At 52.0% G+C, this 69,169-nt stretch overlaps 1 protein-coding gene across 5 annotated transcripts; it reads left to right on the forward strand.

Annotated features, from left to right (window-relative positions):
- The first annotated feature begins 4,157 nt into the window (after nucleotides 1-4,157).
- RBM19 (RNA binding motif protein 19) lies at nucleotides 4,158-58,074 on the forward strand. Of its 5 annotated transcripts, none has more exons than XM_088532306.1 (24): nucleotides 4,158-4,263; nucleotides 5,365-5,547; nucleotides 7,139-7,270; nucleotides 7,517-7,555; nucleotides 8,532-8,753; nucleotides 9,832-10,086; nucleotides 10,549-10,629; nucleotides 10,881-10,959; nucleotides 11,566-11,637; nucleotides 12,384-12,584; nucleotides 13,223-13,353; nucleotides 13,746-13,867; nucleotides 14,553-14,649; nucleotides 15,152-15,262; nucleotides 15,744-15,944; nucleotides 16,639-16,756; nucleotides 20,188-20,336; nucleotides 21,896-21,956; nucleotides 23,576-23,655; nucleotides 24,844-24,899; nucleotides 26,681-26,797; nucleotides 47,168-47,273; nucleotides 52,010-52,130; nucleotides 57,966-58,074. In XM_088532306.1, exons 1-24 carry the CDS (start codon nucleotides 4,228-4,230, stop codon nucleotides 58,055-58,057), a joined length of 2,862 nt encoding a protein of 953 aa, XP_088388432.1. In that variant the 5' UTR covers nucleotides 4,158-4,227; the 3' UTR covers nucleotides 58,058-58,074. The 5 variants fall into 5 exon arrangements, with proteins under 5 accessions (XP_088388432.1, XP_088388433.1, XP_010212973.2 ...); XM_088532307.1 differs by having other exon boundaries at nucleotides 10,552-10,629; XM_010214671.2 differs by having other exon boundaries at nucleotides 8,532-8,745; nucleotides 9,827-10,086.
- The last annotated feature ends 11,095 nt before the right edge of the window (nucleotides 58,075-69,169 follow it).

Here is a 69,169-nt window from a genome sequence, read left to right on the forward strand (position 1 = left end):
TCAGTCCCCTCAGAGGACTGTGGACAGTTCTGGAAGGAGGAGATGTGCTCTCATTCCTGAAGAGAGAGTCCCATGGGCTCTCAGAGGTGAATGGGGCTCCTCACCAGCCCATGGGCAGAGCGAGGCCATGCAGGGTTTGACCTCATGGACCATCTCCTCTGTTCCGTCAGTATCAACCACTTCAAGGGGAGAGGAAGGAGGTCTGTAGTCAGTGTGATGGTGGCTTCTCTGTGTGGTGCTGCGATAGTGGTTCTGCTTCGGGTGAAGTTTGGTCCTCTTAGTTGTATTTTGGCAGACAATGCCTTATTGTTCATGCATGTGATGCTCTACCTCTGCTCTCTGACTCTTTTACTGAAAGGATGTGCACTATTTGGTTTTCCAAGTTTTCTGGATCCTTTTCTATGGCAATTCTGGCTGGTGTCAGTGGATTCTTCTGGCTACTTCAACCTCAGAGACCTGGAGAGAAGGGAAAGCTCTCCTATTCTTCCCCATCCTCATACCTGCCTGTTTGTTAATCATCATTACAATTTAAGATGTTGATTTACTGTGTTAGAAAAGATGCCTTCTATTCTCCAAAATTGCAGACAGGAGAAAAAAGGGACAGAGAATGGGTCTATGGGACACCCTTGCAGACCATTTCCTTGTGGTGGTCACAGAGCTCAACCCCATCCTGCTGGCACTACTGAGAGCAGAGCTGCCCAGAAAGGCTTCACATGTGAAACGGTCCTGGCAAGGGTGACCCCAGCTGAAGCTGTTCCTACCTTCCCCGTTCACCTTCGCTGCTGTCCAGCTATGGACAAGGCGCTCCTGATCAGACAAGCATGAAGGGCTCCTCGGGGCTGCACTTGTCCTCTTGGGGAGGGCTGACAGCACGTGCCTCTGTCCCCAAGGAGCCAAGGGCAAGCTGGCTCAGTGTCCCACTTGCAGCAGCAGCCTGTTCTGACTTGGGGACATTGTTCTGCCTGCTCAGGGTGGCAGGACTGACAGGCTGTGCTGTGACACCTGGGAAAATAGGGGAGGAATTGCTGGTCCTCCTTTGGGCACCACAGGGGCAGGAAACCAAGAGAAACATCTCATCAGAGACCTCAGTAGACTTTGCATCAGGCCCTGCCCTCTCTGTTATCGGACCTGGTGACAGGCAGGCTCTGCAGCAGCATCTTTCTTTCTCTCCTTCTCAGCAGTGCCTCATTCCTAGTGTTTTACCTCCCAGGAAGCAGCTTCAAGGCCAGCTTTCCCCTCCACCTGCACCTGCTTCTCTCCACTGAAAAATGCTCCTGACACCACGCTGCTTTCCTCTAAAAGTGCTCTCCAAAGTTCAGCTGCTGGGCTGCAGGCAGCCCACGATACTATTTTACAGCAAGGTGACCCCCTGCTCTTTTGCGCTGTGCAATTCCCTGTCTGGCCCATCTGACGAGGCGTCCACCTAACGCTCTGTGACAGGTCAGCTTGTACTTGCAGGGGGACCATGTTTATCCCTGCTTCTTTTGGGAGTGGGACTTGGCACCAACATTTGGTCCACCCATGTTCCATGAGGGAACAGTCTGGAGGAGTGGTGATGAAGGACCTGTCACCACTGGACCCTAGTTCCTCTGATGCCCTAGTGTGATGCTAACTGGGGGGATACCTCCAGCAATCCCATCTGAGGCTGGGGACTCCCCCGCTAGGAACAGATCTGGTCTCTGGCAGGACAGCACTATTGTGGGGACAGTTTGTGGCATGGGGACAGGAGTATCTGCTGTTGTCAGAGACAGTGCTATCAAACCATGGTGTGTGGCACCCAAGGAGCTGCTTTGGAGGATGAAAGGAGGAGGTAAGAACTGGCACACACATGCCACCACTGTCCAGTAAATATCTGTTTCAAAAAATGATTCATGTCAGCATGAAACCAGCTTTTCTGGGGCTTTTCACCTCATCAGCTGGATTCCTGGGGCTTCTCCCAAACGCCATTTGTCTGGGTGGATTCTCAGCTTGGGTTTTGGAGCATGGCCTGTCTGACCCACATTCAGTGAGCTGTCCAAGCCGCCTGTACAACACCTGGACTATGCCATACCCATGCTGTTTGCCTTACACCGGCAAAAGGGTAAAGGATCATCTTCAGGTCAGATCCTTCAAGCACTGGGAGCAGCTTTTCTGCTTTTCAAAGCAGACTCTTCTGAGTCTTCTCAAGCAAGGCCCTTCTTGTTTGCCAAGGGCTGAGATCCCTGAACAGAGATGAGCCTGACTTAGAGAAGGATATTCCACTGTTCAGCAGAACCATGTGAAGGAACAACTCCGATGTTCTGGAATCTCAGGTTTTGCTAGAGAGAGGAGAGAGAGAGAGAGAAAAAAAAAAAAAAAAAGCTGTTCTAGTTCTTACAGTTGCTAAGAAATATCTAAATATTTCACTCAGAGGTAATCTAGGGAGGAGAAAGCACAAAAAAATCGATCCTAAAGTCAATGCTTTAGAAGCTTTAAAAGCTTGTATTTCTCTAGCTAGATGTTTGAGGGGGTGGGCTAAAATATGTCATTTTTCAAAGGAGTAGGAGTATCAGCATCTCAGTACCTCCATGTCTTTTGCAAGGGCTACATGCCCTGATGGACACTGAGGCTTTTTTGCTGAGGTTGAGAGTCAATGCAGGTGTCTGACCCAGCCGATTCCGGCTCTCCCGTGTCTCTCCCAAGCCTCAATGCAGAACCGGTTGCTCTTTCTGGTACTGGACAGCCCTTGGCGTGGCACTTAGTCCTATAACAGCATCTCCTGCAAGGGGAGTTGATTTGCTCTAGCTGAGAGCATGGCCCCAGCACTTGCAGGAGATGCTGAACTTGCAGGTGATGCTATTGTGAGACTGCAAGGTGGTGGTGTGGAGTTGTTGCCCCATGATGGGGCCGTCACTGCTGGGGTGGGTGAGGACGCACCGTAAAGGGGCTGCAAACCGGGTATGACTCTGTCCTTGCTGCTCCAGCTGCCTGGTTAAGAGGCAGGGAGCAGCAACGGCTGCTGTGACCTGCATGCGGGAGCTGGACGGTGCCGCCGGCCACGAGCGGCAGGTGAGGAGGACATCAGGAGGGGAACTGTCTTGGAGAGGACAGGCGTGACAAGGACAAGGTCCGCATGTGTCAGTGATGGCAAGCGTGGCCCTGTCAGGGCCAGTCCAAGCTTCACCCCAAGTGACAGGCGTGACAGCTCTGCTAAGGACAAGGCAGGGAGCAGAGGGCGAGGGAAGCAGCAGGAGGGGATGGCACCGGGTCCCTGCGCTGTGGCATCTCACAGAGACTCTGGTAAGGGCAGGACTGTCCCCTCCTGGGCACCTCCAACAGAGCTGGGATATTGGAGAGCTCTATCCTGGGTGCTTCTCCTTTGGGGAGGGCAGCAAGGAGCCACCGCGGTCTCTCTGTTGGCCCTTGGGGCACTGAGCCTGGGCATTGCCCCATCTCTCCTTGCCTGGGGCACACAAGGGCCTTTCCCCTGTCCCGGGGAGGCCTCGGCTCTCCAGTTAACATCAGATGAGGGGCCAAAATGGGGTTTGACTCAGTTTAATGAGGACAACGCGGGACTCTTGTGGAGATGCCTCCTCTGGACATTCAGATGCAAAGCTGGATAGCCTCAAATTGTGCCAGGGAAAGTTCAGGTTAGATAGCGGGAAAAATTTCTACACGGAAGGAGGGGTGAAGCAGTGGAATAGGCTGCTAAGGAAGCAGTAGAGTCACTGTCCCTGGCAGTGTTCAAGATACATGTAGATGAGGCACTTAGGGATGTGGTTTAGCAGGCATGGTGGTGATTGGTTTACAGTTGGACTTGATGATCTTGAAGGTTTTTCCACCTATAATGATTCTATAACTGCGGCCCCTCACGCAGGACACGTAGAGCTGCAAACCCTGAGCTGCGAGCCTCGGCTGCGATGACATGGGCGGGTGGGGAGCTCCCTCCTCCGGCCCCGGCGGGCAGCGCGGCCGCAAGCCCGGTCGAGGCTGCCTGGTCTGCGGCGCCGGGAAGGCGCCCGGGCCCGGCGCAGCAGCAGGGGGAGCCGCGGCTGGGCCAGGCCGCAGGCCCCGCGCTAGGCCGCGTTGCTAGGGTCCGTTGCTAGGGCCGGTTGCCAGGCGGCCCCGCGCCGGCGCGCTGCCCCACCACGGTCACGTGACGAGGAAGAGGCGGGCGGCGGGAAGATGGCGGCGCCCAGGAGCCGGCGTGCGCGGCGCTGAGTGCGGACGCGTCGTGCGCGGTGCTGCCGCCCCCCCCCTCTCGCCGACATGTCGCGACTTATCGTGAAGAACCTCCCTAATGGGGTGAGGGCGCAGCTGGCCGCAGCCTCTGCCCGCTGGAAGGGGGTGTTTCTGGGGCTGGAGTGGGGAGAGAGGCTGCGTGTGAGAGGTCCTAGGCGAGGGTGTCCTTGGCGGAGGCCCTGGGGGCGTGGGGGGTCTTCGTGGGGCGGGGGGGGCTGAGAAGAAGGACCAGGAACGGGGCTAGTGGTGGGGACAGCCCTGGAGGTGGGGGGATGGAGCGGCCATGAGTGGGGGGAGATTCAGGTTGGAGGGTAGCAGGGACAGGCCCCAGGGAGGGTCCTGGGGAGCTGAGGAGCCCTTTGGTGGGGAGGAGGGGGATGACAAGGGCTCCAGGAGAGAGCCTTAGGAAAGCCCTGTCAGGGACAGGCCACTTCAGGGACAGGCCCCAGGGGAGGGTGTTTTTGGTGGGAAGGAGCAGGGAAAGGCCGTGAGGGACAAGAGTCCTTGGCTGAGGGATGAAAGAGGCTTTGGGATAGGGAGCCCTCCGTGGAGGGAAGAGCAGAGGGCTCCCCTGAGAGAGGGCCTTTTTGTTAAGTGGTAACAGGGAAGCATCTTGGAAGGAACAGGGATTTTGGGCAAGCAGAGAGACATTCTCCCTTGGGAATGGGTATTAAGAGAGTCCTGGACAAGAAGGTGCCCCAAATGGAGGAATTTTCTGGGGACATTTAGGGAGGTCCAGAGAGGTAGGAGGCAGGAGGAGAGCACGGGCTGGGGGAAGCCTCCCAGGAGGGGAGAGGAGGAGAGTGGCTTGTGGCCATTGCCCTCCCCTCCTTCCCTGAGAGCTGGGGAACATGCGCAGTGTCCCTCTGCTGTCCAGGTCCCCTTGGTGGTACCAGACACAGCCCCTGGGTGCTTGGTGGGTGCCACGGGCTCCGTGAGAGCTGAGTGCCCCTCTTAGCTGGGGAGACCTTGCACGGGGCGACCTGTAGGCGGGGTGACCTCGTGGTGAAGGGGTAACTAAAGCGTAGCAGAAGCTTCTGTGGTTTCTACGCTTCTAAACTCCTTTGATAGAAAACGTCTCATTTTAAACTTGTCCATAAAGCACTTCTCTAGCTGTGTTTGCCTTGCTAATTTGCCATCCTGTTTTGTCTGTTTTTCTCCCAGATGAATGAGGACCGCTTTAGGAAACTGTTTGCAGCCTTTGGCACGCTGACTGATTGCTGCTTGAAGTTCACCAAGGATGGCAAGTTCCGGAAGTTTGGCTTCATTGGCTACAAGTCTGAAGATGAAGCTAAAACAGCAATGAACCATTTTAACAAAAGTTTCATAGACACTTCTAGAATCATAGTGAGTTTACCTTTAAAAACACCAACTATGAACCTTCATAACAGTGAAAATGTGGAGGGTTTTGTTGTTGTTGTTGTTGGTTTTTTTTTTTTTTTTTTTTTTACTGTTAAACGTGAAAAGTTGGGAGTCAGCAAAGCCTGAAGATTTTTCTCTGCAACAAAATAGCCAAACCTGATGACAGGCCTGGCTGCTGAGCCTCAAGCAGGTGTTTGACACAGATGAGCTCCCTTCTTTGCACTAGTGACAATTTCAGTGCTGGTCAAATCAATAGTGCTGAACTTTGAGTTGTATTAACTACTGGCTAGTGGGGTCCCCCAGGGGTCAGTCCTTGGTCCAGTCCTGTTCAATTTGTTCATCAATGACCTGGATGAAGGCACAGAGTGCTCCCTCAGCAAGTTTGCTGATGATACCAAACTGGGAGGAGTAGCCGATACCCCAGAGGGCTGTGCTGCCATCCAGAGGGACCTGGACAGACTGGACAACTGGGCGGTGAAAAACCTCATGCAGTTCAACAAGGCCAAGTGCAAGGTCCTGCACCTGGGGAGGAATAACCCCAGACACCAGTACAGGCTGGGGACTGAGCTTGTGGAGAGCAGCTCTGCGGAGAAAGACCTGGGTGTCATGGTGGACGACAAGTTGACCATGAGGCAGCAGTGTGCCCTCGTGGCCAAAAAGGCCAATGGGATCCTGGGCTGCATTAAGAAGAGCGTCTCCAGCAGGTCGAGGGAGGTGATCCTGCCCCTCTACTCAGCCCTGGTGAGGCCGCATCTGGAGTATTGTGTCCAGTTCTGGGCTCCACAGGGCAAGAGGGATGTGGAGCTGCTGGAGAGAGTCCAGCGCAGGGCCACAAGGATGATCAGGGGCCTGGAACATCTGCCCTATGAGGAGAGGCTGAGGGAGCTGGGCCTGTTCAGCCTGGAGAAGAGAAGGCTGAGAGGGGATCTAATCAGTGTATATAAATACCTCAAGGGAGGGAGTGCAGAGGACGGTCATGGTATCTTTTCAGTGGTGGCCACTGATAGGACTAGAGGAAATGGCCGGAAACTGAAACATCAAAAATTCCATAGGAACTTAAGGAAAAATTTCTTAACAGTGAGGGTGACAGAGCACTGGAACAGGCTGCCCAGAGAGGTTGTGGAGTCTCCTTCTCTGGAGATCTTCAAAACCCGCTTGGATGCAGTCCTGTGCCACGTGCTCTAGGTGTCCCTGCGTATGCAGGGGGGTTGGACTAGATGATCTCTAGAGGTCCCTTCCAACCCTAAGCATTCTATGATTCTATGATTCTATGAACCTGAACTTTTGAACTTGCACTTGCTTTTTGTTCGTTTAAAAGCATTCATTTACTCTCCCAGAAAGACAGTGCAGTGATTCATGATGATCAGGATAACTTATTTGACTGTGCTTAAATAGACTCATTAAGGTCTTCCTCTCCATGTTGAGCAAACTGCATCCATGCACTTCCAAAACATGGAGCGAGCTGTTCTCTTTGCCCTGCTCTCCCCTTTCCTTAGTGGTGCAAAGGAGGTTCTTGGGTGAGGCTTGTCCTGCTGTGACAGAACTATTCATTAAAGAACTGTTTGATTCTTTTCAGGTTGAGCTCTGCAAGCCTTTTGGCGACCCTTCAAAACCCAAAGCATGGAGTAAACACTCTCAAAAGCTCCCAGCCCCAGAAAAGCAGCCTGAGAAGCCTGTGACAAATGCAGCTCCTGCACATGCAAAGAAAGTAAGTGCTGTTTGTTTCCCTGAGGATCCAACGTATGTCAGTGACTTGGAAGGCAGAGCCTTGTCAAAAAGAAGGGCAGTCTGGTGTGTGCTAAAGAGAATGGGGTAGCTGTGATAGCGAATGCTGGAGTCCTGATTTTGGCACTTTTTGCCTCAGGACTTATGCTCCCTGTACCCGTAAGTTACCTGAGAAGTGATCTTGGCTGTATTTCCATCGAGTTTTTCTGAAAGTGTTTTCTCTTTTTAGGACAAAAAGAAGAAAAATGCAGCAGAAAACTTGCAGCAGGTGAGTTGAGGTTGAATTGCAATCCCTTGCTTGTGACCAGGGAATGATAAACGTAGCTGCTTTTACTCCCAGCTGCCTGTTCTGCTCCAAGAAGTGAGACTGCTGGACTCTGAATAATGACAAGCGGCTGCATAGCTAGAAGTTCCCTGGTGGCCTGAAGGTGGCTTTATCTGATTGCTGTCCTAAATGCAGCTTCATGTTCTTTCATTTTTGCTTTCAGGAAAAAGCATGAAGCTACATTTAGGGCAGTGGTGTCAGCAGCCACGTGTGACCACCTAGGATGCCCCTAAAAGAGAGAATTTGCAAAACTGCCCCTTCACCAAAGGTGTGACTCACTGTGCCTCTTGCCCATGCACAGCACTGATTGCCTAAAGTGGACATCCCACTGATGGTACCAGAGACATCTGTGTTCATCTAACCTTAGAACTTGATCGATGCTTCTACATGGTTTCCAATTTGTATTGAGCCACATTTGAGTACCTCTTTATTGTACGTCTTCTACTAATTCAAACAAGGCATATGGTTTAACCTAGCCCTGTGATGTACAGTCCAATTCCATTGTAACAAGCTGTGATTTTCATAGAATCATAGAATCATAGAATGCTTAGGGTTGGAAGGGACCTCTAGAGATCATCTAGTCCAACCCCCCTGCATACGCAGGGACACCTAGAGCACGTGGCACATTTTAACAGCTCTAGGATCAGGGGACCTTTTTATATTTTTAACTGTTCACTTGTCTTTTGTGTACAGACACTGCATCTGGGTTAGTCATGCCTCAGCAATCTTTTTTTGTTTGTTTTCCAACTGTATGCAAGTTTTGCCATGTTTTAATCGTATATATTCTTTCCTTTTTAATGATTTTTTTTCTTTCTTTTTTTCTTTCTTTGCTGGAAGTGAGATCACATCTTTGAATTCAAATTGGCAACTAGCTGTCCTGTATCTGTGTTCACGGATTGTCTGTTTTGTTTTTCAACAGCTGGAACAAGATAAGACCTTCCAGGAGTTCTTGCAGGTTCACCAGAAACGCTCTCAGGTGGCCACTTGGGCTAATGACACTTTGGTGGAAGAGCCCAAGAGGGAGAAATCAAAGGCACCATCTGATTACCTCAACTTTGATTCAGATGAGTCTGAGGAACTGAGTGACGAGGAGAATGAGAATGAACCCTCTGAATATGAGGAGGACACCAAAGGTACTGAAGTGACGATCACCCTTTGCTTGTCTTTGCCTCAGTGAACGTGAGGACAGCTAAACTGATCAGAACAAAGATCCACCCAAACTACTGTGCTGCCTCCAGAGAAAGATGCTGTGGCTGGGAAGGCAGTTTCTGTAGCTCGAGGCTTTTTCTGTGGATATCTGAATGCCTTCAGTTTTTTTGCACATGGGGAAATGTGGGAAATGTAATTTCTGGTATTGAAGGGGTGACATTTGCGGTTTCTCTTGAGCCCTTAAGTCACTGCCCAGCGAAGAGTGATGGGATAAACATTATCCTCTCCAATAATGCTCTCCAAGCCTGTAGCCACTTTGAGCACCAGCACTTCCTGAGCTGGAGGTAGTTTCTGTTTATTAATGAGCCCTTAATTGATTTCTGTGAACTTATCTGGTCTGCCTTTGACTGATGCATGCATGACTGATGGAAGTGACTTTGCCTTTAGGCCCTGTTGGAGCACCTTAGATCCTGAAAATAAAACTATAGCCAGTGGAGTATTAATTTAGTAGTGGGAAAACATACAGAGGATTGAGAAATCTCAACTCCAGTCTGGTCCTTGCTGGTGTCCAGTGTCCCTGCACCAGTAGTGCTATGATCAGTCTGTTTTTAGACTCTTTCTCACTTCCTTTAGGGTGTTGCCTTATGCTGTTTTTTGGAGTGAATGATATTTACCCCACATCTCCTTGCATCTATTTGGGCAATTGAAGCACTCCCCTCTCCTGTACAACTGAAAAACTGAAAGGCACCTTTGGGGTCAATTTGAAGTATTTTATTGAAACTAAGACAAAATTCACTATGGGATCCCTTGAGCTCCTTGATTTTTCTAATTAAATTTATAAATAAAAAAGTGTTGCTTTGAAAAAAAAATGACATGTCAGTTTGGAGGTTGCTAAATGAGGTTGCCCTGCAGTTCTCAATTCTCTCAATTCCTTTCTCCATGTGTAAAGGATAGAGAATAGGTAGGTCATTGTGGTGATTTTAGGTGTTCTCAGGTTTTATGTGATTAAACAGAAAGCAGGAATATTTGTGTGTAAGACCTCTAGTGTTCTTTCCTCTCTTATAGTAAAGAAAAGCCAGAAGAAGAAGGCAGCTGCCAGGGGAGACCTCTCAGATATGGATTACCTGAAATCTAAAGTGGTGAAAGGTTCCTCCTCTTCATCCAGTGCAGAAGAGACAGACAATGAAGAGCTGGAAGAGAAAAGTGAGAGTGAGGAGGATTCAGGAATTGCAGAAACCATCAGCACCCACGTGGGAAAAAAGGAGCAAGAGACAGCAGTAGAAAAGAAGAAGAAGAAGAAGAAGAAAAAAAGCTCTACACTAGAGGTATAACTGAACTTGGTTTTTTGTGTAATTTATAGCAGAAAGCCAATGTGATTATATATATATATATACATATATATACACCAGTCAATCTCTGTGAGGCCTGCAGGACCCCCAGGTGCTGGATTTCTTGCATCACATGGGAGAAGCTAATAAAGTTTCCAGATTGTCCCTTTGCTTTGATAAAACTTCCCTTCTGGGAAACAGACTTCCCAACAAGTGCTGCCAATCCCTCATTCACAGGTTTTCCTTCTCCTTCCTGTGTTCCCTGCCTGCAGGGAATGCTATTCTGCAGAGCTCAGCATTCAGTGACTGGATTTCTGTATCCCGGTCAAAACTTGCACCTTCTGCCTAGGCTGATGCTGTTACAACAGAATCATCATAACTGCTGGGCAAGACCAGCTTGTTGTGCTGTGACTTTTGCTGTTTAACAGGGTTCTTCTTTTCTCCTGTCCTTTTATCCAGCAGAAGAACCAGCTCAGCTCAGGGGAAGCCACCACACCCTTCACAGTGAAACTACGTGGTGCCCCATTGAACGTCACTGAGGTAAGGGATTCCCAAGGCTGGGAATGGTGGTTTAAGGGTGTTTCCAGTGTGTAACTCACTGTCTTTGCAGAGGCCTCTATCTTCATATGATGGAAAAGTTCTGAGGGTTGTACGGGCAACTGGGGGAATCTTTCGAATGGGATCCATCCAGAAATGTTGCATGTGATGGCATAGCGCTCAGAGAAAGTGTCCGAAACCTGGCACTGTCTATCTTAAGAACTCATTTAAACAATTATTATTCTTCTCTGCAGCAAAAAATTCGGGAATTCCTCTTGCCTCTGAAACCGGCAGCAATCCGAATAGGAAAAAATGCCCAGGGCAAAAAGACAGGTAATGGTTGTGTGCAAGGGGCATGGGATCTGTGAGTTTGAGACCTCTCTTGGTCTCAACCTCTGCTCTTGTCATCTGTGGTTCCAAATTGCTGGCTTGTGCCCCAATTCCTGCACATCCTTCTGTGACTTCACAGCTTTGCTGCCCTCATTGGTGTCTGTAGGATGCAGAGGAGGTTTGGTGATGTGTGTATCAGCCACAGAGCTACTGCAGCAGCCACTCTGGGTCTCCCTGGAGGCTGTGATTATTTGAGGGACTCGTTAAAGGGTTTTGGAGCTGATCCTTGGAGCTGGCAAGGAACTCTGCTAGATGCTGCTTTCCTTTTATAGCCTTGCAGCAGATTCTCCTTTTCATTGCCATCATTGGCTTGGCTTCACACCTGGGAAAGGCTACTTTGGCTATTAAACTGTGCTTGTTTGGTGTGAGAATGAGCTTTTAAAAGCCAGCCTTCCAATTTGAGACCTGACCTGGCCATTTTCAGGTTGCTTTGAAATTTTAATGGGAGCCAAATGCTTTATCTATAGGAATCTATAGATAAAATTCACACTTAATTAGCTGATGTTTGCTCCCCACATGATGCTCAGTTGAACCTTTGCTTCCTCCAAGGTTATATCTTTGTTGACTTGAAGAGTGAAGCAGAAGTGAAGAAGGCCTTGAAGCGCAATAAAGAATACATAGGTAAGGGCTATTTGTTCTTTCCTGTTGTGGCTGAAGGAAGTGGTGTGGGGATCAGCTGCTGAAGTGTTCACTGCTAAAGTATCTCTTATTGCCCTTATTTTTCTCCAGGCAGATGGTGGGGGTGGTTTCCTCTGCTTAACTGAAATGGGGTAATCAGGTGCTGTGTCAGTGCCTTGGGAAGTAGCAGAGAATTGGCAAGAGACTGAGCTGCGCATTGCTTCTTGACCCTTGTTGTTGTCTTGTGCTTGGAGTGTATCTTGCCCTTGGTACAGAAATGATATTGTTTAAATCTGGCTGTGATTGTGCAGGGGATTTGTAAAAATGTTTCTATAAGCCTGTGTCTGAGTCCTCTTCTTGGCCTTGTCCTTAATGGAACCAGACTTATATTTGCAAAAATCCGATGCAGAATGAGAATATCTGCTTAAAGGTCTGTGGACTGGGTTGGCAGAGACACAAGGCCTGGAGCTCTGCATCCTGGCTGTGGGAAAGGAGACTGAAATTGTCTAGCAAATGTTATCCTGCTTTTCATGAAGACTGATGATCTTTCTTGCAACCTCCTGCTGCCCCTCTGTTTCTTTACTTCTATTTTTTTTTTTATTAATCAGGTTGAGTTCTGCTTAAAGTTTGTGGAATTAGAATTGCATATGTTACTGGCTCATTAAGTACTGATATCGAGTGTCTGTGGCTGAGGGGGGTTTGGAGCCTCAGGAAGTCTCTAATGTCCCCTGCATGTGTTTGTGAATTAGGTGGACGATACATTGAGGTATTCCGATATGAGAACCCCCCCAAAAAGGAAGTCACAGCAGAGAGTAATGGCCAGCCATGGCAAAGAACGAAAAGGGATGACGAGGAAGAAGAGGACTTGTCTGAATCAGGGAGACTCTTTGTCAGGAATCTTCCCTTTACCAGTACTGAGGAAGACTTGGAGAAGATCTTCTCCAAGTACGGTAAGCAGCTACTGTGGCATGGGACTTGCAGGTCTAAGTTCTTCCTTCTTCCATATTAAAATCTGATGGGATCTAGGGGAATGGGAGAAGAGAACTGGAAGTGCCTCATGCATGGAAGTCTTTCTTCATGCAAGAGACTGTTAAATTCTGTAGATAAATGAATCTCCATGGCTAAAATGCAGCCCAAGTTATTTTCATGTCTGTGTCAGGTGGGGATTCCAAGCTGTCCTTTCCTAGCTTGAAGTTAAATAAATTGGCATTGTTTTTGGCATGAGATTGCCCTAGGGAAAGGAAAGAGTTTGGTTGTGGGCATCCTTCTTCCTGACTACAGGCAAATGCAGCTGCCCAGAATTTGCTGTGTTTGTGTCAGTAGTGCGGCTGTTCCGCTTGTGTGTCAAATTAAGGTTGCAGTCTGGATTTGGGGTGGATTTTTTGGGCCTGCCTTGTCAGTCTCCAGTCAGCAGCTCTTTACTCAGCCTAGTGCCTCGCTGTCCTCCTTTCCATAATGTACAGAGCTGCTCTGCCCTCCCTGGTCCCTTCCTCCCCCAGTTTGGGCAGCAGATGCCAGTTCGGAGAGCCGCTGTAGCTCATGCTGGCTGAAGTAGGGACATCTCATGGAAAAGCCTTGCCTTTTGCAGGGCCTGTCTCGGAGATCCATTTTCCTATAGACAGACTGACCAAGAAACCCAAAGGATTTGCTTTCATCACATACATGATGCCTGAGCATGCAGTGAAGGCCTATGCAGAAATGGACGGGCAGGTGTTCCAGGTATGGTGATTTGGGGTTTTCTTGTGCTATCAGACTGCAGTTGGTGGGGGCAGTTTGTTAGTAATGTGGCCAGGTCTTTGCTTCTGTGCTTGCCAAAATGGATCCCTGCTATGTGGGAAGCACAGTTGCTATGGCAGAGCCGTGCTGGTTTGAGCAGCTGCACAGGTACCCAGACATTATGGAAGGACATCCAAGTCCCACAGTCTGTCATGTTGTATGGCCACTTTGAGTTGCTCTGGTGTCATCTTTGGGCAAAAGGGAAGGAAGGTTTCTTTCTTGCAGCTATGTCACCTGACTGGGAGGACACCTTGACACCTTTTTTTTTTCTGTTTAATTCATGATCTTATGGTATTAATTTCAGAGCTGCTGGTTCTCTTCTTCCTTTCTTCCAGGGCAGAATGCTGCATCTTTTACCATCCACCATCAAAAAAGAAAAAAAGGAAGAGGCAGGTGCAGAAGAATCCTCCTCATACAAGAAGCAGAAAGAGGCCAAGGACAAAGCCAATAGAGCCAGGTACAGGGGTGTTTTGTAGTGGAATAAGAACACAACCTGCCAAATTCTCGATTGACCAGAAAGACTGTGCATTCTTTGCAGGGCTTGTGTAGATTACCCCAGTCAATAAACTCTGGCTGTGCAGCTTTCAGTTTCCTTTATCTGTTACTTGTTTGGTTCTTTTCTTCTCAACAAGTAATTCTAGTAGTTCAGTGAGAAGTTGCAGTGACTTCCAATATGAATTGGATGCTGTGGTATCTAATACTGTGGCTCTTTTGAGTAGTGATCCCAAATCAGTTGGGTCTTTCTCCTCCCCATGGCCCTCTGTGTTTGTAAAACTTGTGGAAGCTTTGGAGATCTCTTTCTACTTGGAAGATTTGCTGGGAAGAGGACAATGCTTTAAAACTTTAAGGAGAAAGAATACAGCTGTGTTCTGGTTTGCACTGCTGGCTTCTTCTGAGGTGATCTGAACTTCCAGCACCGATTTCTGCACCTGTGTAGCCAACACTGCTTATTTGCCATTCACTTCTCCCTCATCCTGTCCCTTGGCTAAGGATCTTCACCCTCCTTTCGCTCTAGCTTATCCCCTGGGCTGCTAGTGATAGCATTCAAAGCTGGTGTTTTTTCAGGGCAACTGAGTAGAGAAATACCAGAGAAGAAGGGCATGGGTGACTCTGAGGCTGAGTTTTTCTTGCTGTCTCTCCAGCTCTCACAACTGGAACACGCTGTTTGTGGGGACGAATGCTGTGGCCGATGCCATTGCTCAGAAATACAACGCTCCCAAAAGCCAAGTGCTGGATCACGTGAGTTGAGTTTTTGGTCAGCCCAGGAATGGCTGATCGTTTTTCTGTCTGTTTCTTCACCACCAGAGCTTAGCTAGTCTTTTTCTACCCCAAAAGGGTAAACAACACACAGTGTTCGTGACACTGCTTGGTCATGAACGCCAAGCAGTCAGACTGAAAGATCCATGGTCCTGTAGCCCCGCTGAGCTTGACGACACCTTTGTCATCAGAAGACAAAATAACTGCCCCCACCCTGGGTTTCCTGGCTGAATTTTGCCCCTCGAGGTGACTAGAAGCTGCTGGAAATTTATTAACTTATAGCTTATTCTTCCTGGAAATGTCACTTTGCCTTTAGGGCTGTTTTCTGGGAGCAAAACTCCCAGCAATTTTAAGCTCTCTGCAGAGTTCTCTTGAGATCTAATTCTGAGAGCAGCAGGAAAATCAAGTGCCCAGCACCTTTCTGGATAAACACTTTGATTCTCTGTTTTGGCCTGTGTCACACTGTTGATCTCCTTGCCTATAGGAGAGCAGAGACAGCGTGGCAGTGAGGATTGCTCTGGGAGAAACTGAGCTTGTCCAGGAAATCCGCCGGTTCCTCATCGAAAATGGAGTCAGCCTGGATTCCTTCAGTCAGGTGAGATGTCCAGCAGCAAAGTGGACCTACTTCTTCTAAATGCTTGTCTGGTCCTGGGGTCCTTAGGTTACATAGAAATCGATAATTGAATTCTCAGCATTTTGCAGGATGAAACCCTCAGGGGGGTTAGGGGCTGTTCTATCCGTTTGAATGTGCAACCACTCCTAGGATTGCTGGAAATGTGCTGCAGTGTGACTGCTGGCAGTAGGCAAAGAGCGAGTCCTGTGTCCATGCCAGGGTGGACCTGGAGCTCAAATCTCTGTGTATGAGCGTGTGTGAAATGGGAGTTTTGTGTTGGGGTGTGAATCTCGTTGATAAAATATATTCTAAAAGACTCCTGGCCCTGTAATGTCCTGGAAAGGTGTGATGTGGAGCAAGGAAGCCTGTTACGTTGGATCTGAAATCATCAGTTGTTAAAATAAATTGGTTTTTACTTCTTCTGTTCTATTTCTCTTCCCTTCTTTCCCTCCAAATGTTACAGGCTGCTGGTGAGCGGAGTAAAACTGTGATCCTGGTGAAGAACCTCCCTGCTAGGACGAGGGTAGCAGAACTAGAGGAGGTTTTTGGCAAACATGGCAGTCTGGGCCGAGTGCTGCTCCCAGAAGGTGGCATCACAGCTATTGTGGAGTTCCTGGAGCCAACTGAGGCCAAGCAATCTTTCACCAGGCTGGCCTACAGCAAGGTGAGCATGGCACAGAGCAGGCAGGTGCCCAGGGAGCGTTGCCTGGTAAGACATCCTGCCAGGCTGGCAAAAGGAGCCAGAGCACCGAGTCCTGCCTGGTTGGCTGGTAGAAATTGGCTTGTGTCTGTGAAGTCTTGTGGGTGAGAATGGGCAGTTCATCTGAGTGATTTTGATTAGCTGTGATCCTGCAGAAAGGAGAACTAGCTACAGATGTGAGATTCCAAGGGCTTTTTAGGGGAATAAGTTGCCCCCAAAAGTGTCACTGCTGTTATTCTCTGTCCCTTGGATCTAGAGTGATGCCTGATGCTCCCTTATGCAACACTATCTGAGCAGGGCTCTCAGCTTGCCCAGGCACCTTGGACTGACAGGGAGAGAAGGCTCTGATAAGTTCACAGCATCTCAGTGGCCTGGAAAGGGTTTTTGTCACCTTTGTGGTACAGGAGTGTGGTACCAAAGCCAAGAGCATCCCTCGGACACCATTTGCCTCTCCGTGGCCTTGCACCATGACCTGTAGATGTCATATGAGAGGCTGTGGTCCTGTGTGCAGTTTCACTTGGGTGAAAGAATTGAGTCAGCTGAAAATGCTGCTCAGCTTTTCCGCTCCAGTTTCCCATAACAAAGCGTTTGCTGAGAGCAGTCCTTTCTTCAGGTCTTGTCCTCCACTCTTTATTTTTCTTCTGTGTTGTCTTTACAGTTTCACTCAGTGCCACTGTATCTGGAATGGGCTCCAATGGGTGTCTTTTCTGGGCCAGTCCCTCAGAAACAAACCCTTGAGGTTCCAGAAGAGGAAGGGAAAGTAAAGCTGGAATCAGGTAAGAGCTTTGACTTTGAAACAGAAGCATCTCTGATTGTTTCCCTGCTCTTTTCCATGTAAAATGGCAACACTGAGGTTTCCTACACTTCGGGGATCACAGAATGGTTGAGGTTGGCAGGGTCCTCTAGAGATCATCTAGTCCAACCCCTGCTCCAGCAGGGACACCCAGAGCATGTGGCACAGGGTGGCATCCAGACGGGTGTGGAAGATCTCCAGAGAAGGAGACTCCACAGCCTCTCTAGGTCTGCTGCCTGTTCCAGTGCTCTGTCACTCAAATGGACGTGTCATCCAACTGTCACTCAGCTGGGACGGAACCGGTGTTATCTCAAATTCTTTGCATGCTCCCTCCTGCAGCGTGTTCATTCACCTCACATACGAATGTTGTGCTTGTTATTGTCTCCGATTTCATTTGCTGCCTGGATAAGACATGGAGAGTCCAGCGCTGTTTCCAACATTCAGAGCAGAATCCAGTGTGGATTGGACTGATGTGAGCTCTTGTTTTTGGCAACGGGAGGAAATTTTTGTTCTTTGTCTGGTATTGGCAGCTGCAATAAGGCAGGTAATTGCGTCAAGCGTGTGTATCCCTGCTTGGACAGCAGTGTGGGCGATCTGAGACGGGGATGGTGCGTAGGCTCCGGGATAATGCAGTGCTCAGGGGCTTGGAAATGCTTGGACAGCTACTTAGTGGAATCTGCATTCCCATCCATCAGCTGTGATGATGGGCCAGCCCAGCCTGGCTGTTTCTTAGCTGTGGGTTGCCAAAGCAAAAGCCCCTCGATACCAAATTGAGTCCTACCTCCCTGTCGCTAGGACAGGGCCTGGTGTTGGCAGCAGCCGTCGGGAGAGCGTGAGCCGCTCTGCGTAAGCAAGGCCCGACCCCAGCTGAACCTGGGTGCAGATACCCGCTGTGTACGGGCACAGGTTGTGCCTCCGGGCTCACAGCAACAATGGGAGCTCCTGTGTACGGGCACAGGCTGTGCCCCCGGGCTCGGAGCAACAACGGGAGCTCCTGTGTACGGGCACAGGTTGTGCCCCCGGGCTCACAGCAACAACAGGAGCTCCTGTGTACGGGCACAGGCTGTGCCCCGGGCTCGGAGCAACAACAGGAGCTCCTGTGTACGGGCACAGGTTGTGCCCCCAGGCTCACAGCAACAACGGGAGCTCCTGTGTATGGGCACAGGTTGTGCCCCCGGGCTCACAGCAACAACAGGAGCTCCTGTGTACGGGCCCAGGTTGTGCCCATGGGCTCACAGCAACAAGAGGAGCTCCTGTGTATGGGCACAGGTTGTGCCCCCGGGCTCACAGCAACAACGGGAGCTCCTGTGTACGGGCACAGGTTGTGCCCCCGGGCTCGCAGCAACAACGGGAGCTCCTGTGTACGGGCACAGGTTGTGCCCCCGGGCTCGGAGCAACAACGGGAGCTCCTGTGTACGGGCACAGGCTGTGCCCCTGGGCTCACAGCAACAACGGGAGCTCCTGTGTACGGGCACAGGCTGTGCCCCTGGGCTCGCAGCAACAACGGGAGCACCAGCAGCAGCGGCTCAATCGCCCATGGCAGCCTGTGAGTCCCTGCACACGTTTCTTTGTGCTCTCCAGCCCTGCTGCATGTGTCATCTGGGCGACTTCCCACTGCTCTCACTGCACGGATGCAACCTGCCCCCGCCCTGTGAAAACTAAATCTTCCCTGTATATTTAAAACCTTTCATGATCCCTTTAAATTTCAGGGAGAATCATGGCTTTATTTGTTTGCTGGAAGCTCGCTCAGGCCTGGAGTTTGGGGAGGGGGAGAGGAAAAAGCTGCAAAGCATCTTCACGGGCTCCAGTTCTGCATGCAGGTCACAGGGGAGGGCTAGAGGCAGGGGGAGATGGGGGAGCCATTTTATCTCCCCGTAGCCGAGACCCTCACCTCAAGATAAAGGGCTTTAAGCGCCGCAGCTCCTGGAAGGCTGCGCGGGGCTGATAATGGTCTTTGCTGCCAGCATCGCCGAGAGGGGAGGGAGGGGATGTGCAGTAAACTCGGTTTGCATGGAGGCTCCCTCTCAGCCCTCCCCCATCTCGCTACATCTCTTCCCTCCCCCTCCCTCAAATGAGTTTTCTTCAAAGGTGATGGGTTTTTTTTCATCTTTCGACGCTGGCAAATCTCCAGGCAGCGGGAGCGAGGCGGATTTGACCACCCAACCGAGAAGGCTCGGGCCGCGTGATGCCAAGGGGCCGCGGAGGCCGGCGGGATGGAGCCAAGTGGGAAAAGGCGGCTCTGGGGATGGAGCGAGGGCTCCCCAACCGCCCTTGAGCCAGCGCGGGGTCCCTTCGGGTGCAATGAGAGAGAACTAAGCCTGTAAAAACCACCCGGAGGGGAGATGTGTTAATGCCAAAGGGAGGCGATTAGGTTGGCCCTCCTGAGCTCAGCAGCAGCTCTGCCGTAGGGAACGGAGCCAGCCTGGAAGACAAGGTATCTAGCAAGCAAAGGAGCCAACGCTCCTGTGTGCTCTGGTGTCTGATACAGCCCTAGTCCCACTGCAGACTGTCTCGCTGAGGGGACTAAAAGCCCTCTCTTCTGCGGCCACCCGGGAGCTCTGAGCTCTTCAATGTGTCGAATACCGTTTTGGACAAGGCCTCAAACTCAGTAATGGAGTGTACGTGCCCCAGAGGAGGTTGTCATGCTGAATTGCCACTTAATTTTTGGCTTTCTGTATCCCAACATGTATAATTGGATGTGCTGCAACCTGGAGTGAGCTGCTGTGTAACCAGACATGAGGAAAGGCTGCGTGTTTTAGTATATAAAGCTCAGAATCAGCTACAGATCGTGTCAAGCAGCTGCTGGAGGTAGAGCTGCAAGGCCTCAGTAGGGGGGTTGGGAGCCTTCTGGTCAGTTCAGGGATTGGCAGATACTGATTTTCCTCCTAACTTTTTGGAGTTAGTGGTGTAAGGAAAGTGGCTGATGTTGGTGCTGGTGACTTTCAGTGCCAGCATCCTGGCTGACTCTCATTTCCCTTTCTTGCTGCCCTCCATCTTCTTTGCAGCCAGCCATGCCAGGCACTTCTTGCCTGTTACAAAGGATTTGAAAGGGTCTTCCAGGGAAACGTGGGTTTCTTCCTCCCTTGCTCCCTGGCCTTCCTTCCTACGCCCTCTTTTGAGGGGAGGCCCCTTGCATAGTGCAGCAGGTGTCTGTTTTTGGTGTGAGGGTGTTTGGATGCTGGGGAAGAGGGTCCATGGAATGCAATGATTGAAGAACAGGCAATATTTGAGTTTCCCCGAAGATGACATGTTCACATACCATGTGTTGAGTCTGCTTCAGTCTGTGCTCACCTCAGAAGAACTGCAGAGAAATAGCTCGTTCCTGCTGCACGAGCAGCTGGAGCGGGGAGCAAGCTCAGCCAAGATCTGTCTTTGCCACATCTTACAACGTTGGGTTTGTTTTCTGTGTATCAGGTAACAGCACCGACAAACCTGGAAAGGACTCAGAGGTACCAGCTGCACAGGAAGAAGAGGAGGAGGAGGAGGAGGAAGAACACATTCCGGGATGTACCTTGTTCATCAAAAACCTCAACTTTGCCACCACAGAAGACACGCTGAAGGAGGTGAGCCCTGGGCGGGGAAGGGGGACTGGGTTTTGCCAGTCACAGTGTGCTCAGAGGAGCAGGGAGGTGGGGTGTGTTTGTGTGGTTGAGGGCCAGACTGCGATGCCTCTTGGAGTAAAGTCCTTGTTCCTTGCACAGGCTTTCGAAGCAAAAGCCCTGGTCTTGCTTGATGGTGCAAGAGGCAAGTTGCTCTGCAGCAGTAGTGTGGGGAGGGCAAGGTGTTTAAAGGAGTTAATTTGCAACTAATGTAACCTTGTAATGGCTTATGCTGGGATACCTCCACTTTTGAGTTTTAGGCATCAATTAAACAAACATGTCTGAAACTGTTTTGATGGGGATTAATTCCATCTTGGGACAGGAGGAAGCAATAGAAAATCTTTTAAGACTCTCCCCACTCTCCATACTTGGTACTTGGCTTCTCCTTGGGACCGGCACTTCTGCGCTGTGATAGCGCTTTGCACGTTAATGTATTTAATGCATGGTTTCACTGAGATGCACTTTTCATCTAAATTTCTAACGACGTTGAGCCGCCTGTGCCTTGACAGGGAAGCCCATGCTGCTTTACCTCAGCAAGGGAGATATTGTAGCATTTCTAAAGCCATGTGGCTTTAGAATAGTTCTGAAAAGCTAGTTTATTGCCCAAATACCCATTACTTTGTAATCTCCAACCTGTCCTTGAAGTCTGAGCAGTTGGCATACCCTGGCTGTCTGTGAAGGGAGGCTTCTTTCTCCACTGACAGCATGACAGCAAAACAGATGTCCAAGCAGTCTCTCTTTATGGATAGCAAGTGAGCTTGGTTTGCATGCGAGTGCCAAAGGGGCAGAGCGCAGCACATTCAGCCTGTGCTGTCATTCATGGATCCAGGACAGACTGGGAGCAGAAAGAGCTTGAGTGATTTGTGGTCCCAGTATCCTGGCAGGTGTCCCAAGCATTTACCTTCATCAGAGCAGCGTGGAGACTTTGATCCAGGTGACAGCGACGGCGGCACCACGCGGGTCCCGGTGCTCGACTGGTCTCCCTGTGCTCTGGGCTGTGTGGCGAGTGCCTGACTCTGCCTACATCCTCCTGCAGGAAATGGTCAGGAATAGAGGAAAGCAGCCCTGGGAGCCAGTGCCCACAGCAGCACCTCACACCTCGCTGCTAGAATACTGCAGGGCAGCCCTTGCAAGCCCTCCTGGGTGGGTTTGGAAGGAGCAGTCTAGAATATTGCATCCCTAGAATCTACATGGATGAGGGTGTTTGTAATCCATAATGTTCTTCCAGGGCTGTTCCAGGTCCCTACACAGTTACTGAGGAAAGATGGAGAGTTTGTGAGACTAATTGTGCCTAGGTTTGTTTAAAAATGTATATTTGTTAGCATGTCTTTGTCTGTTTGTATATGAATAACTTTAAGAGAATTAAAGTCCCAGCTGCTCTGACTCCTTGTTAGGTGTGTGACAGGGGGAGGTGGGCCCATGAGTGTGTGTTCCTGGCTCTGGAAGAGGGCCACGTTGTCACTCGAGTTGAGTTGCAAGCTTTTGACAAAGAGAATTAAGTCACGTGTCTAAATTCCTTGCAGATATTCTCCAAAGTGGGAGCTGTGAAGAGCTGCACAATATCCAAGAAGAAAGACAAAGCAGGTACTCTAGATGTTGCTGTTCAATTCCTTCCCTCGGCTGGTTGCGGAGGGCTCAGGTGTGGCGTTGCTTTAGCAGGGCATTCGTCTGTCATTGGTGAAATTCTTAATATGCCTAGAAGTATGCCTGTTGAAATGGCTGAAAACAGCAACCAGATACACCCCAGGGTTCAGCCTAGAAGGTTAAGCTCAATTGTGGGGTATGTAAAGATGTGGCCTTCTCTTGAGATCAGGTTAGAGAAGCCAACTCCTTCAGGATCATAGAAGAGAGCAGAATGGAAGTTGAATGGAGCCAGTGCCCCGTGTTGATTAAACCTGTGTACCAAATACTTTAAACACAGAAGCAACCGGAATCTTCAAGGATGTCTGGTTGATGTACAAGGATGTACTGTGCTGAGTGAGGTTAGTTTGCCTTCTGGCTGCCTCCTCTGAACCCCAGCGTGCTGCTGTGGGGAGTGGTTGTGTCTGCTGTGCTGCCTATGCCTGGCTCTGGCAGCTGCACGGGAAGGAGCTTGCTTAAGGTGAGTACTGACTATATGGGCTATGTTTTTTTCCCAGTTTTTAAACTAGAGAGTTGCACAGTTTCATGGGGATTTGCCTTGGGAAATTTCTGTACAGAGCTGCTCTTGCATGGGATACTCAAACATGGGGTCCATTCAGAGAGGGGAGGGAAAAAAGGAATGGAGAGTGGGGGAAAAAAGCTCGGTACTGCTCAAATGCACAGCTGTAGGCATGAGCAGTCTGCAGCTTTGAGTTTAAGCTGATCTTCTCCTTTCCAAAGCAACCTGCTTCTATCACTGCAGGGTGATGGTCTCTGTTAACATGCTGCCATTGGAGCTTTGAAGCTGGAAACTGGATGTTTTGTTTTTGGTTGTGGCTTTGTGGGCTTTTCCTGTTCTCACCCAGCCTTAATTATGGGCTTTTGAATTTGTTAGTGCATTCCTTAGACGCACAACGTGACTGGGGATGTTGTGAGTTTTGCTGGTTCGGGGAAGAACTAAAGAGCTGTGAGGCTGCATCTTTGGGTTGGAAGGTGGAGCTGCCCCTCAAGGTTTATCCATTTGCTAGTGGTGTCTTGCAGACCTCAGAGGCATTCTGCCTCTTGGGTGAAACACAGGGCTTGCACTTCAGACAGCTTTATTTAGAGTGTGTGTAGTGTTGATCAAAATGAATTCCTGGATGGGTTCTGGAAAAATGTCATCTTAAGACCACCCTACAGCCTGGGGGTTTCTATCTTGCGGCAAAAATCGTACCCATTTCTGGGTTGTTGGCAAACCTTCCAAATGAAGGTCATGAGGAGAAAGTTATGGGTATAAAAAATGCGTGTATCCATCCTGCTATCCATCTTGGTATCCACCTTGAATCCGAACAGCTTCTGCTTCGCACGACTTGTAGTTAATATTTTAACATGGATGCACTACAATTATGCAAAGCAAAAATCTATTCTGCATACAACTTCAGTTATCCCCTGACATGAGCTCCAAAACAAGCAAGGCCAGGCTGTTCAAGTAGAGCATCTGTTCTAGAGCAGTATCTTGTTCAACATTAATCAGTCATGAATGATCTGCTTAATATCATTCTTGATTCCTACTAATATAACAAATTTCTTTTCTTTTCTCATAGGTGCTTTGCTTTCAATGGGCTTTGGGTTTGTGGAGTACAAGAAACCAGCGAGTGCTCAGAAAGCCCTACGTCAACTTCAGGTAGGCTTCAGATTTCTTGCCACAGGTGATTCCACAGGGCAAAGGATTGGATGACCCATGAAATTCAGGCTCTAGCCAAGGATATCAGTCCTGTGAGTTATACTGTCCTGATAGAGTAGTATCTAAATTGGGCTAGGCCTGAGAGGAAATATGTTGTGTAAGGGAGAGGACCTCATACAGTAAAGAGTCATCTAGTAGTGATCAAGTATGGAGGTGGCAGAAAAAATAAACCGCTTGAGGTTTAGTGAGTTTATCCTGCAGGGTTTCCTTTATAGCAGTGACAAGAGACCCAGGCCCCAACTAAGAATTAACTACTGCTTAGTGTTTAGTGCTGTGAAGTTCACAGTTTCATCCTCTGTGAATCTGCTGTTCATCCACGGTCTTGCAGCCTCATGTCTTCTCCATGATAAGTGCTGTAGGGTTGGGCTGCAGAGAAACAACTCATTCCTTGTGCTGCTAGAAGGACTTCACTGAACTGTTTGGCCCCTATTACCTGGGTGCTACAAGCCGGAAAGTTGGAACGATCCTTTTCTAGCTGGAATTGAAGGAATTGCTGAACATGCTTGTATAATCTGCATGCATTCAGTGACCACAGTCTGTGAATCCCACCTTCAGCAGCTGGTGCTCGCATATTCCACAGAAAACATAGATGTCTAGCAGTAGAAGTGAGAGGAGAGAAAGCAAGAAAATGGGTAGTTTTGCAGAGAAACTGGAGAGTGAGCGAGTAGCAGAGCTCCAGCTTCCCAGTGTAAAGACCTTGCACGTTGTTTGCCCTGTCAGGATCGATTAGACAAAATGCTCTGTGATTCCTGTGCTGAATCACCGAGGCGCAGGAAGGGAGAGATGAGATTTTCTTGCAGTTTTGGCTGCTGGCTGCAAATGAGACATCCTTGGCTCCGTCCAGGAGAAGTCAGAAGCCGGTGCCTGCCCTGAAGAGTTTGTAGCCTAGAGGGAGAGGAAGCAGGAGCACAAGTGGCTTGTCCTTGCCAAGGCAGTGGTGGAGCTGGGGCTGAGGGACAGCTAGATCAAGGATGCTGGCTGCTCCTTCAGTTACTCGGGCAGTCCCTAACCTCATACCAAAAACCTTGGCCTGTTTGAATGGTGTTCAACAGAGAGCTTGGTCACGGGGAAAGCTTGAAAACTGTTGTGATTTCAGTGTTTTCCTGTTTATTTTGTTTTGACTTTTAGGGCTGCTCCGTAGATGGCCATAAGCTGGAAGTGAAGATCTCAGAGAGAGCTCTCAGGTAAAGCTGTGTCTCTTCTCTGCACTGTGGTAGTTCTTGTTAGGCCCTTCATGTCTTAGCTAGCATTTCTGCATCAGGAGGGCTGTGATCACTAGTGATATGACTGCTAAACACAGCAGCTTTTAATGCTGTACCAGCAATTACCTTACCAAGTCTTTTTGGGGGGGGAGGAAAAAAAAAGTGATGAAAAATGATGCAAACCTGTTAGCTATTTTCAGCAGTAATTGGTGTTTTCTCCAGTAAAACCCATAAGCAGCATGCCATGGTGCAATCCCAAAAGTGAATCTGAACCAGGGACTTGTCACTTCCCTACACTCAAGAGGTCCTCTAAAAGGTCCTTTGAGTTGGTACCTCAGGTGAGACTGACTTTTCTCTGGAGTTGCCCTTTTTTTGCCCTTGAACAGAGGGTGACTAGCTCAGATTTGTACTTTTATTGCTAAACCCTGCGTAACTCCTCCCCCATGGGATTTTTGAAGTGCACCCATGAAATTGGGGTTAATGTGGGACTAGGTTTAGCTCCTTCAGAGATGGTGCAGCCAAAGAGCAGGGGATCAGTGGTCAAAACAGCTGCTCCAGAAAGAATAGAGCAATGAGATGAGAAGGGACTAGGATGTGCCAAGTGTTTTGTGACCATTCTCTCCCCTTCCCTGGGCAGACAACCCAAATCTTACTGAGAGCCAGTAGAAGTATCTGCAGAGCCTCTGGATTTCGGAGCGTTAGGAAGTAGGGGGAGAAGGGGGCTCATGCAGCAGTAGGGGTGGTTGTACTCATCACAGCTTCGGAAGCAGCAGTGGGAGGGCAAGTTTTCTGGCCTTTCTTGTTTGAGAAAAAAATTGACTTTAACTTCTTTTGTTTGGGCTGCCAGGTACAAAAGAGACGGTTTCTTCTGGATGAAATGTGATGGAGCCCTGCATTAGGGTCTTCCTTGTAGTTTTTATTCCATACAAACTTTCAAGTGCAAGCTTGAAAATGAACCCAAATGCTTAAGAGTGCATATTGGCATCTGAAAATTGTTTAGAGGTTTTGGAAACCCTACTGGAGGATGTATCTCTAAAATGTCAAAATTGCTTTGAAAAATATGGCCCCCGCGGACTAAAACCAGTCTTGACAGTTCGCTATCTACAGCTTGCATTTCAATTCTTTAATAAGCCATTTCTAACCATTTTGCATTTAAAAATGCATTCAGTTGGTATCCAGCCTATTATGTGATTTACTTTACAAAGCAAGCTGCTGGGTTGTTTTTTTTTGTATTGAGTAAATGTTTCTTGTTCAAATACAACCAGTCCTTAGCAAAAAAAGAAAAAAATCTGTTCTAAAAGTTGATTAATAATTTTCTAAGTCAGTAAGAAAAGGGATGAAAGTTTGCATACATTAATCATTTAAATATGTGGAAATAGAGGGATGTGCACTAGAATATACAAGGTTTGCTGTCAGAACAGAAGTTAGTAGCAAATGTGAGCACAGGCATGATGCGTCATCTCTTCTCAGGAGGCCAAGACCAAGTGCATATAGGAAAGTGGATTAAGTATATTTAAAAACTGTGATTGTGATTTGAAAGCTGCAACTTTTGCTTTCTAGATGTAGGATTTAAAACAGGAAATTAATTTCTTCTCCATTTACTCTTTGAAATTTCCAGTGTTGCCAGTTAAGATGCCAGTGAGGATGTTGGTCGTGAGCTACCTGGCCACTCTTTCTAGATTCCTCATTTTAGAGGAGCCAGAACGGCCTGGATGTTTTGCTTTGTGCTGGCCTCTAACTGCCCTTTGCTGTTGACTTCTCAGACCCGCTGTGAAATCATCCCGGAAGAAACAAACTCTCAAGAAGCAGACGACTTCCAAGATCTTGGTCCGAAATATCCCATTCCAAGCTACTGTGAGGGAAATCAGGGAACTCTTCAGGTAGGAAAGTAGTTTTCCATCTTCCTGGGGAGTCCTCCGTGCCCAAGATCTTTCTGTAAGATCTGTTTGTTTTCTGTGGGAGTAAAGGAGCCTTGACTGAATGCAAATATGAATGTTTTAGTGGAATATCCCAGTACAGAAACTCTGCATCAGCCCATGCTTTGGTTAGAGCCGCTGTGGATGTTCAGAAAGGTGCCACACTGCTCAGAGGACAGCAGCAGAAGGGGAGGATCTCCCCACGTGTGGAACAAGTGACACAGCGCTGAGTTTCGTGTCCTTATGTGTAGCATGTGCAGCAGCTTTCCTGCTCGTGGCAGCCCTGGCTGGGGAGAAGCAGCAGGAGAGCTGCCGTGGGCTGCTGCTGGCCTCGGTTTGCATTGAGACCCGGCTCTGTCCCCGCTCTGCCTTGTGCCCCTGCCCCTGTGTCTCCTTTTCGTTGTGGAAGGAGCACTGGAATCTCAGTTTGGCTTCCAGGAGCCTTTTGCTGCGCGCACGGGGCTGTGTGTGGTAGGCAGGATGGTGCTGCCCCGTCATCAGCAACGCGGGGACTGCAGGGACACGAGACCGTGCTGGCCTCTCCAGCAAGAATCGCCTTGTTGGGCTTGAGATGTGGCTGGGGTAGCACTGGTTTAGGAACCTGGCCTAACGTGGTCATCCTAGTGACCGTGGTGCTCTGTACGTCGGCTGGTCTCTATTTTCTTGCGTCCTCAGCCTTTTGGGGGGTGACTTGCAAAGCCTCGTGATGCATCCCAGGATAGGGGATGTGCCTTTACTGTGTGAGACATCTTGCTCCCCGGGGGGAAGAAGTTATTTTCATTGCTGAGTGACCTGCACTAGGGTCTGCAGTGCTGCTGCCCTGCAAAGTTGGGGGCATCCGTGTCCTTTTCTGTCCCTCTGATGTTTTTTCCATCTGCAAAGCGAGCTTGATAGGTCCCGTCTGCAAGGCAGAATTCAGTGCTGTTAAGAAGGCAGCTTTTCTGCTGGGTTAGTGTAAATGTGTGTGAGCACAAGGCAGGCTCTTTAGTCAAGGCTGCTTCGAGAGGGGCTGGCTTGTGGAATTACTGAATCCTTTAAAACCTTGCAAAACCAAACACTGAAAACTGCCTTGCGAGAAGCCATTGTGCAGCATTTGGTGGGAGCAGAGAAGCAATGCATTTCCCTATATGCAGTGAATTCTACCCATTTTATTAACGTATAATGTTCTCTTGGCTTGACCCCAGGTAAGGTGGATTCTTTGCTGCTGCTGGGCCCTTTCCTGGCAGATGGGAGGAAGGATGCAAGGTGATGAGGACAGTGGAGCGTTGCATGGGTATTTTGGAGTCGGCTCCTTGAGTTTAATGTGACCTGGGTTGTAACTCGGCTCTCGGACACACTTTGTTGCTCCATGAGGGATGGGAGCAACCTAAGTATCCCTGTAGAACAGCAGAAGGTATTTTTCTTTCCTACACTCTGCAGTTTTAGAAGTTTTGGATACTTTTGCTTTGACACTGGTACAAGAGGGCAAAAGAAATCGGCTGTGCTGAGTTTTCCCAGCACATGGGACAGCACCAGCTTAAAGCTCAGCGCCATTAGGCTGCAGTTGTCCTCTGTAACACTAGAGCAAACAAAACCAGGGTATTTATTAAACTTTTAGGGCCCTGTGATAAGTGCAAAGAGCTGGGAGACTTATGTACTTATCCTAGAGGACAGAAGTGCCCGGCAGAGACGGTTTTTCCCGTTTTCTCTCTTGCGTGGCACCTCGGTGCTGCAGAGAGGAAGGAGCAGCAGAGCAAGCTGAGGAACATTGCAAGGTACGTGCAGCTGCTGGCCGTGCTGCTACAGCATTTTAAGGAGAATTGCGTGAACATCCGTTTCATTTACTTAAGGTATTCCGAGATGTGTTTTTTTCCTCAAAACAAAAGCCAGCGGATGGGGCGGGGGGACCCACAATCCTTCCTCTGCCCCTGCCGTAGCCCTTTCCCTTCGGAGCGGCTGAAACCAGGCGTGCCGGCGCGCCGCGAAGCGCTTCGTCCGCGGAGACTCCCTCGTGGGCTTTGACATCGGGCGCCTCCGCTGCTGAGCTCGGAGCTCCGTGTGCGTTTGGGAACGCGTCCTCCTCGCGTTTTGCCATGGATTCGTCGGGAATGGCGAGCGGTGGCTCGGCGGGGACGCGAGGGCTGCAGGGGGCACTCTTAGCCTGCCCAGGAAGCGCGTGCCGGGGCTGGGGACCGGTGGCAGTGCCACGCGGGGCCGTGGCCCCGTGCTCGGCAGGACCAGCAGCTCCTCTGCTGTTCCACAGGCTCCAGAGCCCCTTTGCAGCCCTGCAGCTGATGCGGTTCCTTTGCTGCATTTTTTCCCCTCTCCTAATTGCCTGGGCGAGATAAAATTATTTATCCCAAACAAATATTTTCATGTTTTGAGCTTTGTCAGGAGATGTGCTGATCCTCCTTTGCTGATCCTACCCCAAAGCAGGTGTTAGTGACGCTGAAATGCAGCAAAATGGCCAAGCTGGGTGCTTTGAATGGTGAATTTTGAAAGCCTCTGCACATGTGTGTTCAGCATTGGTGCTTCAGGAAATCCTGCCCTGGTTGTTTTACACTTTTTGATGTCACCGTTTATGGTTCCATCACTTCAAAGCCTGAACTTGCCCAGTACATCCTGTATCTTACAGAGCCAGCAGGTCTGGGAATGTTCTGCTCCCAGCAGCTTCCTCCTTGGCCGTTCCTGGTGGCGGACTGGACCTTTGGGAGCACGCGGGTCTTTGGGAAGCTCCGTGTGTGGGTGCGAAATGCAAATTGATTTTTCCCCAAGCTCATAGTTCACAGGAGATTCAAAGCAAACATGTTTCTTTTGATTTCGGAGTTTGGGGATTATAGAGAGTTTTAATCGTTGGGTTGGAGAGGCGACGCTTAATTTTCTCTGTGCTTGGAAGTCGTGACGCTCAGGTTAGTGGCCTCAAAGGCTCAAATTTGCCTGCAAATTAAGTGTCTTCCATGCAGGGCTCTGCAAGCTCCGCTCGTCGCCCACCTTGCACGTGGTACCTTGCCTGGAAGAACTGCCTGTCCTGGTCAGGATGGCCCAGCCCTGAGGTGGCCTTGCTGGGGCCACCGGGCACGTGTCACCTCGAAACGTGTCCTGCCGAGTGCTTGTGCTCAAGCTCCTGGGCTCTGTCACTCGCCTGGGGATTTTTTGAGACCCGATTGGTGTTATTTCCCTTGGAGGGAGAAACACGTTGCAATTACAGTGGCTGCTTCTGGGGTAGGTGTGAAGATTTAGCTTTTGTGGGTGGGTTCTTTTTCCCCCCATTTTTATTCTTTATTAGATTCCGCTCTTATCTTTGCTACCTGGAAAAATGACAAAGGATAAATCGTCCTTCGACAGCTCTTTGCGAGGAGCCATGGTTAGGAGAGGAGAGACAAAAAGGCTGATATCCCATGAAGGCTGTTAATTTTTGCTACCAAATTGGGGGGCTTTTATGGCAAGACTTTTTTCAATAGGAACTCTAGATGTGGCGTGCTGAATTGGAGTCCTGTGAAAGGCCACATTTTCACAGATTGGAGCTCTGGCAATTTCGGAAAATTAGGCTCCTTTAAAATCTATCACATTAGATCCATGCAACGCTCATTTGAAGTTCCAATTAACTGTTTGTTTCAGCATCCTGGAGAATCCTCTTTCCTTCTCCCCTATCCATGCCAACTTTCTTGAACAAAAAAAAAAAAAACAAAGGTGTTCTTGCAATTGCTGTGTAATATTTCAAGGCAATATATATTTTATGTTTGCCCAAAGAGGAATAACTGATTTTACAAAAGAGTTTCTTAAAGATTTCCACCCAATCAAATGCTACCTGAGGGATAAATACTAAAGAGCTTTCCTAGAATTGGACATACCTGAAAGTGGTACCATCAAAGGAAACACTTATTGGAGAGTCTGTCCAGTTGCCTGTTTGAGGGCTGGAGCAGTTTCCTTCTGCTTTACAAAATGTAGCTGAGAATCTGTAATTTGGCCTTTATACATAAAATTCTCCTAAAATTGCAATAACCATCACTTCCAGAAAATGGAGCAGCCCTTCTCTGCCAATTAGTTACAATAGACACTAATCTTCAAAATTCAGGGTGCTGCTCAGAACAAGGCCAGGTGTTGGAAGCCGCAGAGATGCTCTACTTTACTGGACATCTGGCCATCTCCTGCCTTTCACCTGTGGGCACCAAGTTCAAGCACCTGCTGGAAAGTTGCTAAATTATAAAATTGTAATTGACTGAAAGGCTGGACTTCAGCTCAACTAACAGCTACCAGAAAAAGCAATTGAGAGGTACCCACAGAATGGGCTAGCAGGTATGTGCATCTATATTCTGACTTTCTTTTTTTTAAAAAAAAAAAAAAAAAAGAATTCCACTTCTTTAGGAGAACCTTTGGGGATGGGTGTCTCTTAATTTTAACTGTTTACTTGAGTAGTTTCTTGGTCTTGACAAAGACTTGGCATTTAGTGCATCTGGCAAAACAAGTGCCTGAGACTGATTAGAAGAAAACAGATCTATTCCTTCGGATAGTGGGTAAAAGTGAAAGGGGATTCGGTGGGACAAAATTTTGGAATCACATCTCTTCTAAAAGGAAAAAATCTCTGAAAGAAAGATGCGGTGGATAAGCTGAGCAGAGATTTTTTTTTTCCTTTTTTTGAGGCAGTCTTTATGAAGTTAATTTTATAAGATGATGCCTTTCACTTCTTCTGACCTATTATAATAAAGTGTAGTTATCAGAATGGGCTTTTCATTTCCCATTATAAAGGACACGGTGGTATAATGAATCCGTCTGCCAGACATGCTTGCTGTTCACACCTTTCTCCCAGTAATGGAGTCTACATGACTGGAGACAATTTCTCCTTCCCCGAGTACTGCTGCCCTGTTGAAGACGTGGAAATCTCTGCTACCTAAAGGCAGAGGAGGAAAAAATGAGTCCATAAAAATGAGTTCGTAAACATGGGTGCCTCTCCCAGTGCAGGTGCTGGGCAGCATTAATTACAATATTAGGTGCAAATAGCTTCAGGATGTAGAATGTTGCAAACATTCTGTTGAGCAGTCTAATGTCAGATTACTCTCCAAGGTAATCTCCAAGGCTGCAGAGGTCGGGTAGCAGCAGGGGCCCTGTCCCAAACCAGCCTTTTCCTGGGCACAGTATCTGCTCAGCTCCCCGCTGTGTGCTGAGGTCCCCACCACGTCCTGCACCCTCCAGGGTGGCAGGTAGAACCAACGTGCAGATCCTCCCACCTTGAACGGTCTGGGAAGCTTTTCCATAGCACTCTGGAGTTTGGGTGCGGGGGTGACACAAAGGACTGCGATTCCTAGGACTGGGCACCATGCAGGGCCCGTTGGTTCCATGTCTTGCCTCACCAAGGGGCAATTGCTGAGCTAGAGGCAATGGTTTGTATCCCCCAGTGGAGGCCGGGGCCTGATCCCAGACCAACCGGCACCCTGTCACCAGGAGGATGCTGGTGCCAAGGGAAGAGCCTGCAGGTCCCTTCTGGAGTCCTGCATGGGAACCTTGTTGCTTGCTGCAAAGTCGGATTCACAAAATCCTGTTCCGGAGCAGTTACAGATGAGGGGAGAAAGGCCGGGCCTGTGGGGCAAACATCTCCAGGTGCTTTCCTCAATCCTTCATTCGTGTTATTTCAGCTGGACTTTGTGCGTGATCCCAGCTCCCGGGTTTCACCCAGGGATCAGGACATTGGCAGCAGCACATGGAATTACTGTGACACTCTATATCTTGCCAAGAGGCACCCGTTCAGATGTCGGGGAACAAGAACTGGATCGTGCCTGGATAAGAGGAGAACCTAGTCCCATTTGAGCACTCGTAGCTCTAACGGTGCCTCCGGAATTGGGTTTGGTGTTTAGCGGGACCCCAGGATCACATTCCTGAGGAAAAACGTGAGCGATGCTTCTGCAGCCGCGCCGAGGCTGAACACGCAGCCCCCAGATGTGCTGTGACCCGGCTGCTGTGTCAGGCTGGTGGCACCAAGGGTGTCCCGTGCTCTGCGGCATCGAGCTGCTGAGGGGGAAGCAGTGGAAATCAGGCAGGAACGTGCATTTACCCGAGGGGTTTCCAGGGGCTGTGGCCGTAGGAAAGGCTCGCGTTGAGCAGCAGGGCTTCCTAATTGCAGGAGCTTGGAGGAGGCAGCAAAGCCGGGAAAAACGAGGCACTGGAATGCTCCCCTCGCATCCCCAGGGCTTGCAGCAGATGTGTGGCTGCTGCAAAGAGAATTTGCTGTGGGAAGCCTTGAGCATGAGGCTGCAAGCAGGCTGGAGAGGGAATGTGGTCAGGGCAGGGTGGGAAGAGCGAGACCCTCTGGAGGTGGCTGGGGGTCCCTGTGTCCGCACAGGAGCTGGAGCCAGGAGGGTTGTGAGGGGAACGGGACGTGAGAGGAAGCAGCAGGAAAGATGAGACCTGGGAGAAGACACAGCAAGCCAGACCGTGGTTATGGAAAAGGGACTTGGGAAGGGGCCGGCTGGGGCTTAGGTGTTCAGCAGAAAAAACCTTTTTAAGGGGGGAAAATAAAATGTTTTAAAGGTGACTTCCTGCAGGACTCTGGGCACAGGGTGCTCCCCACGCGCCAGCGCGAGGCCGCGTCCTCCGGAGGCATCAATGAAAGCGGCTTCAGGTGGTGTCAGCGGCTGATCCGGCGCTTCCAGTGCTGGATTCCAGCTCCCTAATTGGGATGTGAGGCCGTGTGTCGCCTCCCGAGCCTCTGTGGGAGCCGGGGCGTTTGGGGCTGTTATTCCAATCCCGAGCTACCCCTGCGTGGCCCTTGGGACACGAGGTGACCAGCCGGCCGGGAACAGCGGTCCCAGCCCCCGGATGTGACCCCGTCGGACCTCCCCATGAAATCCACCCCACGCTGGGATCGTGTGCGACCTTGTTCCGCGTTTCCAGGTGTGCTCCGAGCCCGGCTTAACTCGGGAATTTGCTGGGCATTGTTTGCCGCCGCTTCCGAATTCCAGGGCACCGGGAGCAGCGCGCCTGGAGAGGCAGGAGGCAGGTGCCTGTGCGGGCAGCATCCTGGGGATGTGAGCTGAGAAATCCAGAGGAGAAAACTGGGATCTGCTAGGCTGGTTTATTTCTCTCACTATAGTTAAAAATCAAAATGAAACTTTTTTTTTTTTTTTTTTTTGCTCCTTCTTTAAGTTGCTTCCTTCTATGCTGGAAATCCAAGCACAGCAATATTGGCCTAATATTCAGAGCCCAGTAATGTAACTGGCCGGTAATTTGACTATCCAAAACGAGCCGTGGGGCGGGGGAGAGTGAAATAGGTTTTCAGTGCTGTTTTTCAGTTTGAATTATAAAGGTGTTTAACATAGATAAGGAAATGTTTAACTCTGTGTTATCTTGACAGGGTTGCTTTAAAAGGTGGATCTTCCCAAGAGCAGAAGGAAGATTTTTTTTTTCCTACACATCTTTCCCTGTCTTGAATATTCATTGCAGTGCTTGATTTTTATTTTTTTCCCTTTTTTCCCCTCCGTTTCTGCACTCCGAGCCCCACCAGCCCGCGGGGCCGTCGCCGCCTGCAGCAGCTGCTGAGACGTCTCCAGCGCCGGCTCCCGCTCACACCAGTTGTCGGGTGCAAATTGAGGGCGTTTCGAGGCTGCTTCGTTCTGGCTCTTGCAGAAGTGCCTCTCGCCAAGGCACTGAGCTGAACTTGGTGATGGAGCTGGATTAGAAGGTCTCTTTTTGTCCAAATTCAGGAGTAGGTATATGCGTGTTCTAGAAGACAGACACAGACTGTTTTTTGCCTTAGGTTGCAACTTTTTCATGTTCTCTTTGGAAACTGCCCATTTTCTGGGCTGCCTTTGGGTTGGCAGCGGGAGCGTTGCCGAATGTGCTGTGTCCAAACTGCCCTGGGCAAACTGTTGAGCTGATGTCCTAGTTCTTCCCTTGAGGAACAACCAAAATGGTTGTGTTCTTGATATCAAAATTCCTTGCTATCCGAAATGTCTGAACTGGAATTTGTGGTGCGGCAGCGTCGACCCGTCCACCGTGGTGTCTGAGGCTGGCGCAGATGTGTGGGTAGTTTTCAGCCTCGCTTCGTGAGGAGGTCCTGAACAAGCCTCTAATGAGTCACAGTTTCCTGCTCAGGGTGACACCGTCTCCCGTGTTTGCGTCTCTCTCTGCATTATTAGCGTTTCTGTAACCCGCTGCCTGCTGCTGCGGTTCTGCCTTGGTTTTAATCCCCCAGGACGTGTTTGTGGCTGCTCAGGTCTCCTTGGAGGAGCTCTCGCCTCTCCCTGATTAGATCCCGGCCAAGGGCTGGCCCTGCCCTGGGCCGTGGGGCCAAATTGGCTCTCGCAGGTTGTGCTGTTAGTGCCTCTGTTCTGCCCCCGTCTCGCTTTTCCGTAAGCGACCAAGGCAGGGCAGCTTGACCAAGGCAGGGCAGCTTGACCAAGGTAGGGCAGCTTGACCAAGGCAGGGCAGCTCGACCAAGGCAGGGCAGCTCGACCAAGGTAGGGCAGCTCGCACTGACCATCTGCCCTCTCGCCTCCCTCCTTCCCCAGGACTATCCAAACTGACCATTTCCCAGCATCTGGCACAGCAGAAGGAGCTCTTAGGCCTGAGAACTTGGTAAAAACAAGTGTGGGAGGAAACTCCTGCGATTTGTCCTTGCAGGGAGATGGCAGTGAGGGCTGCACACTTCTTAGGTGGCCAGGAGAGCACATTGGAGCCCTGCAGTATTTCCTGCAGAAGGGACACTTTTCCTTGGGGATTTTCCCAGTGAGCTTTGCAGGAGAGACTTGATCCCCTCCCTGGCATCCTGCAGAGCTTGACTTGTCGAAAGCAGCTTGTGTCCCCCTGGGCTTGATCCTGCTCGCCCAACATCAGCCCAGCAGCCCAGGGGTTAACGGAGCCCGGGGCGAGGAGGTGGAGAGGAGGCACTTGAGCTGCTCATTACTCACTGCCAGCTTTCGCCCCCGTCATATTAATTTTGCGCCGTCACGCAGGGCTGCGCCGTCTCCCTCGTCAGCACCGCGAGGTGGCCGGGGGGAGCCGATTGCAGAGCTCCTGGGGAGCCTCCCTCCTCGGCACGATGCAGCGCCTGGGCTCGCGGGGACCTGGGGACGCTTCTGGCCGTGCTCGTCACCACCATGCCACTGCTGTGCAAAGCCCCCAGGACGTGAGCCCAGCACTTGGTTATCTGTATGCTGAGGAGGTGTCACAGAAGGTTGGAAGGGACCTCTCGAGGTCACCTAGTCCAACCCCCTGCACACGCAGGGTCACCTAGAGCACGTGGCACAGGGCTACGTGCAAGCGGGTTTGCAGATCTCCAGAGAAGGAGACTCCACAACCTCCCTGGACAGCCTGTTCCAGGGCTCTTGGCAACGTTCCAGTATCTCTGCAGCTTTTAGAATCGGCCCATTGCGTTCGACTTGTTGGCTATCCCATGGGTTTAACTCTAGAGCGCCTTGGGGCCACCAAGCCCTGAGGGTGGTGACCACCTTCCACCCGGCCCTGTTTACGCCAGACGTGGAGCACAGGTTTGGCCCCTGGAACTGAAACAAGTGGGAGGAGGGATCGCTGGGGGTTTGGTCCCAGCCCAAGGCAGGCGCTGAGGGGTGGCCAGGCCGTAGAGGTGGTGGCCCTGAGCCCTGTGACTTAGTACTGGTGGTGCAAGAGCCCAAGGAACACTTAGTGCATCAGACTGAACATCTCTTCCCATCGCAGCCAGCCCCTCGACTCCAGTCCATGACACAGCTTGGGTGCTGCTGTCTGACCTGGTGCCCGTTTGTTTTGTCCCTAAATGTTAGGATCTTTGAGGGAAAAACTGGAAGCCTCGAGCTGCCCCTGTGGGTCAGGGCTTTCCTTGGAGTTGGGGACAAGCAGCAGGGAATGGAGAGGGCTTGAATTCCCCGAAAGCCGCCGCTCTGCCCTGCCTTTGAGCCCTTCATCCGAGCTCTGGCCTCGCGTTTTTCTGGCTCCTGTCGGAGCCCGGAGCTGCAGAACGCTCAGGCTGGGGGTTCTGTTGGGTGGTTCCGTTTAAGAGGCTCCTGAACCACAGAGCCGTGCGGCTGGAGTCCGGCAGCGGAACCAAACCTGGACCGGGCTCCGGTAACGGCTGCGCCTTGATGGAGGAATCGGGACCGTTTTCAGTGTAAATGTAGCACCTTTGGAAGAACTCCCACATACTTAACAGAGTGCTTTTAAGTTGCATCCAGCGATGAAAAAAATGTATTTTCAGACATCTTATTTTTGCTTTTCTGTTGGTTTCTCCGGAGCGGACAGCCCTGGACAGTGGAAGTGTCACCACATGGGGACACCCCAGCCTGGCAGGCGTCAGGAGGGGCGAGCAGCGAGCCCAGCCTGGCCGGGGAGCAGACCTGCCCGTTCTACTGCTTCGTCTGGTTCCGACGTGTCGGGCCTTACGCTGAGGTTAGGGGAGGCTCCTCAGCGCTGCGCTAGGCAGATCTCACTACTCTGATTGTGTTTGAATAACCAGAACAGAAGCTCTTCACTTGAGCATCCACGTTCTTAATGCATTTGCATGCATTTGATCTTCCCTACGTGTTTCTCTGTTCTCCTGATGAAAATAATTAATCTGGTTATTTTTCTAAGTCACTCTGCAGCTTTACTGAGACAAGACTTAAATAAGGATTCTCTTTAAAGCTGAGCTATGTTAAAATAGCTGTCTGCCTATAAATATCTCATTGCTTCTATATTTATTCTCCTTCAGCTCAGGAGGTTCTACAGTTGAATCTGATTTTTTTTTCCTGCTGGTACAGTCATTTTTGCCTCGTATTTTAACGGCAAAGCTCCTTTTTCAGAAATGTGCCCAAGGTCCCCCTTTGGGGACCCGAGCAGCGTGACTGAGTCTATGTTCTGTGTTTACTGCTTTGCTGGCTCTATGAATTTCCTCTTCTGTCTTTGCAACTCGCTGACTCATAAGAATCATAGGGGAAAGCAGATTTGCACCAGGCCCTCCTGCGAACACTATTTTTAGCGTAACTTATTTTTGACCATAGCTGCACTCTGATCGGGTTTTTCCAAAGAGCCCGGGAGAGATAAATCCCCAAATCTCAGTGCTGCTCAAGCTGCGGGTTCCTTTGAAATCCTGACCCGCTGCTGATTCCTGCGGTGACCTGGGAGCTCCTAAGCCCTGGTCCTGCAAGGTGCCGCACGCAGCGGGAATCCGGGCTTAGGCTGGTGAGGCCGGCGAGGCGCTTTGCGCTGACCTGCAGGCAGGGATTTGCGTGGTGCAGATTCCGTGACGTTGAAGGGTCGCGGCTCTTTTCACTTCTACATCCTGGTGAGAACAGCCGTGGGAGTTGCAGTTTGGCCTGTAGGTCCTGCAGTGGTCCTTAGAGGTTGGTATAATACGAGGACTCAAATCCTCTCTTAGTTGGCCTGATAGAGATGGTCTCTTCTTGCCATGACAGATCTCTTCAGATTGGTTTCTGCCATGTCCCAATGTCTTTTCCGTCCCCTCTGAAGAAAAGTTTACTGTGACCTCAAAGGAAAAGTGGTTGGTTAGGTGCAACTGCAGATTCTGAGAGCAGCCAAGAAGGCAGAGCCCAGACTTTGAAAAACAGATGCCACAAACAGAACAGGGGTGAATTAAATCATTTCCTCAGCCCTAATCAGCACTAACTGCAGCCCTTTGGTTATACGTTGTATATGTATGGGGTCAGTGGTGTGATACAGTCTTTCTCCAGAATAGTTACTGCTGGGAGAGATGTGTGTTGGTGGCTCTAGCAGATGGGGACCCTTGGTGGCATCTTTTGGAACAAGCATTAGTCCAAGCGTGAAAGCTTGTGCAGTAGTTGAAATTCAGAGGAAGGGTCTTAGGGTGCAAGGGTTGGGTCAGTTTGCCTTTTTGTAAGCTTACCACAGTGGAGGAAAGCAGCAAAAAAAAAAATCTTGAAAAATCCAGAGAGGGATTTTCAACTTCTCTGCTGGGTTTCAGTGACGTCTTCTGACATAGATGTGCAGTAGCTGCTATTTATTTTGGCCTCTCAGTCACCAGGTCACACATTTTTGGACCACTAGACAGCTGTGAATCCTCAGCTTCCTTGCAGAGTTCAGTTCAAGTCCAACAGTAGCATTTAAGCAAGTGGCCTCCTAGAGCCTATGAAGATCCCCGGGCCAACTGTGCATCCTTCAGCATGTCCTCCCTCGGGATCGGAGCCCGGGAAGCTGCCTGGGGTGGCTTTGAAATCTTGAGCCTAGAGCTGTGAAGTTTCAGAACAAAAAAACCTCGTCGTGCCCAACTAAGCGGTGAATCACTGGAGTCTTTAAAGCATGAAGATGAATGTGGATAATAAGCAGGTTTCTTCGGCGGGACTGGTAAGCACACTCGTGAGTCCTGAGCACTTTCCTTTGATCTTGCCAGCTCTGAAATAGATGTAAAACAAGAGGTAGATTGGAAGGAACACCCTCCCCGGTGTCGTTTCACCCCATGGCACGTGCTGGAGACGGAGGTGGCTCTGATGCTCCTCGCATTGCGCCGAGACACGATGCTGAGGAGCACAAATCTCTCCAAGCTGTTGAATCTCTGCGCAACGTTTAAACCGCACAAAGTAGGATTAAGTGAAACCAAATTAGGGAACCAAGCCTGATTCCACCACCTGTTTAAGAATGACTTAAGTGGAGGGATATTAGAATTTTAAAACCTGCCACTAGGCTGCTGATGAAGGATTTAAAAATAATAATTACTGGGTGGGTTTCTTTTTTTCGTTTTGCTTGGTTTTCAGAATTGGTTTCTTTCTGTTTAGCATGCAGCCTAATTGCGTAATTACACGATAGACTGGAGTAGAATTTAGTGCGTGTAATACCAGTTATAAAGAAGAGCCCTAATTATGTATATCTTCTCAGGTAAATAATACATCAGGGGCATGGAGTGGCCTAATTACTGTTCTGAAAACCTGCCTAATGACTAATTTACTTGGAATTTCAGAAAGCTTTTGATAAGGTCCCTTACAAGCAACTGTTAAGGAAAATAAATCGAGAAGGGGTAAAATGTTTCGCTACGTTTTTAACAAGAGGTTTAAGCAACGGGAAACAGGCTTTGAATTCCTGGCTTGGGGAGGGGAAAAGTCCTGTGGTGACAAGTTGGTCTGGGGCCAAGGCACTCAGTTAGGATCCTGTTTTGCCCAGAGTTCCAAGGGAGACTGATGCTGAATGAGCTTTCCCTGGAAAAAGGAGACTTAGCACCACTTGAGCACAAATGGGTAAATTCGTAGTGCCCTGGAAGCAGCACGTTTATGGCCAAGGACTCCACAGCACTGGGAATATTTGCAATATCGAGTATCCAGGCATCTTTTGAAGAAGGTGCTGAGCCACTGCGGGGCCCAATAGGGGAATTTGGGAGCGTGGTGTTAGGATAGGGATGGAGAGGCAGGAGCAGCGTTGTGCAGCCTCCTCTTCCATCACACATCCCCATCCACTGTCATTCTACCAGGTTGGATTTTGCATGGATTTGTTGGCCAAGTGTCACTGCATTTTGTCACCTGACGGTAGGTGTGACTGGCTAGGAGTCTGCTGCTTCCCCAGATTCACACAAATTTAACAAAAAATAAAAAAAAAAAATCCCAAACCAGCCTATTCCATGTGCCCAGCCCTTGTTGCCGTATCTCAGACACCTCCTGAGCACTGCTCTACCCTGCTGCATCGCCTTGGTCCCAGAGCCCTTCGGAACGCTGTTATTCCCTTCCTGGGGTGTTGGGGAAGCAGCTGGGAAGAGGCCGTGTGGAAGCAGAGCCTGTCCGGGCAGCCCTGGCTGGTTTCCAGCCCCTTGTGCCCTGCTCTGCACCGTCCCGGGCTCCCTTTGTGGTTGGGTTTTTCCTCGGAGGATCCGAAAGCGCCATCTGGACGGAATCAGACGCGTGCGCGTGGGAGCACCCGGAGAAAGCGAGCGGTGCCGCCCGCTCCGGGCACGGCCCCGAGGACCCTCTGCTGGAAATCGTCCCTGTCAGCCAAACCTGGGGACAGAGGTGGAAATCTGGCTGGCTGGTGTTCATCTGAAAACAGCCCCTGAGGAAAAGAGGGAAGATGCTGCTTCTGCCACAGTGCCAGGAAGGTGGAAAATTCCCCTGTACAAGCCATCGGAGAATCCCCACGTGGGAGCAGGAGGAGAGAGGTGGGCCTGCTGGAAACCCAATTACTCTTTCTGTTGCTTTTCTGCTGGCTCTTGTGCTTTCTCTCTTGCACCTAAGGTGCTTGCATTGCACCATTTTTAATCCCAAATCCCTCTGCTGCCTTCCTGGCTCGAGTGAAGCCTTGCACGACAAGCAGCCGCCCTGAGCATGCAGGTGAGCTTGGAAAATGAGAAAGCCATGGCTTTTTCCCGGCACGTGGGAAGCCGAGGCCCAAAGCGGAGCCCCGATGTCCCCGTGTCACTTCCCAGTGTGGCTGCAGGGCCGGTGGCTCCCTCGGCTCTCGCCCGGGGCTGCAGTGGCTCCTGGTCCTGCCTGTCACCGCCGAGGCCGGCGCTGCTCCTGGGAACGTTGTGCTTGGACGTGGACATTCCTGGTTCTTGTGGTCTCGCAGGACCGAGTTAAATGGTGCCTGCAGGCACTTGGTACCGGGGGGCAGTCCTGGGAAGCTGCCTGCTTCCGACTGCCAAGTTTCCCTGCAAAGTGGAATTTCTTTCCTTCGTGTCCGCGTCCCCCCAGGGAAGTTGATCTCAGTAAGGGCCTTGTGTCACATGGAAAGGCAACTCTGGCCCGCCCGTGCTGGAAGGGAAGAACAAGTATTTGCTAAGGTGACAGCCCTTGGCTTGCATGGGGGCCTGAAGAGGAGGTTTGCTCATCCAGCGAGTTCCAGCAGGACCATCCAGAGCGGAAGGTGAGGAGCCACCGCGGGAGCTGCAGGACAAGGTCTTGAGGTGGGGACAGGCCAGTCCTGCTCTGTGGTCACACAGTTCACATGCTGGGGACCAGCCAGGGCACCCGAGCGGCTGCAGGGTCCCTCCAGCATCCCCTTGTGCCGGCTCCCTCCGGAGCGGGAAGCAGCGGCAGCGATTTCCCCCATCCCAGCGTGCCGGGAGGCTCCTTCATCACCCACCTGCACATTCACTCGTTGAATTTCAGAGGTTACCGAGGAGACGCTATTGGTGATGATGATGATGGTAATGGTAATAGGGGAGATAGGTGGCAGATTAATTCCTGAACTCTCTAACAGGATTTAAGCTAACAAGAGAGGAGGGCTTTTTTTTTCCTGCCTCTCCCTCTGTCCTTTCCCTTCCTCCTTTCAGATATTTCCTGTGCTGGGGATAACAACACCAAGGAGTGTTAAATTGGCTCTGAATGTCCACCCCTGGCTGTCCACATTCTTGTAACGATTTCATTAGCTTGAATTATCCACGTTATTTTCTTGTAATGGGATTAGCGGGAGTGGAGTCAGCTGAAGTCCTGGAGCGGGAGGCGGGGAGGGCCCTTCCGCTGGGATTTCATTAACTCTGTCATGCAGGGGGTGGAACTGGCCAGGACTCAGCCCAGGGGCAAAACCATTTGCCAGGGTCCTGCATTCCTGAGGAAAGAAGAAAAGGGGGAAAAAAGGACCATTAGTTATTCTCCCCCCTGCTATAATCAGCAAGTTGGTGCCGAAGCGGAGATTGTTGGAGAAGCAATTTGTTGGGGGGAGGGAAGGTCCTATTTAGGGGCAGGTTGGGATAAAAAACAATATTCAGATGTCCATTGCAAGTGCCTGAACGTGCTGTGTAGGCTGTAGTGGGGCTCAGGTCCGTCCCTGCAGGATGTGTGCGGCCTGGGCACAGCAGGGAAGGATTTGGGAGTTTTGGGAATGGCGTCAGCCATCGGCACCATTTGGAGATGCCAGTTCTGTTCCTGCCTATGGAGACTTTGCAACCCCAGGCTCTGCTGGGTTGTAGCTAGGGGTGATAAGGAAAGCGAAGGGAACTTTGTGTTTGAAACTTGAAAAAAAAATCAGTTTCAATATTTTATCATAAAAATGGTCTGAATTGCATAAACATCTAAACAGTCTTAGCAATGCTGCTGTAAAACTGAAGACATGGTAGGCATTTGGCTAAGGGGAGACAAAAAACTGTCACAGAACTTGCAGTTTAAACACTCCTATTTCAGACAAATCGGTTTGGAAAAGGGTTAAGAACAGGTAGAGCAGCGATGATCAGGAGATGCCAGGCGGGATCTTTGCTCAGATATTTGGCCAGTTTCTAGGGGCCACCTGCGACTTTGGATTGGGAGGAGTTTGGCGTGGGGAAGGATCCGGGTAGGTTTGGTGGCAGTACCAGATTCCTGTGCTTGGGAAGCGGGGAACGCTTTCCGGCTGGATTAGTCCAGCCTGACGTACAGGTGTCCTGGGAGAAACCGAGTGTGCTGGGGAGAGCAGGGCCGGAGGGGTGAGGGAGGGTGGGAGGGGACAAGAGGCAGAAATTCGGACAAAACCTGATGGGAGAAGAGGAGCTCTTTAAAGAAGAGGTGCTGGAGCTGGTGACACGGGACAGTGCTGGCAGGGACGTGCCTGGCCACACCGAGGTGGAAGCCCTTCGGAAGCCGCGTTGATGGTTGCTCAGCCAAGGCCAATACACATTTTTAATGTTTCCCCTCTTTCGTGGTGAACAGGAATCAGCACGAAACAAGGGTTCTGGTTTAGGAAATACCATTTTTTGGTTGGGGCTCTCGTCCTTTTTAGCCAGTGGGGTGAGCAGGTGCCAAGCCTGGGAGGGCAGGTCTTGCCCGCCAGGCTGGCGAAGCAGAGCCAGGAAAGCAGGATCCTCCGGACCCGCCGCGCCAGGAAAGTGGGATCCTCCGGACCCGCCGCGCCAGGAAAGCGGGATCCTCCGGACACACCGCACTGCTACCTGGCTCTACCTCCCATCCCTGCATTTGCTGCTTCCATTTCCCTGCACTTCCAGTGAGTTAATTCCCTCTCGCAGAGCAGCAGCCCTCGCCGAGGAGGGAGCTCGCTGTGCTTGCCGGGAGCAGCCGTACTCGGAGCCCGTTTTCCCTGGCTGCACGGGCAGGAGCGCAGCGAGGCCGGGACCCGGCCGGGTGCTCTGCGCCTTGCTCGGTGGTTTGCAAATCCCCCAGTTTGCCAAGGGTCTGGCAGGAGCACTAGCCACCCAAAAGGAGGTTGCAGTGTTAGGACAAGTCGAGCCGAGCTAACTGCAAGCAAGCTGGTGTCTCCAGAAGGAAGAGACTTCGTTCCTGTGACCTCTGGGTCACAGCACTTGGGATGTGGCTGAACGCTGGCAGTGGTGCACGGGGGACCATGGAGGATGGTGTCGCAGCAAGTGGGTGCCAATCCAAGCCATGTGCCCCGGCCGAGCTGCGCGGATCGATGCCAGGCTGGGTCTGGAAGCACTGTAGCCAGCTTAGCTGCGCGTCGGGCACAGCGCCTGTAACGGGGCCCTTCTCCTGGCACCCTGGAAGGGCTCTGCATCGTATCCAGCCAGCGCAGGGTGCCAGGGAGCTTAGGCCCATCTGTCCCCATCCTGGTGTGCAAACGGGCACAGAGATCCTCACCGGAGCTTCGCTGAGCACCAGGGCAGGTGATGCTGTGCCACGTGCTCTAGGTGACCCTGTGTGTGCAGGGGGTTGGACTAGATGACCTCTAGAGGTCCCTTCCAACCTTAAGCATTGTATGATTCTGTGATTCTATGATTCTGTGATTCTATGCTGGAGCTGCTAACCTGAACTTTTTGCCTCAAAGCCTCAACCAGGAGGCTCTTGCGTCTTTGGAATGTGGTTTCTCCTTAGCACGAAGACTTCAGAACTCGGGAGCTGGTGTCAGCTCTGAAAGGGCCGGTGGGCGCAGGAGATTCGCGCTCTCGCGCTGGTGCCGCCGGCTCCCACGTGGGCAGGGAGCCGGCACCGGCTGCCAGCGCTCCCTGATCTCCTTCCAACCTGCCACTGGGAGAGGGGAGACACGAGGCTCCGAGAGGAAACTCCCGGGGTGGACGCCGCGTTTTCCCACTCGTGCCAGCGGATTTGCCTCCACCCGAGGAGCGCTGGGAAGGCGGCGGCTGCTCCACGCTCTGAGTCGCCCGCGTCCCCGGCCGGGGAGAAGCAGCCGCTCAAAGCGGCTGGGCTGGAGCGTGCAGGGGAGCAGCAGTGCAGCTGCTGCTGTGTCCGTGCAAACCTGCCCGCTTCCCTCCCGCGGCCTGGCCTGGCCTTTGCCTCGGTGCCGGGCTGCACCCGCGCCCCGAGCGCCCGTCCCGTGCGGGTGCCCTGGGTGCCCGGCCCCGTCGCAGCGCTGGTGGCCGTGGCGTGGATGCGGCCGGCGCGGGAGCCAGCGCAGCGCCCTGCGCAAGACAAACCTGGCGCCGCAGGAGGTAATTGGGTTCCCTCTTCCTCAACCCCTCTCCTCCTAAATCTGAAGGAAATAATTGGAAAAAAAATAAGTGTGAGGCTGTGCCGGGCGCTGGGGAGGAGAACATTAAAGGGCCGCTCTGCCGGCTTCATTCGCAGCTCCTCGGCTGGTAATTGCTGTGTTGTGGTTTCTAATTAGCGGCGCAGTGGGAGGGAGGGCGTTCTGCTCCCTGGCCCGGCGGGGTCAGCGCTGGCGCTGTGCGGGGCTGTCCTGTCCCTGCGGCTCCTTTCCCTCCCTCTCCGCTGGGGTTTCCTCTGGCTCATCCCTGCGGGAGCTCTTGGCGGGTGCCACTCGTGTCCATCCCCAGCCTTCATCCCCGTCATCCTCACCGTGGAGCACAGGGTGCGTCTCGGCTGGTTCTGCTCCAGCGCGGGGCCGCCGTGCGCCCTGCGTGGCCTTCGGGCACGGCCCCGCCGCGGGGTGGCACTGGGGTGTGAGCAGCTCCCTGGCCGCGCAGCGCGTGACAGTGACCTCCCTTCTGGTGCCGTGACCCCACCAACGGCTGCGAAGGGCAGGAACCTTGTCCTGTTTTTCCCTCTCTTTGCCCGTGCTGTGATCAGGGTCTTGGAGTCGAGGCCAAGGGAGATGGTGCTTTAGTGCCCGGCAGAGCCGGGTGTTTCCTGCTGAACCCTCCGTGGTGCCGCCAGCCCTTCGGTCCATGCGCTCTGCTCCTCTGCAGGCAGCGGCTGTGACACAGGCCCTGTCTTCCCTGGTGTGACAGGTCAGAGCCAAGGCCACCCCTGCTACCCACCATCCATCCCCTCTGGTTCGGTATTAATCTCTTTGGGTCAAGAACTCGCATTATCTGTCACCCAAGGTACTACAAGACTGCAGCAAACGGGGGGAAAAAAGCCACGTCCAGAGCTCCCGTGTCCCCTGTCACCTGGCAGGAGGATCCTGCTGTGGCAGGAAGCCCCGCAGCCTTCCCACAGCCAGACATCCCTGGATCCCGGGCTGCTCCGGCTCCGCCGCTCCGCTCTGTTTGTTTGTTTGCGTCGTGTCCGCTCCAAGCGGGAGGAAGGAGAGGGAGGAAGGCTCCGCGCAGCAGACGTGCCGATTCATTTTGAGGCTTCATAATGGTGCATTTACACACCACGTTGCCCAAGGAAATTGGGTAGATGAATGCCTGGTCATGCTGCCGGTGCAGCAGGTTAACTCCCAGGATTTAGCTTATATCATTGCACGAGAGCGTTTATGGCCTTTACTGTGTTTATTGGCGGGTGCATCCCGGGCTGCGTTTGTGTATGCGCGCGTGTGTGTGCAGATTTTCAAATAAAATAACGCCTCCACTCAGACCCCGGCTGCATTAAATATTTATTGCCTGCCGTTTGTGCATATGTGCTTGATAAATGGCCGGGAGGGGAGGAGAGAAGGAAGCAGGAGCCAGGATGCAGAGAGAGCATCTCCTCTGTGTGGGCCCTCTCCCAAGCTCGGCTCTCCCTCCGCTTCTTTTTCCCAGTTTTACAGACAAGATCCAGGTCGAGGAGCTGGCCACGTGCTTTAATATCAAGTGACAGGGTCCTTCTCGGAGGCCATTCCTGCTTTTCCCCTGCACCTTGTCCAGCAACCAACACTGCCAGCCCTATGCGCACCCTCCGGCTCAATGGGACCCGCTCTTTCTTTCCCTTTTCCTGCTGTTTTGTGTTGTTGGCACTCGCAAACTCGTTGGAAACGTTGCAGAGAGGCGCTCGCAGAGCGATGCTCGGGTGCCTCGATGCCCCGTGGGCTGCCGCGCGCAGCTTCAAAGGTGCTTTTCATGGATCAGGGGCACCCCTGCCTGGCGCTAACAGCAGCTACAGGAGGGGCTTCGTGCCCTGCCTGCGGGACGGATCCCTGGTTTCTGCAGGATTCCCAGGGGAGGGGAAGTGCAGCGCTTAAAACAGAGACAGTTTCTGCTGTGTTACGGTTTGTACTCTTACATCCGAGCTGAATTTTCATCCATTCCTGAGCTTTGGACACGTGGCGCCCAGGAAAGCTTCTGTACTAGATAGCACCGTCGTTTGTGGTCAACAAGCTGGTCCTTTCCTTGGTCTCTAATGTCTCTGCTTTTTGCTCTTTTGTTCTCAGCACCTTTGGAGAGCTGAAGACTGTCCGGCTGCCCAAGAAGATGGCAGGAACGGGCTCGCACCGCGGCTTTGGCTTTGTGGATTTCCTCACCAAGCAGGATGCCAAGGTGAGGCTTAAACCTGGCGAATCCTCCTCTCCCTCCGGCTCCTTCCCAAATCAGGCTCAGGCTAGAAGGTGAGGAAGTGAGATGGGAAGCTCTGTCATTTAGTCCTCAGCAAAGCTAGAGAGAGGCTAAAACTCCGGTGTAGCCAAAGGCTCTTTCTCTCCTACACTTGGATTTGCAGCCTGTGAAGGCTGTGGTATTGGCAAATTGTCCCATGAGATAAAACTAAAATTTAGGTTCATTCTCCAGTTCTGTCTGGTCAAGCAACTTCTCATCTGTGGCTATAAGAAAAGAGAGGGCAGAGCCAGGTTCCTTGCTGTGCCTTGCTTTAAGGGCTGCAAGTTGCTGCTTTTGGGAGAAAGGGCTCACAGGAACGATGCTAAGCACCAAGCTGCCGAGCCAGCTGGATCTGCACCTATATGGCCACCCGTACCCACGTGCCAACCTTTGTCACTCGAGGCCGTTGGGGACAGCTGGCTCTGAGATACTTGGGCATCAGGGACTCCTAAATGAATGTTCTTGGTCCCATTGGTAGTGGGACGTCTGTGGCGGGTGGCAGAAAAGCCCAGTCCCTAAACACAGGAGCAAAGCTGAAGTTCTGTAATGCAGAACTTCATTTTCTTGGACCAAGGAGGGAGGATCAATACCTTGGCAGAAGCGAGGAATGGCTGCTAGGTTGGACAAGGAAGGCCATTTAAAGGCAATATGGAAAATATCCACAACAGGCAGCTGTGCCCAGGGAAAATCCATCCAGAGCACCAAGAACTGAGCCAAGGAACTCCTAAAACCTGCAGGTTAAAACTACATTTTGCTTTAACCCCAAAAAGCTCCAAAGCCTCTTGGCGCAGTATTGTGATATTTTTGCAATCCGCACATCCTTTATGCTAGAAAATATTTCATAGTGTTTTAAGCCACGATAGACTGCAGTTCCAAATGTCCTACCCTTTCTCAGTTTTTCACACAGTTAAGTTCAGTATTTCTGGAAGAAACAAGGAGATTTGTTGCCTGTCCCTATCCTGCTTTTACCCTTTGCCAGAAGGATGAACCAGGCATGGTTGGCCTCAAGGCAGAAGAGAGGGCCTTGAGGGGCCCTGTCTGCTGGCAGAGGTATTTGAGCAGCTGGAGCAGTGCTGGTTTTAGGGATTTGCTCCGTAGCTGGAAGTGTAACAGCCATAGGGACCAGCCAAGGGATGGCATGAGGGGACCAAACGGCTCCAGTGACTTAGACTCCAAATTTCAACACAGTGAGCAGAGGGGAAGGAGGCAGGAGGAGGGAGCGAGCGGAGCCCGTGTTGATGTTTTTAGACAGGATTCATTGATTGGAGATCACCAGGGACTATTAGATCATTTGTTCCAGTCTGACCTCCCATATAACACAGTGCAGAGAGTTTCTTTGTTAGTCCTGTATTGATCGTAACTCCAAATTCCTTCAGCTTCACATTCGTCCTTCCCGCCTGGGCCGGCTCCTTCGGCAGCGTTTGCTGGGTTGAACCAACTCCAAGGGCAGCTCCCTGCCCGGTTCTGCATGTGGCTTTGTGCTGATTTTGAGTCTTTGGTCAAATTTGCTCTAACTTTGGTTCGCGTCAGAGTTCCTCTTTCAGGCTTCATTCCCAGTGTTTTTCTTGGAGCCTGAATGTTTTCCTGAGCAAACTTGCAAGAATTTAGCAGAAAGCTTTCCATGCGAGTCCAGCTCCTGCCCCTGCGATGCTGCGGGATGGTCCGTAGCGGCAGCCTGGTGGGTATGAACCCAGCAAGCCCCATCCTCCAAGCACTCCTGTTGCCACTGCTCCTCTTGGAGCTCTTCCCAATTGCTTTTTGCCCCAGCCACCCCCTTCCAAGCTCTTCGTTCCCTGCCGCAGCTGCCCGGGAAGCAGTTGGCAGAGGCGGATGCGCTGCCCACGGGAGACAGGCGTGTGCCAAGGGAGTCACCCTGTGACAGAGCCCTCGGTGGGTTTCCTTCCCTGCAGCAAAGCAGCTTTTCTTCCTTTCTTGATTTTTTTTTCCCATCATCTTTTTGAGGGATTTAATTGTCTCGCAAGTGGCACACCAAGTGCTCTCCATTGGCCATCTGGAAAAGGATGTGCTGAGGATCGATGAATAGGATTCGGAATATTGTAAACACGGGCATAATTGGCTTAGGGTTTATTACTGAGTGAAATGAGAGAGAAGGGGAGCAGGCCCAGAGACCTCGGAGCTGAATAGCTGTGGACTGTCAGTGATGGTTTTGCTCAGAGTGGTAATTTGGAAATAGCTTCTAAATGTCTTAAAAAAACACGATGTTTTTGTAATAGGATAGTTACGGTGGCTTTGTTGGGCATTTGAAGCCTGTGCCCTTCCATGTTTGTCTTTTATTCCTGGGCAGTTGCTGCTGCTGTGGGATCATGCAGAGATGTGGGGCTAATAACCTCAGCTTCGTAATATTCCCAGAAAGGGGGTGCATACCCTCACCAAGCCTTTGATTTGAAATGTCCAAGGAAAGATGACCACCCGCTGAGGGTGTATGGAGTTTGGGAAGAAGAGAAGGACTACTTTGATTTGCTGGAAATTACAAATTAGCAGGGCAAGGAAGCGTTACCTACGTGGTGTGTTTCCTGAAGCTCCCAGTGCAGAGTTGTTGCGGGATTGTTTTTATTTTTAAACTATTAACTGCAAGCAGAGTTTCCACTGTTCTCCCCTGTCGATATAAAAATACATCTGGTCTCCAAATAGAAATTGCCCATTCGGGAAAGACAGTCAACCCTTTAAAAAACACACGCATGGAATTAAAATTGCTTGTATGCAGCTGGCATCGCAGAGAACATCCTCAGTTGTGACTTCCTTTGGAGGAGCAGAAATTTATCAGTCTCCTAATGTTGTTGACCCCTTGTCCCTCTAATGACTCCAGCCCTGAGGCTCTTTGGCTTGAGCATTTAATAGGGCAAGGGGGAATCTATAGGCAGAGCCTATTAATGTCCTCGGAATTAATCCAGCCTTTGGGGCTGGGGAGACAGGGCACCTGGGGAGATGAGTGCAGCGCTCCAGGCTCTTCATCTCCGACTTTTGCCAAGCCCCAGCACAGTGGGTGCTGCTCCAGGCTTCTCCCCGCAGCCCGGTCTTCAGGTAAATTTATCAGCTGTCCCTTAATTTCTTGGAATTCCCTTCCTGGAGCTCCAGGATCGTTTTCGCACTGTTGTTCCAGCCTCTCTCCTTCCTCCCTCTGCTTTTCTCTTGCCTCTCAGGTATCTGCAGGGCCTCTCAGCCTGCGCAGGCTCCAGCCACCAGCAATTTAAAGTGCTGCTTTACCTCATTCCAGTTGAGTGGCTCAGCTCCCAAAAGGATATTTTGCTCACGCATGTGCAGCGTTTCCTGGCTCTGATTTAGCTGTGGCTGCCTGGGTTTCTTTAGCCTTCCAGCCCCGCTCTTTTTGGAAACTAGTCTGACTTTGCTCATTTCTCTTCATATTTCTCATGTAATTGAAATACATTTTCCCCTACCTAATCTTTTATTTGCAATAGCAGCAGTGGCCGTTTTCCTCCTCTTCTCCTCCCCTCATCAGAAGATTTCTAGTGATGCAGATATAGAGGAAAGTCTTTTTCAATGTCATCGCTTTGTTAATCGATTGTCTTAACTCATGGCTGTGTTCTTTCTTTCTCCCTGTTAAAAATCCCCACTTCTTCTCCAAGCCACAGATGTGTGAATTTTAGTTGTGGGCTTCAGCTTTTTGCAGGAGCAAAGCGAGGTTGCCGCGGCCTTTCCTGGTTCATCCCTGGCCGATTCCATTCTCCGGCCCTTGTCTTCCTCGTGCTGCAAAAGTGAGGAATTAAAAAGTGTAAATTACCAGCGGAGACCCAGCGATGGGAGCTGCAGTTAGTTTTGCCAGGCTTTGGAAAATGGCTCTTTGTGCCAACGCAAACAGCCGTCCCAGCTCCCTCCTGCCGCCTCCCCCTGAGTGTTTATTTAAGCCAACACATTGCTCTGCTAATTGGATACCATTCTGAGGGAAAAGAGGCCTCTAAAACAACAGCAGCAGCAAATAAAAACAGCTGTAGCTGCAAAAGCACCAGCGAGGCTGCAGCCTCCTGGAAGGGAATATCCCACAGAAAACACAGCACGTCGCCGAGCCTGGAAATTCCTGTGCCTTCGTGGAAGCATCTGGGCACAAAAAGCACTGGGACAGGTAGCCCCACTGTCTGGAGCCACCTCGGCTGCTCAGAACCAACCAGTCGGAGGAGAAACCTGTACTTTTTGTTTAGAATTTTGGACTTTTTGTGGAGAAACATGTTTCCTTTCAAACTGGCCTAAATTTGGAAAGATGCTCAACCCAAATCCCTAGTGCAGGTGGGAGTGGTGATCAACGCGACACGGTTGTTGCTGTCACCACCACGCGTGGACATGAGGACGTTTCCCCTTGGGCATTTGGTGTTTTCCAAATGCCTCTTGGTTAGCCAAAGATGCAGAGACCTTTCTGAATGAATGCAATAGCCAACACACACAGATTCCAGGTTAGCAGAGGTTATAGACATCCAAATGTTCCTAAGCAATATCTAATAATCAGGATACAGCTTGAAACCACTGGAAGCAAAAAAAGGAAATGCCAGAGCCAGCCTTGCATAGCAATGGGAGATGAATCCCATCCAGTCAGGGAAAGATGTTCATAGTAGAATGTTCTCTGGTGGCCCTTTAGATTCAGGGATGCAAATTGTTGGTTTTCTCCTATGAGTCTTCTTATTTTCTTCCTTTTTTTCCCCCAAATTTTGCAGAAAGCGTTCAACGCCCTGTGCCACAGCACTCACCTGTACGGCCGGAGGCTGGTGCTGGAGTGGGCAGACACGGAGGAGACGGTGGAGGCCCTGAGACGGAAAACGGCGGAACATTTCCACGGTAACGTAGCCGCATCCCTCCGACCTGCCCATCTGGCATCATCCCATCTGGCATCTGCTGCTGGTCCCTGGCAGCCGGGAGTGTGCAGGGGCTGACAGGTAGATGCTGGAGTCTGGCAACCAAATTTCTGCCAAATTGCGGTGGAAATCTCTGCCCGAGGAGGGAACTGTGTGAGGAGCTGCAGGAGAAGCCAGCGCTGGAGGGCTTTGCCCCGTCCCCAGATAGGGTGAGCAGGAGGAATCCAGCCTGGCTTCTCCTTTGTGTGCTCCTTGCACAGCCAAACACCTCGTAGCTCTGCGTGTGCCAGCCGGGCTCAGGTCTCTCGTGGTGCCACCCACCCGCTGAAGGGCTTTTCCTCTTTGCACCCCAGGGTGCTGTGTGGGTGTGAGCAGGCTGAGGAGGGTGCAGGGAAGGCACCCTGGACACCCCTGGTTCTGCGTGAGCCGCGGGATGCGCAGCCCTGAGCTGGCGTGATGCCGCACGGGAGACGGTGACGCACCAGGATAACGCTCTGGCTTCCCAGCAAGGGTCATTCCTTATGGCAGGTGCATGGGAGACAGGTGATGGCATCCATCTCCATCCCAGGGGGTAGATTCCCGATTGAAAAGGGCAAATAATTCAGCTGTTGGTTGAAATCCAGAGAGTCTCATAGGGATCAGAGTTTGGAGAGCGACAGCTCCACAGATAACAGCACATCAGGCCGCTATTGACAGCCATCGACAGGTACAAATGCATCGCCTGGCAAATATTTATGTAGCAGAGGATCCCCTGGGCTGGAGCCTAAGCTGGAGATCAATGCTCCTCTTCCCGCATCCCGTCACGGCCATCCCGCTCCACTGCATGCAGTCCTGCCCAGCCAGGTGAACCTGCAGAACAGCAGCTCCATCATGTCGTGTCTGCTCAGAGAAACATGAATCTCCCCCTGAATGGAGCAGGAAGCAGGTGGGATGTTTCCTGCACCCTGTTTTATATTTGGGGTCTCTTTTTCCGCTTTTTTCCTGACAGAATGGTCTTGGCTTGATGCTAGACCTGCAACAGATGCCAACTGCTGCCAGTGAGCTCTGCCCATCACCTCTCCTCCAGCCTGGCCTCTGTAATCATTTCTCCCTGCTTGTGCTTCAGCCCTCTCGTCAAGGGTCTTCCTTAAGGAGCTGGGCACTGAGAGAGCTGCAAATCCAGTGGTTTATATCCCCCGAGGAATCTAGCTTTGAAGCTGAGGTGGTTCTAGGATCTTGACTGAAAAAAGCAGGAGTGAGGTTATCACTCGCTGTGTTTAGGGACTGAAAATATGATGTAAGAGGAGGGTCATTCCTGGTCTCCCACCATCTCGAGGAGGAAGAAAGAGAGAAATAATATTCCGTGACTCCGGCCCTATCTTGTGCGCCCGCACATTCCTGTTCCCTGTTGCACTGCAAAGCTGCTGGTGGCAAATCCTGCTGCAGAAGCGGCTCTGCCAGGGCCGGATCTCCATCCCAAAGCCCACGGAGTGGGCACGGAGAGCCGGGCCATGCCTGGAAGTGAGCAGGGCATCTCAAGAGGGCTTAGCTTGGCTGTGCCACGCTGGCAGGCTGCCGTTTGGCAGCTGGGATTTTATTCCTGTGGGTGCCAGTTTAGGGGGTTCCTCTCCTGGTTTCGCGGCGGGGTTGCACGGCACCGCTGCGAGCAGCACCCGGCAGTGCCGAGCTGAGCCAGGGCCCGGTGCCGGCGCTGTGCTGGGTAGGAAAGGTCAGTGGTGGCGATGAAGAGCGGCACAGCGGCTCCATCCTGGCAGCCCCTGGCAGTGGATGCTCTTTCTCCTTTGCGCTTCTTCCCCTCTTAGCTGGAGGCTGCTGTTCCAAGTGGAGAGGATCGGCGCGAAGCCGCTTACACATCCCAGCCCTCCCTCAAGTCCTCCGCTTCCTCTTAACCCTCCTGAGGCAGCTGGGCTGAGGCCGCCCAGCTCATTTCGCCGATGATGGAGCCCAGATTACATAAGCTGCAAACTGAGCTCGCTTTTCGCTGCCGATCCCCGTTCCCCCCTCCTGCTCCTGCCCCGTGAGGCGCAGGAGGCAGCGGCTCTGAGGCGCAGGAGGCAGCAGCTCTGAGGCATGGAAGGCGGCGGCTCTGAGGCGCCGCTGCGGCCGCGCTCGCCGAGGCCGGCAGGCCCCCGCGTTCCCCTCGCGCAGGGCGCTCGCAGCGGCCTCCGCGCCGGCCGCCTTCGTGCTTGGGGCCGCCGGGATCAGAGCTGCGTTTCGCTGCGGTCCCCTGAGACGCCAGGAACGTGCTCTGAGCCAGGCAGCAGGCACTTACGCTCCAGAGAGCAGCCTCGGGAAGGAACAGCTTTGCCAGGCACAGGGAGAGCTTTTTCTCTCCCTTTTCTTTCCCTTCTCCCTTCCGTTTTTCCGCTGTCCTTTTCTGCCAAAGCTTCCCCATTCCTTGCTCAGCCCCGCTACCCAGCCGAGTCACGGCCTTGCTCATCGAAGCGGAGCAAAGGGACTACTCTCTGGTGGCCACTGCTCGCCCTGACATGGCACTGACAGCAGCTTGGTGGCAGAGGCCTCTCCCGTCCTTTGGGCGCTCTGGTGCGTGCCCTCTTCGTCCACATCCCTTGGAGTTTCCTCTCCTGCCCTTGTGTGGACAACTTGTGAGGTTCTTCCTATGCTTTTGCACTGTAGTGGCCAGCTCTGTATGCCAAGTGATCTCCAGCAAGGACAGGATCTGCCTGAACATGGTAGAGAGGGAGGGAGAGAAGATTTTGGGGCTCTTCAAAGCTCCAGAAAACCCAATGGAACAAGATGCCTTCAAGACAGGATTCCCGGTGCCACTCATCTCTCAGCTGCTCTTTGACAACAAAAACCACTGCCTGGTTCACCTTGCTTTGCTGCCCAAGCTGAGCCAAATGGTCCGTGTGTGAGAAGCACAACTTGGAGACAGATGCCTTCAAAAGCAGCAGTGCACTGTATGGGGCTGGCTTTTACCCTGCCATCCACTTGGGTTTATTTTCCACTTCCTGCCCCAAATTTCTTTCCAGTGCTGCACCTTGCCGAAAGGTGAAGGTGTCAAAGCAGTACAGAGAACTCTGATATTCCTCATCTCACGGACATTTCAGGACACGCTTCTTCCAAGTTTTATTTCACTGGAATTGAGGAATTTTGAAAAGCTTCTTTTTTTCTCCTGTTTTCTTTTTTTTTTTCTAATCAGTTCTTGGTTATCAGTTCTAAGCAGTGATAGGCAGGTGTTTCCGAAGGTAGGAGGTAACGTTCTCTGTGTCAGAGAGGCTAAAGAGCACTGATGAAGAGGGTGAGAAGTTTGCAGCAGGGCCTTGGGGGTTCTTATCACCCATGTCCAAAGAGAAAACTTCCAAGGAGATGACTATTTCCATTGGCTTCATTACAAGCAAGCAACAAAATCTTCCTGCTCCATCTCATTGTGCAGGTCTCACTGCTATCACAGCAGATTCCGATGTCTCCAGGCCTGAGAGAACCATCTTGATCATTCAGGCTGGTGTTTAGAGTAGCATAGGCCAAAACCTCTTGTCCGGCAGGGCGATTACAGGCCAGTAATTTCTGTCCTCGCAATAAAATACTTTCTTAAAGTCGAGGCTTGGACTGGGAGAGACAGAGAATCTTTCAAGTCCCGTTACTGACTTCTCTCTGGTGCAATTATGCACCTTATTTCTGGACACCATTTATATAGATTTGGCTTCCAGCTCTCAGGTCTCACTTCGCTGTTATTTGTTAGGTTAAAGAGAGGTCTGATCTCCTAAATCTTTTCTCCTTGCAAGCATTTGTCATAGCAATCAAGCCACTTCTGAGCCATCTTTTCGATAGGTCTAATAGACGCAATAAAAGGGAATAGGCTCCCTTCCCATTTTATGTATTTTTCAGGTCACTTCTAAGGCTTGTTCTGAATCTTTGTAATGTTCCAAAAGAAAGTGGAGACCCCAGAAGGTGCCAGAAATGATTTCACTAATGCTGTGAGGAGAAGTAAAGGCCTAATGCTGTGAGGACCACAGTCCCGTGCTGCCCGTTGTGGCGGTCGCAGAGCGCCGCGGGCTCACGCTGTTGTCTCCAGGCACTGTGTGTAAAGGACTAAATCCTTCCCTCACTTCCGAGGGTACTTTCTTTCCATCTGGAGACAGGACGGTGATGCAGCAGCAAAACCGCTTCCCTTCCTTGAGTTCTGAGTGCTCCTCGCAGCACAGCGCAACTCACTGCCCCAGGGTGGCTGGAGATGCCGAGGGCTCTGCCGGCTTCGGAGAGGATTTGGTGCTAAAGGGGATGGTGAAACTAGGTGTAATATTCAAGAAGGTAAAAAGAAAAACAAAAATTGTGAAGATTTTTTGCTTCTTCTCTGACCTTTTTGCTGAAGGGTGTGAAATGAGCACCTAGGGTGAGCACTGCGGGTGCCGCCCCCTCGCTCCGTCCCCTCCTGGCCCAGCCAGCCGCGTTTGGGAAGCGTTTCCAAGCGCGCGGCGCTGCCCTCGGCACGCGCCTTCCCTCTCTCCCGGGAGCTCGCGGGCCGTGCGGAGAAGGTACCTGCTCCCAATCGGGCTAAATTACTATTGACTTGTGTTCTCTGCGCTTCGCAAACATTTCCCGGGGCCGCCGGCAGCGGGGCCGGCGATGTCCTGCCAGGGCTAACTCGGGAAGCCAGCTGTGCCGGGCCGCTTTGCTGGCTCTTTCCCATCGATCACTGAATTAAACTGACAGATGGGGAATTTTGCACTAGACTCAGGAAGGAGAAAAAATGGCTTTTTCTCCTTGGAAGGATGGGGTCCTGCAGGAAGGTCCTTCTCCTGTGCCCAGTCCCCAGCAGCTTTCCAAGGCTTTCCCTCTTTTGGCGGGGACAAAGCTGCCACCCTCCTTCCTTCCAGAGATCCCGGCCCACTTTGTATTTCTGATTCTCTTCTTTTTTCCTTATTTTTTCGTTTGTTTTTTTTAGAGAGCATCTGTAACTAATGCAAACACATGCTGTAGCCCGGGAGTGAAGCCCTGCAGGATTAGCGTGGCACCCGCCACCCCGCCACGCTGTAATCCCGTGGTAATCCCCGGCACGGCCCTCCCCTCCGGCTCCCGCCGTTGTTTCAGGGAAGCAACAGGGATGGGGAACAGGCAAACGGGACCGTCTCGGATCCGTGGGGCTTCCCCATCCCTTTCTCCTCGGCGGGAAGCCACAGGGCTCGTCACCGTCGCCACCGTCACTGCCGGAGAGGAGGGAGCCGGGCCCTGGCACTCTGTCAAGGAATTAATTGAAAAATAAAATCATTAGGTGGGAACTCCAGAAGTGCAGGCGAGTTGCGAGGTGGGGGAGGCGGCGGAGGGGGGAGGCGAGCTTTTGTCAGGTTAATTTTGTCGGTATTGATGTTTGGTGACATTTACTTGTTGTTTATCTCCCGCAGCAGCTGTAATGCTAAAAGAAAATGCACAGCTTGTTCCGTTTATTTATTTTACACCTTTTCTCCCGTCCGCCACTATGTTTGTTTGTTTGAGGAACCCAGCGAGGCTTTTGATGTCTGCACGCGGCTGCTGCGCGGGCGCCGGGCCCAGCCGCCGGCCCCCTTTGCCCCTCGCCACCCCGATCGGGGCCATGTTGGGGCTCGGATGCTCACCCAAGGGTGCAGATTTTGTCCTGGTGCTTTGTGTCCCTGGACATCCCTGTGGCTTCGAGCAGAGAGGCAGGATTTCTCCTGCAAAACCTGCTAGGGATAACGGGCTCTGCCCAGCAGCTCCTGTATGGCTTTGGGCTGGGGGCCCTCCTTACCAGCAGTGTGCCCTGAGGTCTGTCTGGCTTTTAACCATTTCCTTTTTTTTCTTTCCTCCCGTGTTGCCTTTTCTACCATCTGGGCCTGGGCAGATTCCCCAAAGAAGAAAAAACGATCAGAGATTTTGGATGAAATCATGGGGCACCTGGAGGAGGAGGAAGACATGAAGGAGGGGAACAACTAGGAGGCCTTGAGCCAGGTAGGTACCTGGACACTGGGGTGAGTGGAAGAACTAGCCCTGAGTGCAGAAATGTCCTGGGCTGCATCGGTTGACAACACAGGGTGTCCCTGGAGGAAAAGGAAGCTCTTGGGCTGCATGCCCATGTCGTGCATGTCCCAGGAAAGGTGTAAATGTGTAACTGTGGGGATTGAGGGGTGAGCGTGTCATTACAGGGCGGTGATGATGAGAGCTCCTGGGGAGCACTTGAGACATGGGCGACTCTTTGAGCTGCACAACTTGAGGCCCTTATATTTGTATATTTGGCAAGAGCTTCTGATTTTCTTCAGAGTGCAGCCATGCTGGGAAATCTCTGAGCAGGTCAGAGGGACACGAGGGGTTCCCAGGTCCTGGCACCTTGGTTGGTACCAAGGCTGGCAGCCCTTGGGCAGGGATCCCACTGCCTGGCTTCACTCTCATCCCGCGGGCTTTTTGCCCTGGTCTCAGGGGAGGTGGTTCCGAATTGCTCCGTTCTGCCACCTGGGCCCTACGTCGAAGCGAGTGCGCATTGTGCTTGTGTTTGATGGGGTGCCAAAAACAGAGCCTGTCTAGAGACCAACCTGCAGGAGCTGCCACAGAACAGACACTTTGACAAATGCCTTTCCCTGACCACGGCTCACTGCAAAGAGACCGCTCGGATGCTCATGGGGACTGTGTGGCCGCTTGGTTTTGGACACACCAGGGCTTTTCTTCCCCTACGCACCCGAAAAGTTGTGTTATTGCTGTTCAGAGAGCTCAGCAAGCTCAGGGGCTGCTAAGTGCAGGATTAGACATCTCTTGGTGTAGGTTTGTAGCAGCCAGGCATCTCCCGATAGAGGTTTCATTGCTCCTTCTTGGCATGTGTCTTCTCTTGGTGGCATCACTTGAGGCTGGAGAGCTGGAGATGCTGCAGATTGGCACGAAGGGGCAGGCCTAGGTAGCTCTCCTGACATCAAACACTGTGCAGTGTAGCTGGTCTCCCACCCCCTCATGAGCCCTCCTACCAAATCCTGCATAGACTCGAGACAGGACAAGTTCCTGAAAAATAAGCCCATCAGTGGCTGTTAAAGCACTGTAGTCTGGCTGGAATTGCTGCCTTGGGATGTCCTCCAACTGCTGTTACCTGAAAGCTTGCAGAGTAAACGCACCCCAATTCTTAACCCTCTGCAGCACCCCAGGACATTCACTACTGTCCTTGGTTTGCTGGTGGCTTTGGGGGGCTTTCAAGGAAGGAAGAGCCCTGGCTGCACCGTGCATGCGCCTCATCCTTCCCTACCTGGTGGCCTTGAGCCTGGCGTTGTCCAGCCTGCCACTCTGCAAGGCCTCAGTGCTCACCCCTTTGGCGAAGAAGAATCTTAACTTCTGTGGGGTTTTTTGATTGATTTTGATTAGATGCCTCCTCCTAAGGGAAAGAAAAGGAGCAGAGAGATAGTCCAGGCCTCCCCTCTTTGGTCGTCTTGACGCAGGCTCATCCCTCTTGCTGGTGGACGGAGTAGCCGGCGCTTCTCAATGGATGGAAACCTGCCGTCCTGCGCGGAGGAGCTCGGGCAGGGGAGGCGAGTTCAGGATAGTCGCTGCCCGCCGGGAGGTGACGCAGGAGCCTGGGCTGATAAATCCTGCACGCTGGAGGGGAAGTGATTGCATTGCTCCCCCCAGCAGGATTTATCGTTTTCTCAGCACTGACAAGGAACAGATTTGACACCTTCTGGCTCTGATGTTTATAGCCACATAAATGAAGGAGGTTCCTAAAGCTCATCCAAACGGAGCGTGGGCTCCAGGATGCCTCTGGGAAGGCCACCAGGAGCCGAACTCCATTTGGAGACAGCTCAGGAAAGATTTCTGCCCGTGAACCCACTGCGGAAAAGGGGAGGTTACTGCATGTGCCACCGTTCCGAGCGCTTCCAAAGGGACACTGGGAAGGGGGGAATCTGGGCTGTCCTCCGTGCCGTGCGGTTGTGCGTGCGCTCCACATTACTGCCGGAGAGGCTGTTTCCCTCCCGGCAGCATCCAGCTATTGTTGCAAGGCGGTACCCAGCGCACCGAGCAGTGGGATGCTCATAACCTTGCTTATTACGGGACTTTTGTCAAGCCCACAGCACCGCCGGCCTCCTGAATAGCGAGCGCATCTGGGCCCGGAGCCCACCAATAACCCCTCTAATGCGGCTGCCTTCCCGCGCTGCCGTCGGTGCCGGAAGCATGCCCGGCACCGGGGCTGCTCTCATAAAAGGGAAGGTGGTTACATGACCACAGGAATAATCCGAGTTGGGTTAAATAACTGTCTGCTTCACGCAGCGCCTCTGGAATAAGCACTGGGGCCTCAAGATAACATTTGTTCCCTGGGAACGGCTCTAATTTAAGGATGCCTCCAGATGTGCGTGCTGTTAACGCCTTCCCGAGAAGTCAGCCGCAGGAAAGGCTCGGGAATGGAGAGCTGGCGTTGCTTGCGCTCACACAACCCTGTGCTTTCGGACGCGTCCCTCTTGGCCGTCCCAGCGCTCCAGGATTTAGCCGTCCCGGTGCCGTTTGCCCAAGCACCGTTGCTGCAAACCTGCCCCCCGCTTTCCTCTTGCAAGCCCAGGCTCGTGCGAAGCCGCCTCGAGGTTCACAAACCCCCCAGCCCGCCCAGGAGCTGCTGCTGCTGCGCCCGAGCGGCCCCGGGTCCCCAACGCAGCCCCTGGGACAGGTCCCGGTGCTGCTGGCGCAAGGGACAGGCCCCGCGTTGGGAACGAGCCCTGGGCAGTGTCCAGGCTGCAGCCTTGCAGTGGGTGCGTATTTACGCCCAGTGTGCGGGTGGGTAAACTGAGGCACGGAGCAGTATCCAGATGGGATGTTAAAACGGTGATGAGAAGCCCCGGGGGGCTCCTTTTCCCTCTCCTTTTGCTCCACGCCGGGAAGTGCTGTTCCCGTCTCCTGCTGCCTGCGCTGCTCCCTGCTGCCTTTGCCATCTGTGCCGCGGCCGGCGGCGCCTCTGAGGCCACCGGGAGCACCAGGGCTTCCCAGCGGGGATGGGGACACCGCGCTCGGAGGACACGTGTCCCACCGGCTCACGCAGCGGGGCTGGAAACGAGACGGATGGGGAACGTAGGGCCCCACGGCCGGGGCGGAAGCCTCCCAAGGGAAGATGTTCATGGGGAAAACGCTGATGCCTAAAAGCCTGGAGGGAGCCGGAGCAGCCCCGAACGGCTCAGCATCCCGACGGGAAAAGGAAGGAGCAGCAACGATCGGAGCGAGCAGAGGCCGCCGGAGCGGGGCAGGGACCCTTGCAGGCACATGCACCGCGAACAGACCCTGTAAGCGAAGCCTTACGGATTGGGGGTAGTTTTTCCTGCCTTTTTTTTTCTCTCTCTCTTTTTTCCCTGTATTTTTCCCCTCCCCTCATTGTCTTCTGTGGCGGGGCAGGTTTCTTGCTGTGCGTCTCTGAGGTCTGCGGCAGCGGCGAAAGGGATTAGCGCAAGCAGAGCATGTAGGCTTTAGAGAACAGAGCAGAGTTTGGTTTCAACATCTAATTCAATTTGTTCTGCCGAGATTGAAATATGAAATGGTTGCCAGTCAAACGTTCAAAGGGGGAGGAGGGAGGGAAGGAGCGAAGGAGCCTTCTCAAATTTAAATTTTAATGAAAATTAATTTAACCCTTTGATATGTTTTAAAACATGTTATTTCCTTGTCTGGAACAGGCTAGAAAACATTTTTTTTTTCACCATACCTTCAAACATAATGAAGATTTTCTTTTTCCCTTAATGATACTTATCTTGTCGAGCAGTTTGACATTGGTTAATTTTTCAGGCAATTTGGTATCAAAGAAATCTGTTTGATGTGTACAGGGGAGGCTGTGTATGTGTGTACAGATATGTGCATGTACGTTAATTATGAAAGTGCTGATCACAGCTCTGGAGTACGGTTGGAGTTAATTCCTAATCGGCAAGCAAAGGCTCTGCTGCTTTGTTATATATGAAAAATTCCCCATATTGCACCCCTAAAATGACAGCACATTTGACACGAATTTTCTGAGACCAGGCACATATCTGCTAATTAATTTGAATTCAGATGAAAGCCTAAGTAGGTCTTCATGAAATTCATCGCTCCCCACTGTCTTTTTTTTCTTTCTTTTTTTATCTGAAATGATCCTAATGATAAAATAACACAAACTCTCTAGCTGCGTAGTCAAACATGGGAAATAACCTCTTGCTAGTTCCCAACCTGTGCAGTACTGCTCAAGCTGAACCCTTGATCCGCCCGTGTTGCTTAGGAGTAAAATAGTTACTTTTAGGCAGGCGGTAGCAGTTATTCATAAAAGCTGCATTTGGAACAACTGGCAGTGCCGCAGGGGTGTGTATGGGCCGTGGGATCGCTGTGGGTCCAGCCCCACCACTCTGCCTCGCGAGCCGACGTTTGGGGCCCGACACTTTGTCGAGTGTTGGCGGAGGCCCCGGCGCTGCCGCGCGCCCGGAGGCAGGGAAATGTGGAGCAGCTACGGAGGGAGGAACTAGGACAACTAATTCGGTTGAAATACCCCAAATGAGCAGTTCTGCGGAACAAGCCCCGGTTGTGGCTGTGGTTTGGGATAGGGGATCTAAGCAAAATCCTGGAATTTAAAGCCCGTCCTTTCGGCGAGGGCTGGGAGGGGTGCAGCGCAGACCCTCTTCCATTGCACTTCTCTGGTTCTCCCTCGTTCTTGGGAGCGAGAGATACTTGTCAGTGTGTGCAAGTTAGAAGGAGATGTTTCACCAGCAAACTGGTGCTCCGCCGAGGAGCGAGGGCACCGCGGCGACTGCACGTGGACAACCTGGGACACCGGTAACCATCTCTGCTCTGCCACTGTTGCATTCGCCCCTTGGGCACATGACGGTTGGACTTGATGATCTTGAGGGTCTTTTCCAACCATAGTGATACTGTGATTCTGTGACTGATGGGGGCCTTCTGCCTCGCGAGCACGTTCAGCATTGGTGCCACCCTGTTCAGCATTGGTGCCACCCAGGCTGCCACATGGTCCCTGTAGAGATTTGGGTGCTTTTAGGATACGATGCTGATCCGCTTTGTGAGTCCGCTTCAGGGTGGGATACGTGGAGTCCAGGATGTGCCGATTTCTCCCTGCTGACTTTAGAAGGAGCCTTGGATAAACTGCCTGATTTGGAGCTTCTAGTATCAGCCAGATCGTTCCACCCTTCTGTCCATGGATGAAGGAACCAGAGGCACTAGGGACGTTGCCATCCTGAGGATCGTGTGAATTATTTCAGACTTTTGGGTCTGGAGAGTGTCACCACGGTGCTGGGTGTCCACCTCGCTGAGGACCGCTGCCCATGGGCCAGGGATGGGGGCCATTAAGAGTGCTTAGTATCAGCTGAGAACATTAATAGTGGATGGCTTTGTGCTGGTCTGCACTGGGGAGGTCCAACAGATGGAATGTTTTTACCTCGTGCATGTCCAAGCTCAGGCGCATCCCAAGTTATCCATGTTCTGTGCAGCAGAGAGCTCAAATAGGTGATTTTCACAGAATCGTTATGGTTGGAAAAGAGTCCCACCGTAAGCCCCTCAACACCCTGCCTACCCAACCATGTCCCTAAGCGCCTCATCTACACGTTTCTTCAATGCTGCCAGGGATGGTGACTCCACCACTTCCCTGGCAGCCTGTTCCAAGGCTTCACCACTCTTTCCATGTAGGAATCCTTCCTAACGTCTAACCTGAACCTCCCCGGGCACAACTTGAGGCCGTTTTCTCTTGTCCTATGGGTAGTTATTCTGGAGAGGAGATTGACCCCGGTCTCCCTGCAGTCTCCTTTCAGATAGTTGTGGAGGGCGATACGGTCTCCGTGGAGCCTCCTCCTCTCCGCATGGAATAACCGCAGCTCCCTCAGGAGCTCTGTGCTCCAGCCCCTGCTCCAGCTTCGCTGTCCCTCCCTGGACACGCTCCAGCACCTCCATGTCCTCCTTGTAGTGAGGGGCCCAAACTGACCACAGCATCCGAGGTGCAGCCTCACCAGCGCCAAGCACAGGCGGACGGTCCCTTCCCTGCTCCTGCTGGCCACGCTGTTCCTCGTACAAGCCAGGAGGCCGCTGGCCTTCTTGGCCACCTGCACATTTTCACTGTCACAGTTCACGTTCCTACTCAGGGGATCCCTGCACAGCCACGGAAAGCAACTTGCTTGTCTCTCAATTCCTGCAACCCCCAGGATGTGCTGCATGATCCCATGGGATCCCCAGGTCCTGGGTGGAAAGCTGCCGCCTCGGCAGGAGGATTTTTGCCATGTTGTGATGGCCACAAGCAGGGGGAGACCCTGGAAGGATGGACGGCAGCAGGAGCTGTGACAGCTGCTGACTCTTCCCTGTGCTCCCGCCGTATTCCCCTCTCCGGGCTTTCTTTGGAATTGGATTAGGATATTATTCAAATGCATCCTTTTTACTGAATTAGAGGGTTAACGGATTTTAATGTAGAACTAGCTTTACTTTATTGCTGCCTGTTGCCAGAGGCCTCTCTGGGCTGTTATCTACTTAAGGGGACAGCAGCCAAGTTAACGGAGAGAGAATATGGAATGTGCCCGGATCTTCCCGGGTGCTGCAGGGCCCTCCAGGTCCAGAGCCGCCCGTTCCCGGGGAGCGGCGGCGCTCGCCGCTCTCTCCACGTCAGCTGTGTTAAGCCGCCCTATTTGATTACTCCAAATGACTCATTGCCTCTGGAAGAGTCTTGCCCAAGGATCTGGTGTGTTTTTCCGGACTGTGCTGCACTTTGGACAGGAGGAGGTGGGAGCCCGTGTGCGCGTGGGCAGGCAGGGAGCACCCCGGGCTGCAGGCTGCTGTTCTGCTGCGTTCTTGTGCTTGCACCACTGCTGCTCACAGTGCTCTGGGATCCACCAGAGCCCTTCACCTGCCGGATCCAGGTGATTTCATCTCTGATACATCGGTGCTGCTCAAATTTCAGCTGGTCCCCCTCTGGCCTGGTCCTGCCTTCGCACAAGGGGGAGTTTTCTATCCAGACGCCTGCCCGGCTTGCAGAGGAGAGCTCGAGGAAGCACGGAGCGAAGCAGCAACGCGCGGCTCCTTGCAGCAGGCGCTGCAGGTGCCGATTGCCAGGGACGCAAGAAGAGCTGGAATCCGCCTGCGTTCCTGCATCGTGCTTGCAGCTTCCCAGCCGAGCTGCCGGCTCCGTGTGGGAGCTGCGTTATCTCAAGCCTTTCATCCTGCATTTTGGTGTTGGCAGCCGTTCCCGTCTCCCCTGTAGCTGCACGAGCTTTGCTGCTCTGCTCGCAGAAGCACTAAGTGCAGTGTCTGTGTAGACCTCTTCATGTGCAACCTTGGCAGGAAAAATCTAGGAAAGGTTTGGGCTTCAAAGGAGCAGAGGTGCTAGCGCTTTGGTCGCTGCTCCTTCACGCTAGTGTGGATCGGGAGGTGCGTTCCCAAGTTTCCTAAGGCAAATGCCGCTGCCTGGCTCACACGCTGCTGTGCGGAGACCTTCCCCTTGCTGCCTCGATTTCCCCATTTGTGAACTACTGCAGCTGTGACACGGGCGGGCGTCCCCTAAATCCCTGCTGCAGCCATGGTTCCTGCTGGGTGCCACAGGTTTGCTGTTCATTGGCACTCGAGGTGCTTTTCTTCAGCTCATGGTTGTTTCCCTCCCTCGTGCCCGTTGCAATTCCCGTCCCCGTTTGCTCTTCCCACAGGGAGACTTAGTGAAGACGGTGGCGTATCCCGCTCGTACCTGTCCCACCGGGCGCCACGTCCCTTCTTTGCATTCCCTGCAGCCAGCATTAAAATATTCCGAGTGTGTCGAAGGGATCAGCCACGCAGACACGTTACCAATTACCGTGGATCAGCCGGTCCGTGGTACCTGGCTGTCCTCAGGCGCGCTCCTCACTTACACCAAAGCCAAGGTGACTCCGGGTAGCTTGACCCTTTAATGGAAGGGGACAGCCGCAAACTCGGATCGCCCCGGGCTGTGACTGTGCGCAAGGACAGCGCGCTCCGATGCCTGGCGAGTTGCTCGGGATTTGAGGAACAAGAACTTCTGCTTCGTGTTGTGGCATTTCCAGACCTTACCCCAGGGTTACACCATGACTAACGTCTTGCCGGGCACCATCACGTTCCGCCTGATAGGGATTGCGGCAGGTCCGAGTACCCTCGCTGGAAAATAAAATAGGGTGGTGAGAAGCCACTTTACAGCTCTCCTTTCTGTGGAGTGTGGCTGCGTGTGCCTGAGACACGCTGCCTCCTGTTTTCCCTAAATATATGCATTGGAGAAGGAGAGAAATCGCATGGCAGGGCTTGAGATTTCAGACTTAGCCATTCATGAATAATAATCAGGCTCAGTAATTCACAGTAAATGGGTATCCAAATTGGCTAATAAGGGAGGCTTTCACCCCAAACTGGAGCTAGGAGGAGAGGCAGGGAGAATATCAACAAACGCTGGCTGAGGCATATGTGTATGAGATGTGACCTGAATCAGTGAAATATGCAAACCAGTGCCAAACGCCAGGGAAAGAGCAGAAAAACCTGTCAGCAAGAGCTCGGAGCGGGCGGCAGTGGGGGAGCTTGGAGAAAGGCAGGCACCCGAGTTGCCCTTCTGTAGGATTTCAGCATCCAGCAGGAGCCTCGCATAGGAGCACAAGCTGGTGCAGATCTCTTGGTGCCACGAACTGTAATTTTCCTCTCTTCTGGAGTTCCTGCTGTGTGCGGTTGGGTTTTAGTTGTCCCGGCGGGTTATCGGGAATGAAGGTGGGAAGGCGGCTGTGAGGAGAGCGGGGTGGCGATTGCCCCGCAGCGTTGGGCGAGTGGTGGCCGAGGGGCAGCCGGGGGCCCCCAACCTGTGTCCCAAGCCTCAGACGGGGGGTTCTCATCCCCCCCATCGCCCCAGGCACTAACTGACCCGCAGGCTGCCCGTCCCATGTGTCTAACTCGCTCTCCTGCTCCATCATACGCTGTAAGAACAGCATCCGTAGCACACGTTGGTAGAGCTTACATGGGAGGAAATAAGTGTTTTTTTTTTTTTCATATTCCTCCAACTAAAAATTAGATTTTACATTGCCTGCTGGTTAATTTTCTCCTGTAGGAGAGAGCGAGATAACGTTGGGAGCTCCGTTCAGGTGGAATGAGGCGGGTTATCAGTCTTCATCTGGCAGCAGCAGGCTCCGATTAGGAGCAGCGCTGCCCCATGGGCGCCGCTGAGCGGCTGCCGCTGCTAATGGGAAGCTGGGAGCTTCTCCCCAGCGTCTTCCACCTTACGGAGCAGCAGTGGAAGGGAGCTCGGGAGGTCACCTAGTCCTTCCCTACGGCAGATCAGCTGCTTGTTCCCAACAAATGTTCCTCTAATGTGGTCTTAAAAGGCGCTGTGGCACAGGCTGCGCTGCCTGCCCGGCATCAGGCGTTCCCTCCCACCCTGCTGGTGGAATCTGCCCTGTCCAAAGCCCAGGAGATTCCGAGGTCAGTTTATTCCCTTCTTCTTGCTGTCTCCGAGGTCTGTGTTGGAGGTGGGCTCCCAAAATTGATGCTGCCGAGGCACAGGGGTCTCCACTGCCCCCTTGACCTCAACCCCATGCGAGGCAGGGGTGGTGTGGGGGTGCTCACACACCTGGGGTATTTGTGCAAGAAATAACACATTTAAAAGCATCTAAACAACCTTGAGGTCCATTTCCAAAGGCAGCTGAAATACCTGGAATCTGATTGTGCACTAGGACAAAGTGCCTCGTTCATTCGGGCTCTGAGGCTCTTCCATGGGATGCAGTGTTTGGAAATAAAGGAAGGAGGCAGGAGAGGCTGCTCTTCTGCACATCAGAGCCTGATCTGGTGCCCGAAGGCCCAGAAGTGGCTTTTTTCACTTGCTGTATCCGTGCACATGGTCACATCTGTGTCCTCTGCCATCCAGGTGGGAGGAGAACAGCTCTTGGAGGGCAAAATAGGGCTGTTAAGGTGTCTCTGTGGTCCAGGGAAGGACTAACGCTAAAGGAGAGAGATCATTGGGTTAAGACACCCAAAAAAGAAAAAAATATATCAAAAAGCAGATCTCTGGGTGCCTCCATCCATAATTATCGCTGTTTAAATGTTTAGAATAGGCTCTGCAAATCCGGCCATCGACTGGTTAAGGCAGGGATCCCCCTCGGAGGCCTGGCTCTTGTCAGGCAGTGTTTTGCAGCTGCTAAATGACTTTTTAAATTGCGGAGAAACCTACAGCCGCTTTTACAGTCCCCTCAGCTCGCTTATATAGGGCAGCGCGACGGCTCGAGAGCCCCACGCTGCCGCTTGGCTGAGCTACCCGATATTACAGGCCCGGTGTCCTGCAGCAAGGAATTGCGATGGATTCAAAATAAACTGCAGCTCCTCTTTCCAAAGGCGATTTTCCTCCTGCCCTCCCACCCTGCTGCTGGATTGAGGACACTTAGAAAATTCAGCACGCTGGGAGACATGGAGCATCCGAGCCTTTTTTTTGTTTGTTTCCCTGTGCCTTGGCTTATTTAAGTGTGTTGGAAAGTCATCTCGGGGCACGCAGGCGTTTGTCCCCAGGCTGTGACTGATGTGCTGGCCACCCCAGCAGCTCCCGCGCCGCCGCGCTGGTGGCCAGAGCCCTCCCCACATCCCTCCATCCCTTAAAGCTCCCAAAAGCCAGGAGGGAATTTAGCAGGTGTAATGAGGACAGCCGGATAAGCCGCTAGAGAATGGGAGGCACCTGCCTCGCCAGCATTGGGTGACCTAAAATAAAACACCCCATCTCCCAAGCAGCACGGAAACGGCAGCATGGACTCCCCTGCAAGAGGGATCTGACGTCCAAGGAGGTGATTAAAGGCACCCGTTTGTCAGCGGGCACGCGGCCAAAGGATCTCAAATCCCAGATCCTGCCCCCCGGCACAAGGACCGGGCTGCAAACCCGCTGCCATCCCGAGAACCGCTCTGCCACGCAGCAGCACCCGGGTGCGTGGAGATGAAACGCTGACATTGGGAAGTTCGGAAGGCAGAACTGTGGAAAAAATGAAGGCAGAAAAAAAAAAGGGAAAAAAAGCAAAACCCGAAAAAAGCAGCCGCGTTGAAGCGGCGGTGCCGCCCGTCCCTCGCGAGCGGCCGCGGTGGCGTCTGCGGCGGCGGGGAGGGCGACGCCGGGGGGAGCCGCCGCGGTGGCTGCCG

Source organism: Tinamus guttatus, unplaced genomic scaffold (assembly GCF_059628265.1).
Source record: "Tinamus guttatus ecotype Peru unplaced genomic scaffold, ASM5962826v1 Tinamus_guttatus_pri_ptg000459l, whole genome shotgun sequence".
Taxonomy (NCBI): Eukaryota; Metazoa; Chordata; class Aves; order Tinamiformes; family Tinamidae; genus Tinamus; species Tinamus guttatus.

Excerpts from the sequence above, each read along its gene's own strand:
- RBM19 (XM_088532306.1), top strand. The coding sequence starts at position 4,228 with ATGTCGCGACTTATCGTGAAGAACCTCCCTAATGGG. Across the intron at positions 4,264-5,364 it reads TGAAGAACCTCCCTAATGGG|ATGAATGAGGACCGCTTTAG; the intron begins GTGAGGGCGCAG and ends TTTTTCTCCCAG. Across the intron at positions 14,650-15,151 it reads AAAGCCAAGTGCTGGATCAC|GAGAGCAGAGACAGCGTGGC; the intron begins GTGAGTTGAGTT and ends CCTTGCCTATAG.